Source organism: Schistocerca serialis, chromosome 1, assembly GCF_023864345.2.
Source record: "Schistocerca serialis cubense isolate TAMUIC-IGC-003099 chromosome 1, iqSchSeri2.2, whole genome shotgun sequence".
Taxonomy (NCBI): domain Eukaryota; kingdom Metazoa; phylum Arthropoda; class Insecta; order Orthoptera; family Acrididae; genus Schistocerca; species Schistocerca serialis.
In genome coordinates, this window is record NC_064638.1 from 697,308,342 (window position 1) to 697,380,430 (window position 72,089).

The following is a 72,089-nucleotide window of genomic DNA, read 5'->3' on the forward strand; positions in this document are numbered from 1 at the left end:
ATCAGCAACCTGACATTAAAAACGTTGTGGCGTCGATAGGTCACATCAACCACGTAAATCATGATCTTTGAACTCTAACTGCTCTGACAAGCTGTCATGTTAATGTTTCAGTCAGTCTTTGTACCTTGTACAGTGTACACATGTATCTTTCTTTGTGCTGAAATATATGTATGTATACATGTTTATGGGAACAGTTTGTTTCATATACAGTTGTCCGTATTCCCGTTTCCCATATTGGTGACCCCGAAGTTTCTACGTCTTCCGCAACTTCTGCGCAGGCTGTGTGGAATCAACGGGTTTTACGTTCAACGCCATGGCTGCCTCATCCAATGTTTTACACGAGGATTTGGAGGCTCCGCTACTACTACCAGGTCACTCCAGTCCCTTGTCAACGGTTGTTTTGCCGCTAACAGACAGTGATTCATGATCTCCAACAAAGTTAACCTCTAACTTTACAGCTCTACAATGGCTGAGTGGTATGCCGTTACCTCAAACAATGGACTCAGGTTTTGTGTCACCGGACTGTGCACACCAACATGTGAAAGGTGAAGTGGACGATTTCCAGAATTGTGTAATGATCGATCGCTCTTGTAGTGTTCAAAGGGACCCAAATTCGCACACATGCTTTGATCTCCTACGCACCGCAACGTTGGTTACTGTAGTGCTGTGTGCAACGCCGCCATTTATGCAAAATGCACACACAGTCAACTGCTATCAAGCTATCCCTGTTTTGCCTTCCTCACAATTTAATAATGGACGTTTTTATACATAAAGTTCACCAGGCTCAACCACCAGATCTGTTGCCCAGTTTCTCGACCACGTGTGTTTGAGCACACCCAATGGCTCTTCGCCATCCAGGAACATTGTACCATGACAATGTGACTGCCAGCAGGTTTCACCAGTGATGTATAGTCCTACCACACAGGGTGCATTTCCGATGTGCACAGAAAACTCTCGCTGTTGCCACACCAAGTACCAAACCACCCCCTCCCCCCTCCTACCCCACTCCCATTCACTCATGGGGAGGGGGGGGGGAGGGGGGCGATTCCAACCATACAGCCGCTCGCTCCTTCTGCAGTACTGTCTGTGCGTGCCACGCCAACCTTCTGCGTCATTTCTGAGGTGAAAAATTTAAGTACTGTGCCTTTAACCTCCGGTCCAGTTTACGGGCCTACCTCACGTGCCGCTCATCCATACGTTCCCACAGTACCGACCATGCCTGTCGTGTCATGCTTCTGTAACTCATCAGAGACATTGCAACGAGCCGTTGTTCAGGTCGTGTTTGCTAGTAACAAACCCATGCCAGTAGTGCCGGGTTACAGGACAGCCTATCCTACTACGGGACAGCAGGCCATCCAAGATACGACAAAGCCACCCTTCCCCCCCCCCCCCCCCCCCCTCCCTGCCCCCCAGAGCCGTCTGGCTGTATGCTGAAGCTACCTCCTTTATACGAGCACAACCCCATTTCATATTTCGTGCTTGTGGAGCACCTTTTCGAGTTACATCAGGTGACCGACGACAACTCTAAATTTCTATGTCTCAACACACACCTCCATCACCACTCAGATTTAATTTGTGACCTCCTTTCGCCACAGCCGCTGCCAAAATATGAGTTCGCCAAGAAGACAATATTGGACCGACTTGCCTGCTTGCCACAGGAATTAATAATCAAGATCCTGTATGAGGAACACCTGTCACAACTCTGACGCTGCCTTCGGGTACTTGTGAGTGAACGCATAATTCCACATGTTACTCTGTGGGTCTGCCAAGTTACCTACTGACCTGCAGATACACCTTCTACCGCACTCCTTCGAGTCTATCGGCTCTCTCCTTTGCATCACAGATCAGCTGTATGTTCTACTGTGACAAAAACAACCAGCACACCTCTCACCGCTGGTTGGCACTACGCCGCCTGTTTACCGGCCGTCTGCTGGCAGAGACAGGGCTCTTTCCACTACCATGCTATCTACACCACCAGGCAGTACTTCTTCGCTGTCTCCTCTTTCCGAGCTCTCACGAATCGCACACGCACCATACATCCCGGTTTACATTCCGGAACAGATCAACAAGGACAAACCTCCTCTGCTGTCTGCCACATTCAGCTCATGCATACTGTTGGTACCACAAGATTTTCGAGGATGAGGCCAAGAAGTGCAGATTACCTTTCCAGCACCCAAACGCCGACCACAGCATCTAAAAGATGCCGAGTCCTGTGGGGGACTTCACAGGTGTCCTCAAACATTGCACTCCATCCACTCATCCTCCTGGCTGAGTGGTCGTTTATACGTGACTGACATTTTGTCGTGGCTTCTTTTCCTCGGCAACACAGGTGCTGATGTGCCCATCATACCGACATCATTGGCTCCTCCCGTTTTTTCACCGATGAAGTCGCTTCTAGGAGCTGTCAATGAATCAACGTTAAAAACTGTCAGCTCTGCTAAAGGTATGGTGAATTTATCTTCTTCTCTTTATTTCCCGTGGACTTTTTACATCGCCGATGTTGGCGAAGCAATTCTTGGTATGGATTTCTTGTCCCATTACAAACTCTCCCCGAACATAGTTCAAGGTTCAGTGCTACACCACCCTTCTGATACTCAAATACTGTGCTCAGGCACTTAGGCTTGTCGTTCTGTTTCCATTGTGACATGCGATTTGGTTCGTGAGTGTTCCACTCTTGTGGACAAAATTGTGACCTGTGTCACTAATCTACTGTCAGAATATGACACAGTGGCACAACTCCATTGACAAAACAATGAGTTGAAACAATGCATGGCTCACACTTTTGACGAGCTAACTGCGGCTCTTACCTCGCTGCTGCAACTGCAGACCACTGTTCCTTCACCTGATTGACCTTCATCAACAGACACCAGCACAGACACTCATCAGGTTAGTTCAAAAGCATTCATTGCATGTGACGATTCACGTTCAGTGATCTCTGCAACCGCCACACGCTCGTTACATGCAGTGCCATGTGTTCCAAACAGTGCTTTGCGTGCATGATGCGAACACGGTCACCGCGCAGGCAGCTGCCCCGCGTGTTGATAATCATTCTCCCTCTCTTGCGCACCAACCACGTGATTTGTCAGCCATTGCCGTTTCCCATGCAACGCCAATGTCTCTCTTGCCCATGCTGGTTACTCAAGACAAAGCTAACAACAGACAGTCGCTGTATGTTCTGATCCGCTTTCGAATGCGCGGTGATTACAGACGCTTAAATGCTCGTACCATCATGGACAATTACCCAGTGCCTATCATAAACGATTTCACCCCTATGTTATCGGGTGTGATTGACTGTAAACGTGCCTATCACCAGATTCCCGTAGCACTGGAAGGCATTCCAAAGACTGCTATCACCACGCCACTCTGTTTGTTCCAATACAACTTCATGCCATTTGGTTTAAAGAAAGTGACACAAATGTGGCAATGTTTCATTGTCTCAATCTTATGACAGTTCGAGTTTCTTTTGCATACCTGGATGACATCCTCATTTTCAGTAAGTCGACTGAGGACCACGAAGATCATTTATCCCAGGTCCTCCAGACCTTGAACTCCAATGGTGTCTTCTGTGACATTTTTGGGTTGCACCATCTCCGCAGACTGAACACTGCCTCCCAAATACCACATGCAGGCTATCACATCATTGCCATCCCTGGCTATGTACAAGGAACTCTGACATTTCCTGGGGACTATAAATTACTACCACCGACATCTACCTTCTGCCGCCGCCGTGCATGCCCTGCTGGCAGATTCGTTGTCTGGCAAACAGACTTCGGTCCTTAAGCCGGTCCGTTGAACTGAACCTATGCTAGAGGCCTTCAGGGCTCTAAAGACAGAGTTAGTTCACGCTGTCGTACTTGCCCACCTCGATCCGTCTACCGAGTTGTTCATCACTATGGACGCCAGGGACATTGCAGTTGGGGCAATATTACAGCAACGCAAAGGCAACATGGTTTCACCCCTTCATTTCTTCTCTAAAAAACTGTCTAAAGCACAGAAGAAATATTCTGCATTTGATAGATAACTTCTGGTGGTCTACGAAGCCATCAAACACTTTCGCCCTGACATTGAGGGCCGTTCTTTCTTCATCCTTATTGATCACAAACCACTGGAGGACGCCTTCTGCAACCTCCCCGAGGACCCACCCCCTCGGCATTTCCACCACTTTGACCTGGCCTCTCAATTTACCATGGACATACGCTATGTCAAAGGCACAGAAAACATTCCTGCTGATTTCTTTTCATGGATCAATACTGTCTCACGCGTCGTCGATTTATCTGACCTCGCCGCTCTCCAGGCCTCTGACGAGGAATCTCAAGTTCTCCTCATGGATCCTCAGACATCACTTGTTTACCAAACCAAAGTTCCACAGCATTTCGGACAAAGTGTGGTGCGACTCTTCTACCAGCAATCTGCGGCCATTGTTCCCTTCCACGTTGCGCCGACAAGTCTTCGATGCCTTGCATAACCTCGCCCACCCTGGCGTCCGCCACCACATGCCTCGTCACCAAGTGTTTTGTTTGGAAAAATGTTAAGCAGGACTGTCAAAGCTGGGCACGCAGGTGCATCATTTTCTGCCAATGCAACAAAATCAGATGCCACACCTCCCCCCTCCCCCACCGGCAAGGTTGACATTTCGCAAAGCTGTTTTTATCATGTGCATATGACCTTATTGGATATATCCTCTCCACAATCAACCACTTGTCTCGTTGGGTGGAAGCTGTTCCTTTACCCAACATCGCAGCAGAAACCATTGCCAAGGGATTCGTCTCATCATGGATCGCTAGGTTCGGTTGCCAATCCACCATCACCAACGACCGGGGTGCCAATACACAATCACCAACAACCAGGGTCGACAGTTCGAGTCTGCACTTTTCGCGATTCTATGTAACTTTTGCGGTATTAAAAAAATTCATACAACAGCCTACCACCCACAAAGCAATGGTTTAGTGGAACAATGGCACCTCACCCTTAAAACAGCACTCAGATGCCATGACTCTGGTCTGAGACGCTTCTTTGGGTGTTACTCGGTCTCTGTTCGAGCTTTAAACCTGACTTACAGGGAATCATCTCCGAATTCGTTTTCAGCAAGAACCCAGTTCTACCTGGGGAACTTACTGTGCCTCAAGCACCTGAGGATTTCCCCACCACTGCAGACTTTATTAGTAGAATGTGCACCCACTTTAGACACGCATGGCTACATCCGCCTGTCAGTCATTCCCCGCCGGACACTTATATGCCAAGCACACTCAACACATGCTCCCACATTATGCTCAGGGACAATCCGTTAGACAACCCCTGCAACCCCCATACCTCAGCTCCTTTGAAGTACTCTGGAGGGGCGAGGCAACATTCGACATTATGGTTAAAGATTGCCCGCAGACCATTTCGCTACATAGGCTCAAGGCTGCTTTCATGGACTCCAACACCCCATTCAGAAGTTTCCATTGCCAAGCCTGATAACGAGTTAGCTCATCCCATGGTAGTGTCTTCTCCTTCTGATGATTCTTCAGCGCAGTTTGTGGGTTTCCCAAGCAAGTCGTCATCAACTCCATGCGTAGGTTTTGATGACGTTTCGTATACTGGAGAGACTTGCTCCCCAACTTTCAACTCGCACTGCAATGTACCACCTAACCTCATCGGCGACATGTCGATTGTCGCTTTCGACAACTGTGTACTTGTGCTCCATAGAGACACTGCAGACTCGACACTCAATGAGGAACTAGATGTCAAGATACTCGTAGTGCATAGCCTGTCCCTCCCCCGAGAGTGTGATTCATCAAGAGTTTATGCGTTCATCTCCTCTGACGGCTTGATCTGCATTAGGGGCAGGCACGCTTGCACACCGCACCCCTCCCCACAATTCTTCTCCTGGGCCGGCCGGCGTATTGTCCGTCCCCGCTGGCTCTCTCATTATGATGTGGACCTGCAGCCTGTCACTGTGCCTTTGCACGCCGCCCTGACTGAGATGGAGCTTCCAGTCGTGCACCTGCCGCTTCGCACTACTCACTCCAATGCTGTCGCCCACACGACCTCCCCTCAGGCTTCACCAGCTGTATTCTGTACTGTGGAAGGGGGGTTTCTATGTGGCATTTATAGGCCACATCGACCACGTAAAGCATGATCTTTGAACTCTAACTGCTCTCTGCTCTGACGGGCTGCCATGTTAATGTTCCAGTCAGCGTTTGTACCTTGTACAGTGTACACATGTATCTTTCTTTGTTCTGAGTGTGCTCCCTGCCGCCGTTGAATAAGCAGCTGCCAGCAGCAAGTCGTATACTCCTAGCTCACTTATTTGTTACATAGTTTAATTCTTAATTTCTTTGCGTGTTTTTGGGTACTTGCTTTGTTTAATTCCTAAATTTCGGGCGTATTATAGTATTTGAGAGTTGTAGCATCGTGTTTTTGTACCTGAATAGTGTGAATTCATGTAGTCGTTTGTCTTCTGTTTTTGTTTTGAACGGCCAGTGTCGGTTGGTCACAGCCAGTGTGCTCCCTGCTGCCGTTGGATAAGCAGCTGCCAGCAGCAAGTCGTATACTCCTAGCTCACTTATTTGTTACATAGTTTCGTATAGGAGGTGTAATTTCGAGTTTTAGTTACTGTAATTGTAAATTCAGGCAGATTGTAGCACAGTCGTTAGGCATTTGTACAGGTTAGTTCATACATTCTTTGCGTGTTTCCCTTGCGTTATCTAGGCACGTACTCGTGTTTCAGTAACTGATGTTCAACATCAATTAGAATGGACAGGGACTGTGATTGCTGTGTTTGGATGAGGGCTGAGTTGGCATCCCTTCGCTCACAGCTGCAGGCGGTGCTGACTTCGGTCGCGCAGCTTGAGGCTGTTGCCAATGGGCACCACTGTGGGGAGCCGGACTTGGGTATCACGGGGATGTCAACCTCGACCCATCTGTCCCCAGATCGGTCTGCCGCTGTGGCTGCCCCGGTTGCTGTCCGCAGTGGGGCTGAGCCCTCGCCTGTGGTTGATTGGGAGGTTGTTCCAAGGCGTGGCAGGCAGCAAAAGATGTCCCTGGAGGCTGATCAGAAAGCCTCCCTGGTGCGTCTGACAAACAGGTTTCAGGTACTGTCTCTGGCTGAGCCAGATGCAGCTGCCTGCCCTGTTTCAGAGGATGATTCTCAGCCTTCAAGGTCCGGGCAATCGCAGAGGGTGGGCTTATTGGTAGTTGGGAGCTCCAATGTTACGCGCATAATGGGGCCCCTGAGGGATATGGCGGCTAAGGAGGGGAAGAAATCCAGTGTGCACTCCATGTGCATTCCGGGTGGAGTCATTCCTGATGTGGAAAAGGTCCTTCCAGATGCCATGAAGAGCACAGGGTGTAGCCAGCTGCAGGTGGTGGTTCATGTCGACACTAATGACGTGTGTCGCTTTGGATCTGAGGAAATTCTCTCTGGATTCCAGCGGCTATCTGATTTGGTGAAGGCTGCCAGTCTTGCTTACGAGATGAAGGCAGAGCTCACCATCTGCAGCATCGTTGACAGAACTGACTGTGGACCTTTGGTGCAGAGCTGGGTGGAGGGTCTGAATCAGAGGCTCAGACAGTTTTGCGACGGTGTTGGCTGCAGATTCCTTGACTTGCGGCATAGGGTGGTGGGGTTTAGGGTTCCACTGAATGGGTCAGGAGTTCACTACACTCAGCTGGCGGCTACACGGGCTGGTTAGAAGGCCTTGGGAAAGTACGGGGTTGGCTGCAATCTCAAAGGGTGCACAGCAAATACAGGACGTGCTTGGACCAAGGAACAGTCGGAATTGTAGTTGTAAATTGTTGTAGTTGTGCTGGGAAAGTCTGTGAGCTTCAAGTGCTAATAGAAAGCACAGAAGCTGAAATCGTTATAGGTACAGAAAGCTGGCTAAAGCCTGAAATAAGTTCTGCAGAAATTTTTGCAAAGTCTCAGACAGTGTTCAGGAAAGATAGATTAGGCAGAATTGGTGGTGGAGTGTTTGTGTCTGTCAGTAGTGGTTTATCTTGTAGTGAAGTCGAAGTAGATACTCCGTGCGAATTGGTATGGGTGGAGGTTATACTTAACAGCCGAACTAAGTTAATAATTGGCTCCTTCTACCGACCCCCAGACTCCGATGATATAGTTGCTGAACAGTTCAGAGAAAATTTGAGTCTCGTAACAAATAAATACCCCACTCATATGGTTATAGTTGGTGGGGACTTCAACCTTCCCTCGATATGTTGGCAAAAATACTTGTTCAAAACCGGTGGTAGGCAGAAAACATCTTCCGAGATTCTCCTAAATGCTTTCTCCGAAAATTATTTTGAGCAGTTAGTCCACGAACCCACGCAAATTGTAAATGGTTGTGAAAACACACTTGACCTCTTAGCCACTAACAATCCAGAGCTAATAGAGAGCATCATGACTGATACAGGGATTAGTGATCACAAGGTCGTTGTAGCTAGGCTCAGTACCATTTCTTCCAAATCCACCAGAATCAAACGCAAAATAATTTTATTTAAAAAAGCAGATAAAGTGTCACTAGTAGCCTTCCTAAGAGACAGTCTCCATTCCTTCCGAACTGACTATGCAAATGTAGACGAGATGTGGCTCAAATTCAAAAACATAGTAGCAACAGCAATTGAGAGATTCATACCTCATAAATTGGTAAGAGATGGAACTGATTCCCCATGGTACACAAAACAGGTCTGAACTCTGTTGCAGAGGCAACGGAAAAAGCATGCGAAGTTCAGAAGAACACGAAATCCCGAAGATTGGCTAAAATTTACAGATGCGCAAAATTTGGCACAGACTTCAATGCAAGATGCCTTTAATAGGTTCCACAATGAAACATTGTCTCGAAATTTGGTAGAAAATCCGAAGAAATTCTGGTCGTATGTAAAGTACACAAGCGGCAAGACGCAGTCAATACCTTCGCTGCGCAGTGCCGATGGTACTGTTACCGACGACTATACCGCTAAAGCGGAGCTATTGAATGCAGTTTTCCGAAATTCCTTCACCAGGGAAGACGAATGGAATATTCCAGAATTTGACACGAACAGCTGCTAGCATGAGTTTCTTAGAAGTAGATACCTTAGGGGTTGCGAAGCAACTCAAATCACTTGATATGGGCAAGTCTTCAGGTCCAGATTGTATACCGATTAGGTTCCTTTCAGATTACACTGATACAATAGCTCCCTACTTAGCAATCATATACAACTGCTCGCTCACCGATAGATCTGTACCTACAGATTGGAAAATTGCGCAGGTCGCACCAGTGTTTAAGAAGGGTAGTAGGAGTAATCCATCGAACTACAGACCTATATCATTGACGTCGGTTTGCAGTAGGGTTTTGGAGCATATACTGTATTCAAACATTATGCATCACCTCGAAGGGAACGATCTATTGATACGTAATTAGCATGGTTTCAGAAAACATCGTTCTTGTGCAACTCAGCTAGCTCTTTATTCGCACGAAGTAATGGCCGCTATCGACAGGGGATCTCAAGTTGATTCTGTATTTCAAGATTTCCGGAAAGCTTTTGACACCGTTCCTCACAAGCGACTTCTAATCAAGCTGTGGGCCTATGGGGTATCATCTCAGTTGTGTGACTGCATTCATGATTTCCTGTCAGGAAGGTCGCAGTTCATAGTAATAGACGGCAAATCATCGAGTAAAAGTGAAGTGATACCAGGTGTTCCCCAGGGAAACGTCCTGGGACCTCTGCTGTTCCTGATCTATATAAATGACCTGGGTGACAATCTGAGCAGTTCTCTTAGGTTGTTCGCAGATGATGCTGTAATTTACCGTCTAGTAAGGTCATCCGAAGACCAGTATCAATTGCAAAGCGATGTAGAAAAGATTGCTGTATGGTGTGGCAGGTGGCAGTTGACACTAAATAACGAAAAGTGTGAGGTGATCCACATGAGTTCCAAAAGATATCTGTTGGAATTCGATTACTCAATAAATAGTACAATTCTCAAGGCTGTCAATTCAACTAAGTACCTGGGTGTAAAAATTACAAACAACTTCAGTTGGAAAGACCACATAGATAATATTGTGGGGAAGGTGAGCCAAAGGTTGCGTTTCATTGGCAGGACACTTAGAAGCTGCAACAAGTCCACTAAAGAGACAGCTTACACCACACTCGTTCGTCCTCTGTTAGAATATTGCTGCGCGGTGTGGGATCCTTACAAGGTGGGATTGACGGAGGACATTGAAAGGGTGCAAAAAAGGGCAGCTCATTTTGTATTATCACTTAATAGGGGAGAGAGTGTGGCAGATATGATACGCGAGTTGGGATGGAAGTCATTAAAGCAAAGACGTTTTTTGTCGCAGCGAGATCTATTTACGAAATTTCGGTCACCAACTTTCTCTTCCGACTGCGAAAATATTTTATTGAGCCCAACCTACATAGGTAGGAATGATCATAAAAATAAAATAAGAGAAATCAGAGCTCGAACAGAAAGGTTTAGGTGTTTGTTTTTCCCGCGCACTGTTCGGGAGTGGAATGGTAGCGAGATAGTATGATTGTGGTTCGATGAACCCTCTGCCGAGCACTTAAATGTGAATTGCAGAGTAATCATGTAGATGTAGATGTATATATAGATATTTATGGGACCAGTTTGTTGTGTATACAGTTATCCATATTCCTGTTCCCATAACATGTTCCATATGTAACAGCAGTTTGTGTGACTGGATCAGTGAATCTCTCCATATGTTTAAGATTCCCAACATCTACAAATTAAATTGTACATGACTTGTGTGGAAAGTTTCATAATTATAACAAGTAACATCAAATGATACCATCTTTCATATGTAGAATTTTGCTGTATAACATTATGGATTGCGTAAATATTTTATTCCTGTCTTCTCCAAACCTACTCTGGTATTGCTTCATCCCACTTTGTACTTTTAATAGTTTGTGCACAGCTGAACATATAAGACAGACAGATATGTAGTTATTAGTAGAAAGAGTTTCATAAGAGACACACACAGATCACTATGGGGACATATGACAGAAACATGAAATGTGGAAGTAAATGTCACGTGGTTGGGGCCTCTGTGTTTTTTGCCATGCATGATACACAGTAGAGAGCATAACCCCTGAGTCAGTTTATTAATGACAGTTGTACATTCGTGTGATTTTGGTTTTAGCTGTGTAACCTTTCTCAGTCCATAAATTTTCTCTGATTTTGGATATTCTAATCTGTGAGCACCTGGCTGAGGGTTTTCCAGTATCTCACATGGCCCAATGATGTTAACTTCATAAAATTTCTTAATCTCCCTGTTAATTGCTTTAGATTTCTTGAACTTTTTGGCAGAACGAGATCACAGATTCCAAACTGTGTCATCTTCTCTTTACTATCATGCCTCTGTTTTTTCCTACTATAATGCTGTTCCATGGTTTTCATATGTCCTCCCTCTCATCAGCAGTAATGCTTTTATATACTGGATATTCAATTAATTCATCGATCAGACTAGCAGGTTTCATATTATAAAGTATTTCATATGGTAGAGAAACAGTGGTTGAGTGCTGTAAGCTGTTTAGTACATCTTCAAAGCAACTAATGTATTCTATCCTGCTTGAATGATCTTTACTACAGTAAGTTCTACATAAGTCTCTCTGTTGAATTACATGACAGAGAATAAACTGAGATTAGCACATGTTTTGTGTTTCTCTCAACACAAAAATTTTCCCATGTTTTTGAAGTGAACTGTCTCCCATTATCCGAAAGATATGATTTAGGAACACTTGCATTTATAAAGTAGTATTAAGTGATCTTTAATATGATTTTCTTACTTGTCACTTTCTTCAAAGGAAACAATTTTGTAAATTTAGAGAATAAATCCACTCCAACAAATGTATATCTGTGCACCCCCTCCCTCTCCTTTTGCTTTTGTTAGTTGCCTGAATATGGAAGTGAAACATGGACGATAAATAGTTTGGACAAGAAGAGAATAGAAGCTTTTGAAATGTGGTGCTACAGAAGAATGCTGAAGATTAGATGGGTAGATCACATAACTAATGAGGAGGTTTTGAATAGAATTGGGGAGAAGAGGAGTTTGTGGCAAAACTTGACAAGAAGAAGGGGCCGGTTGGTAGGACATGTTCTGAGGCATGAAGGGATCACAAATTTAGCATTGGAGGGTAGCGTGGAGGGTAAAAATCGTAGAGGGAGACCAAGAAATGAATACACTAAGCAGATTCAGAAGGATGTAGATTGCAGTAAGTTCTGGGAGATGAAGAAGCTTGCACAGGATAGAGTAGCATGGAGAGCTGCATCAAACCAGTCTCAGTACTGAAGACAACAACAACAACAACAACAACAACAGTTGCCTGAATAGGTCAGTTCCTGTAAGTCTATCTGCTTTTTAGGAGTAACATTCTGTAAGTATCCCTTACATGTTTCACAGCTGACTTTTACATGTTGGCATCTTTCACAGCCAGCTAAACACTTCCTTACTCCTTGGCAATGTTGTATAAATACACATTTTCATGAATATATTGAATACATTTTAATGACCCACAATATCAGTATTTTCTCGTGTATATATTACAAGAGTGTCAACATGCTGCTCTAGTCAACAAATTTACCAGCTGTCACTATCTGGACTATGTCTTCTAAACAAAATTAAAATTCTGTTATATATCTGGTAATACTGTTGAACTTCCTCACACTCCTCCTATTGTCCTTCACACCTTTTTCCATTGTTGCAGAAAGACTTCCCACCTTGTAACTCTACTGTGATATATCTTTCGTGTCTGGACATAACATAGAGATATGTGATCACAATAAACAAATATTGTGTGAGCAAGTAAATAATTTCTGAGTTTCATACACCCCTATACAATATCCAGAAGTTCCTTCTCAGCAACCATGTAATTCTTTTCAAGTTTTTGATATGTTCTTCTTGCAAAGACTATTCAATGTTGTTCTCTTTTCCCCATCAACTGTCTTTTCTTGGAACAGGTGTATTCCTAATCCAGAATCACTACCGTATGATGTCAAAGAAATGAGTAATGAAAGATCAGACCTGTGTACTATTTTGCTTTTAGAAAGTTGTTCCTTTATCTAATCAAAAGCTACATGGCAGTCCTCCTTCCATTCTCATTTGGTATTTTTCTGTAAAAGGCAGTTTAAACATGGTGCATTGAAGGTCTATGTTTTTACGTACCGCATTTTCTATAAAAATTAGCTAAGAGACCTTAATTCTTTCTTTGACCATGGTTTTGGAAATTTTGCTGTGGCTAAGATTTTATCACTATCAGGCAAAATTCCCTCTTCAGTAATTCTGTGGCCAAAACAATTTAGTCGTCTCACAGCAAATCACAACTTTTCTAGTTTTAATGTCATTCCCCATTCTCTTAACTGCTATTAGGGTTGCAGGACAAGATGGCCTTCCTGGGTTTTCCCAGCTACCAAAATATCATCCACATAAATTAGTGGCTGTCAAACTATTTTGCTTTAGAGCGAATATTGCCATTTTAGGGCAACATATGGTGAGGGGAGGGTTTGGCAGTGAGGGGTGGGGGTTTAAAGGGGTCTCTCAAAGAGAAATTCAAGTTTCGCTAGATGTGGGTTTTGGTAGAAGCTTACTACTTAAACATGACCACTGACATAAATGGTCAATTCCGCCAAAAGTTTATTTCCTAAAACAAAATCTAATTGCTTGAATAAATACTGCCACAGAGACATTTAGGCCTGATAGCACTACACTGTATTGAGAATATCTCTCATTATACAACAATGGAGTGTTTTTTTCTGGAATCAAGATCTAGTGCAATTTGATGGTATCCAGAAGTCAAACCTAAGCTAGACATATACATACTGTTTTCAAACAATGGAAAATCCATGGGGCTCTTTCACAATCTTACAATACCTCCCTGTAGCACCTTTGATTTTATTTCCAGTTGCTGCAAATTGAAAAACATTTTCCCCTCCCTTTATCCTATCCCTTAACTCTCCAGAGATTCTACTTACAGCACTTCCAGTGTCAACCATGCAATTCCCTTTCCAATTACTTGTTTGCATGCATATGTATTGACTTCCTTGCACATGCCTTTCATCTTTATTTTCTGCTTTATCTAACAAATCACTTTCTACTTTTTTAAATTCTATATGCTCCCCTTCTTCTGTTAATTCTTCTTCTGCCAACAGTTGCAAAGCCCTGAAAGGCACATTACAGTCTATCAATTCATTATTTGTTTCAGAATTGTCTTCAGTGATGAGTCCTCCTTCAAACTGAGCTCCAGTACCAACAAAGATATGTGTGAAGATGTCCCGGACACTGATGGGACGCCAACCTTTCACCACCATATGGCCCAACAGGGAGGAGTGATGGTCTGGGGTGCCTGCTCCTTTTCATTCCATGAACCCTTTGGTTGTTATCTGTAGCATGCTAACGGTACAGTGGTAGGTCAGTGATGCTCCAGTTTGTTGCCTTACATGGCAAGCCATCCTAGGTTTACATTTCAGCAAGATAATGCTTGTCCATGCACAGTGAGAGTTTATACTTCATGCTTGCCAAACCATACCTTGGCCACCAGATTATCTTATCCCTTCTCTGTTGAGAACATTTGGAGCATTAGGGGCAGTGCTGTTCAAACAGCTTGGGATTTTGACATCTAATGTGCCAGTTGGACAGATTTTGGCACAGTATGCCTCAAATGGACATCCAACAACTATCAGTCAGTGCCAAGCCTACTAACTACTTGCTTAAGGGCTGGAGGTGGACCAACACTTTATTAACTTGCTCAATTTGTGAAGCTCTTTCTCTTGAATAAATCATCCAATTTTTTGGAAACTGTAATCATTAGTTTGTTTGTACATGTACATCATGTCTGCTGATTTCCATCTCATTCAGATAATTCCTTCCTGGTGCACAAGAAGGTGCTGAAAATGAAGTGGATTGATAACTGAAGAAGTCCCTGCAGAGTTGGTATGAAAAGAAATATGTCCAAAACACTGACTAGAAAAAGAAGCAGAGTGATAGGACACGTGTAAAGATGTGGGTGATTAACTGCCATGTTACTAGGGTGGGGTAAAGGATGTACTGACACTTTTAACTGGGTTACAGCATCACCCATATAAGAGTTTTAATAGTTAGTAACAAACAGTCCACATCAGTGCTTTTCCATATACTTTCTGACAATAGCAGTTCACTGGTGAATGCACTGAAATGCACTATGTCTCACTCATTTTCAGATGTTAACACCAGCATGTTTATTTACAGTGAAATGTATTTAGGAGATTTTATATATAGTAATTATTGTAATATTTTATAGAACAACTAATTAAAGTTTACATCTGAATTTCATATCTTAAAAAAAATTGGTTGTCATAGCCTAGTTGTCTGCTAAAGTTGCACCATGAACCCAACTACGTTAGTGCATAGAATCCCACACACAGCTATTTACTGTGTGGATACTGTTTCAAAAAATATAGATACATATCATCATGCGATTTTTTTCATATTATTTTAAGTAACTTGAAGTTTCATTCTTTTCTGCATTGATGTTTTCTAAGAGAAGTCTACAACAGTGTAACATTTCCTCACAGAAAGGAGAGTACCTCAAGACTAATCTTGAGAAATCAGGTGATGTGAAACTGAACAAAAGAGTTGCAGTGAATATCTACATCTACATCTACATCTACATGATTACTCTGCAATTCACATTTAAGTGCTCGGCAGAGGGTTCATCGAACCACAATCATACTATCTTTCTACCATTCCACTCCCGAACAGGGTGCGGGAAAAACAAACACCTAAACCTTTCTGTTCGAGCTCTGATTTCTCTTATTTTATTTTTATGATCATTCCTACCTATGTAGGTTGGGCTCAATAAAATATTTTCGCAGTCGGAAGAGAAAGTTGGTGACCGAAATTTCGTAAATAGATCTCGCTGCGACAAAAAACGTCTTTGCTTTAATGACTTCCATCCCAACTCACGTATCATATCTGCCACACTCTCTCCCCTATTACGTGATAATACAAAATGAGCTGCCCTTTTTTGCACCCTTTCAATGTCCTCTGTCAAACCCACTTGGTAAGGTTCCCACACCGCGCAGCAATATTCTAACAGAGGACGAACGAGTGTAGTGTAAGCTGTCTCTTTAGGGGACTTGTTGCAGCTTCTAAGTGTCCTGCCAATGAAATGCAACCTTTGGCCCACCTTCCCCACAATATTATCTATGTGGTCTTTCCAACTGAAGTTGTTCATAATTTTAACACCCAGGTACTTAGTTGAATTGACAGCCTTGAGAATTGTACTATTTATCGAGTAATCGAATTCCAACGGATTTCTTTTGGAACTCGTGTGGATCACCTCACACTTTTCGTTATTTAGCGTCAACTGCCACTTGCCACACCATACAGCAATCTTTTCTAAATCGCTTTGCAACTGATACTGGTCTTCGGATGACCTTACTAGATGGTAAATTACAGCATCATTTGCGAACAACCTAAGAGAACTCCTCAGATTGTCACCCAGGTCATTTATATAGATCAGGAACAGCAGAGGCCCCAGGGCACTTCCCTGGGGAACACCTGATATCACTTCAGTTTTGCTCAATGATTTGCCATCTATTACTACGAACTGCGACCTTCCTGACAGGAAGTCACGAATCCAGTCGCACAACTGAGACGATACCCCATAGGCCCGCAGCTTGATTAGAAGTTGCTTGTGAGGAATGGTGTCAAAAGCTTTCCGGAAATCTAGAAATACGGAATCAACTTGAGATCCCCTGTCAATAGCAGCAATTACTTTGTGCGAATAAAGAGCTAGCTGCGTTGCACAAGAATGATGTTTTCTGAAACCATGCTGATTATGTATCAATAGATTGTTCCCTTCAACGCAATTCATAATGTTTGAATACAATATATGCTCCAAAACCCTACTGAAAGCCGATGTCAATGATATAGGTCTGCAGTTCGATGGATTACTCCTACTGCCCCTCTTAAACACTGGTGCAACCTGCGCAATTTTTCAATCTGTAGGTACAGATCTATTGGTGAGCGAGCGTTTGTATATGATTGCTAAGTAGGGTGCTATTTTATCAGCGTAATCTGAAAGGAACCTGATCGGTATACAATCTGGACCTGAAGACTTGCCCGTATCAAGCGATTTGAGTTGCTTCGCAACCCCTAAGGTATCTACTTCTAAGAAACTCAGAAGTTTGGCATCAGATGATCAAAACCATTAAAAATGTATATAGCCAATGTGGCATTTTAAGAGGGAGAGCTAATTCATGGAGAAAAGCTTGTTATGTGAATTACTTTGATTGGAATCCAAAAAAGACAAGAATAAGAATGTAAGAGGAATGTGCAGTAAGGATGACAGGCTAGTGATTGCTAAAACAACACCCTATTATATGATATTTCAGTTTTGTTGATATGTTATCTATTAGATGACTTGTGTATGGACTCAGAGGTTGGCACTTTCTCTGTTGCTTCTGTACATAGTTTCTCTGACAGTCTAAAAATGGTGGTGTTTATATGTTAACTGTATGTGGGGTTTGTTATCTAGTTCAGTCAAAAAAAAAGTGTGTTCCAAATACAATGTTCTTATTATTTCAGGCAGTGAATTTGGTTTATTACTGCAGGAGAGAAAATATAAAAGTGGTGTCAGAAATTGTACACAGACACAACAGTACTAGTGGTTACAGACATTGTTGAAATTAGAATTGTAACAGAAGTAGCTATATCATTCAAGTTCTTTCAACCATTCACTAAACTGCTCACCACTGTGCTTCAGATGTCAGTGGATAATGTTGCTATGATACTGTGGAAAACCAACAGTCTCTACATCCATACAATGAAGATTTCCAGCATTCTGTATGGCAAAATAATGCTCATTGAACCAGGCAGCATTCAAGGATTATTTCACTTTCTGTGACTGGGCAGTGCAACTGAGTTAAATTACAAATCAATTGCATGATAATTATGCTTGTGTTCATGTCTCTGCAGAGTTCAACCACACACTAAGTAGTCCACCTCAACCAAAATCATTCATGTACAGTGAATTATGTTCTGTGCATATTAATATTGAATTTACCTTAAAAGCAAATACATGCTCCATGAGACTGAATTTCACCTCATCATTCAACAGAAAAAAGAAAGTATTTTTCTTCTACACATCAACCACAGTGAACTTGTGGATCAAAGGATAATTGAGCTATTTCTTGCAGAGTTGGAGCTCTGCATGATATGTGAAGAAATTACTGCAAAGAAACCAACATTTACAGAAGCTTATGAAACTGTAAGCACACATCAACTGTGTTGTACAACTAGTGAAGTCAAAACAGCCCAGCAGCAAAAGTAAATGAGAACTAGACATCAATTAGGCTCCATTCCATCAAAAATGAAAGACAAAAGGAGCCTATTTCTTATAGGTGATTACCGCACAAGGTGAGTCAACATGGCCCCATCACTCCAAGTAAAATGCAAGTAAACAAAAGTAACAATAATGGGTTCTGTCCATGTTACAGTTGTGGTGTGAAGGCTTCTACCACAGCTGAAACAAAAAAAAAAAGGGGCACATTGTCAATGTACATAAGTCAGAAAAAGTGGCTAGAGCAATCCAAGGTGCAAATCAAGTTGGTGTACTGACACACCCAAACAAACAGAACAATACTTCACAACAACACAGCAAAATTTATAAAATCAATGCATTTAATCCACTCAGTAAAGAAATGCTTACAATCAAGACTAACTGAATGATTTGTAAATAAAATTAGAGGCATGTTCACCATGAAGCATAGTTGACGAGAAAAAAATGCTCAACTAAACATTGCATTAGAAATCACCAATCAAAAATTTTCTAGCTGTTGTAGTCACTGAAACCCAATACATTGGCTGCTTTCCAGGAAATGTCACAGGATAACTCCCGTGTTAGATTTTTCCTAACAAAGATATTTCTTTATGTTTTTGGCTGTAGGTTCTATAAAGAGATACAATTAGTAAGTAAATTACTTCTTTATTATTACCAAAACATTATAATTACATACAAACATTAAATGAAACATATATATTGCTTTAGTTTAAAAAATTCAATAAGCAGTGGCTACACACAGTTTATCATTACATCGCAAAACTTCTCCTAACAGTACTTCGAAATAGTGACTGTAAATGAACATCCAAGCTATGATCACACCCATTTTACTAATATGAGTCAATTCCAGCTTCTTGTGATGAACACACATGGCAAGTAAGAACACTCATTGCTGTATGTTCTTTACAAATGGAACTGGGACAAAAATGGCAGTGATGCTGTGTATATCTGTTTTTTCTTTTAGGGCAGTAGTGACATCTTGCTTCCCCCCCCCCCCCCCCCCCCTCCCTCTCTTGATTCACTTGCTTCTTCTGCTGTAGGGAGGTTGTGGATACCTACAACAACTTTTATTTTCTCCTTCAAGTGATGTGATATGCTAGGACTTCGCATACGTTTGATCACATGTGCTTTTTTAAGCACGTTACTCAGTTCTGTTAGGAATCTTCTCCTTGGCATTAAGTCATTCATATTCATCTTGTATGTTATTTGAGCATTTATCACTCTGATGTTCAGCAAGGTGAAAAACAGCATAAGGGGCCAGCAGTTGCTTATTCTGGAAACAGAATATTCTGATTTCAGATGGTCAACAACATCTATGCCGCCTTTTGTAAGATTGTAGAATGTAATTACTTCAGATTTATTTGATTCACTACTGCCCACATCTATACTATCATCTCTGTGCATGGTAGATATCATTAGTACAATCTTTTTCTGTTTCTTGTTCGAAAAATATGAGCAAAGGAGACAATTGTTACCTGGCTTCTCTCCAAATGCGAAAATGCTGCTGTTTATTGACCTACTCTCTACAGACAGTAGCTCTGGTGGAATTTCTCTCTTATTGGTCTGCAGAGTCAATGATTAGTGTACAGCTCATTAGCAACTGGTATAGATGTAAAGTAACTGTCCATCATCGCGTTCCTGCCTGTGTTTTCAGTGGGTCAAATTATTCATAAAACCACATTCCTCGCATCATTAAGTATTTGATTTGGACCAGCAGGCTGTTTGCTTGCATATATTTCCATATTCAGCATGTAAAAAGTTTTAGCATCACAGAGTGCATATTTTGCTGGCTTATTGGGAATATACTGCCCGAATTTGCAACATCCACGGAAAGTTTCTAGCATCTCGTCTATAGTTGTCAATGCTCCTACACTGTAACTCTTCTTGTAGACATTCACAAACTCATCAAATATTTCTCTAATTGGTGCCAGATTATTTGTTTCCTTCCTCTGTGCCCTCATAGACTTGTCACCAAATCGTACAGCAAGCAGATAATTCTTCAAAATCTGTCTGTGGGCAGTCTTGAGCACTCCATGAAAAACCTGCTGCCATTATATCTAGTTCTTGGTTTGTGTATTTTACAATGCGGTCAATTACATTGTCTGTAAAATTTACTTTCCAGCAGTTGAGAACAGTTTTCAATTTTTTTTGCTTTCTCCTTTACACCTGGAAGCTGTGTCACAATATTCTGATGAGCAGTTTTTGATGGAGGGGCTTTATGTTTGAACTATTTTGTTTTCCCATCCCTACCTTGATACGTATCACAATTTGCAGGTGTTGGGGCTACTGTAGACGCAGTTTCAGAATTGCTGTCAGACTGCTCTGTTGCTGTGTTTACCACTTCATGTGCGGGCTGTGCGTGGTATCTGAAGACAGGTCTTCTATATGGAGATTTCATATGACATGAGACCCTATCCTGTGTACACAGCTGCTTCATTCAATATATAAAACCAAATGAGTATACTTACTTTTTAATAAAACACTTAATACATGCAGAATTCGTCCAGGGGAAAAATTAACCCAATCTCACGTCACTAGTACAGAAAACATACTAAAGAGAAGCAAGATGATGTTTCATGAATGTACTGAGCACTGTTATGCAAGAACTCCCATGTGAGAAATAATTTAACAATGCACACTAATTCAAACGAAGCTGCTAGTAGCAGGCTTTACTTGTGATTAGACTATGAAAGCCATGTGGACTGAAGGTAGAAATATCAAAGAAAGAATTCCTAGTTTAACACTTCAATATCTTATAAGTTATTTTGTAATATTTCAGTAAAATGATGAATGCTAGATTTTTTCCAACACGCGAGCAATCCCAGGTTAAGGGTTTGGGGTCAGCACATGGCTAACTCATTGCTCTGGGGATGATAAGCCATAGTGCAGAATTTATTGGCACTGTGTAAGTACACAGTCTGCTGAAAAGGATGAATTCGAGAGCTAACCGAAACGAGATGCAAGAGGCAACAAATGCACAAGCGGCAGTGACTGCTTAAATGTACAGGAGAGGAACAACCTCAACCCACCTGGGTGACATGGTCAATAATAGACAGTATGTATTTGTAACACTCTTATGGGGAGGGGGGGGGGGGGGAATGGAGAGGGCACCACAGAAGTGAAGATGAACATGTCGAAACTGTACTTCAGGGATGTCGAATTGACCCAGGGTGGATGTGGTATCTGACTTTACTGTGTTTGAATGGTAAGCATGGGCATGTTCATCAGGAACAGTGTGAGTAGTGGCTTTAATATCTAGAAAGGTGAGGTTGTGGATCACTGAGGAGAATTAGCGCCGTAGGGGGACAGGGACAACAGGGTGAAGGGTACCTGTGGAGGTGTCACAGAGCACCAAGTGAGAAGACCCAGGTAGGCGTCATGGCTTGATAACCAATTAGGTAGTGTCATCTTGTAATAAATGGCCTATACCTGGATCATCTTGTAGCTGTGCCAGTTGATCCAAGTCCTAAAGTGAAGAGATGGTGTGTACGTGAGATATGTAGTCAGTGGTGACATTCTCAGCTACTCTGGTATGGTGGATGTCAGTGGTGTCCTGGCAAATGAGGTCCATGTGGCACAAGCAACAAGGTGAGAAGTCATTATTAGAATTATGGATGGCATCCATGAGTGGTTTGTGACATGTGTAGATTGTTACAGACCAGCCTTCTATGTCCTCATAAAAGTGACAGACTGCCTCATATACTGCCAGCAGTTTCCTACTGAAGGTGGACCACTTATGTTGTGAAGCAGTGTTGGCCTGTGCAGCTTTAAGTGCATCAAATGTTTGTCACTTGTCATCAGACTGTAGCACTTTGCGAGCACCAGAAGTGTTCTTGTCTGCTGAGTCATCTGTAGAGGGACTTGGAAAAAATTAACCATTCCAAGAAAAAGACTGAGGTCACAAAACATCTTGGATAATAGTAAATGACATATAAACACGATGTGGTTGGACATGGGGTGAATATTTTTGGCAGAGAAAGTAAGGCCCCTGAAAATGACACTTGTTGCACATAACTGAGATTTATCATGTTATATGGTGTCGCCATTGTTGGCAAGTACTATGAGAACTTGAGATAAATGGAGACCTTGCTCTGCAGTGAAAGGGGAGTAGATGAGAATATCCTCAAGGTAAGGAGAAAGGAGAAGGAACAAAACTGAGCCAATAAAATGTTGTAGCACAAAATCCTGAACGTGCAGAATTGTATAAGTGTCAAGTATTGTTCGAGTGTTGAGTTTGCAATAATCCCCAAAGAAGCAGAAGTCTCTTTCAGGCACAAGTTGTATAGGTGATGACCAATTACTGTCTGAAGGCTGCACAATACCAGAATCTAAGAGGTCTTGGATTGTGGTGTTAGTGTGCCACTGAGGTGGCAAACCTTGAATTGTGAATTGTGGTTTATTTGTCTCATAGTGTACATGATCTAAATCATTCAATTCAGGTACAGGAGACATGCCAAAATTGGGTAAAATTTCACTATACACACAGAACAGCTGTTGTTAACAAACATTTCATAATAACAATACAGTTTTGTTGTATATGTGTGCAATAACATATAAAACTTAGTTACCCCTTGCTCAAATTATCATTTCATCCTCTATGAATTCTTCCACTGAATAGTAGCATTTATTTATGATCACCCCCATACACCATGGAGTTTGTGCATATAATTTCAACTGGTGTGTGGGTAGAGTAATATTATTTTTATTTCTCATGTTATATATGTGGTTAAAATTAATCTGCTCAAATAATTTTTGTCTGTTGTGTAGGAAAATTATAATCCTATAAATGTATACAGAGGGAACAGTTAGGATTTGTTGTTTCCAAAATCATGGGCGACAAGACCCTGTTTGCTGTGAAGTACACATGTACGGGACAGTTTTCTTTTGCAGTTTCAGTATTCAAGTTACACTACTTGAGCTTCCCCAGAAAATTATCCTATATCTAATAACAGATTCAAAATAACTGAGGTAAACAATTTTTTGTGTTCTTAAGTTGGTGGAAGCGGGTGTTGACAGATGTGAAGATTACTGAACAATCAGTTTAATAAGCCACAGCTGCAAAATACTAACACGAATTCTTTACAGACGAATGGAAAAACTAGTAGAAGCCGATCTCGGGGAAGATCAGTTTGGATTCCGTAGAAATACTGGAACACGTGAGGCAATACGACTTACCTTAGAAGAAAGATTAAGGAAAGGCAAACCTACGTTTCTAGCATTTGTAGACTTAGAGAAAGCTTTTGACAATGTTGACTGGAATACTCTCAAATTCTAAAGGTGGCAGGGGTAAAATACAGGGAGCGAAAGGCTATTTACAATTTGTACAGAAACCAGATGGCAGTTATAAGAGTCGAGGGACATGAAAGGGAAGCAGTTGTTGGGAAGGGAGTAAGACAGGGTTGTAGCCTCTCCCCGATGTTATTCAATCTGTATATTGAGCAAGCAATAAAGGAAACAAAAGAAAAGTTCGGAGTAGGTATTAAAATCCATGGAGAAGAAGTAAAAACTTTGAGGTTTGCCGATGACATTGTAATTCTGTCAGAGACAGCAAAGGATTTGGAAGAGCAGTTGAATGGAATGGATAGCGTCTTGAAATGAGGATATAAGATGAACATCAACAAAAGCAAAACAAGGATAATGGAATGTAGTCGAATTAAGTCAGGTGATGCTGAGGGAATTAGATTAGGAAATGAGACACTTAAAGTAGTAAAGGAGTTTTGCTATTTGGGGAGCAAAATAACTGATGATGGTCGAAGTAGAGAGGATATAAAATGTAGACTGGCTATGGCAAGGAAAGCATTTCTGAAGAAGAAAAATTTGTTAACATCGAGTATAGATTTAAGTGTCAGGAAGTCATTTCTGAAAGTATTTTTATGGAGTGTAGCCATGTATGGAAGTGAAACATGGACGATAAATAGTTTGGACAAGAAGAGAATAGAAGCTTTCGAAATGTGGTGCTACAGAAGAATGCTGAAGGTTAGATGCGTAGATCACATAACTAATGAGGAAGTATTGAATAGGATTGGGGAGAAGAGAAGTTTGTGGCACAACTTGACCAGAAGAAGGGATCGGTTGGTAGGACGTGTTCTGAGGCATCAAGGGATCACCAATTTAGTATTGGAGGGCAGCGTGGAGGGTAAAAATCGTAGAGGGAGACGAAGAGATGAATACACTAAGCAGATTCAGAAGGATGTAGGCTGCAGTAGGTACTGGGAGATGAAGATGCTTGCACAGGATAGAGTAGCATGGAGAGCTGCATCAAACCAGTCTCAGGACTGAAGACAACAACAACAACAACAACAACAACAAGTTGGTGGAATTTGCTAATATTTGCATTGCAAATGCAAAACTGCATAGTTTATTTGATAGGAAGTCAATATGTGCATTACAGCTTAAGTTCTTGTCCACACTTAGTCCCAGGAATTTGACCCTGTCAACTTCTTTCATAAGTTGATTCTTATGTGCATTTTAAGTTCCATACATTTTGAATGTTTGGTTTTGAAATGTACCATATGGGTTTTTGCAGTGTCCAGTTTTATCCGACTTAAATGGGATCATTTTTCTAAGGTGTCCAGTGTGCTTGCAATGGAGCTCAGAATTTGTTCTGCATCGTCATCTTCAATTAAAACAGAAGCATTCTCTGCAAATGGAACTGATGGGGAATTTGTATTTATGGGTAAGTAATTTTCATAGAATAGGAGCAGGATGGCCCCAAAATGGAGCCTTGATGCACACCTTGTGGTACTGTGCTCCTTGTAGAATAATAATTCACTGCATCTGAGGTGATGTTACCCTTTGTTTTCTGTTGTGTAAGTATGATGTGAGCCAGTTTAGAGCATTGTCCTTAATCCTGTATTTGTCTAATTTGTAGATATGCAAGTTGTAGTTCACTGAGTCAAATGCGTTTGTGACAGCACAGAAGATAACTGCAACTTTACTCCTCTGATCCAATGATTTGAATATCTTTTCAATAAAGTTATTCACTGCATCCAGAGTGTTTTTCCTCGTTGAAATCCAAATTGGTTACTTATAATAACATCATTTTTTTACAATAAAATTTTTGATCTCGTTTGCAGCTACTTTCTCTAATGCTTTTGACAAGACGGAAAGAATAGGGCGATAGTTTCCCATGTCTTCCCTCAACTCTTTCTTGAACAGAGGTCTGACTTTGGTGTATTTCAAAACATTGGGAAAGCATCCCTGTTCAAGAGATTGGTTGAGTATTTTAGTTAGGGGAGGTGTTATTATGTGACACTCTGTTTTAATCAATTTAGTGGGTATCCCATCGCACTCAGCAGAGTTTTTATTTTTTAATGGTAATATAACATTTTCCACATATTCAGCTTCTTGGGGGCCCTCAGCAGTAAGTAGCCTATGGCAGATACCATGAGTAACAGCATCTATAAATGAGAGGGGTACATGTGTAACAAGTTGGACAGTGGAGATAAGAACACACAAAACACCGTAGGTCTGATTTTCACTAACCTGTGAAGTTTGCAGTGAAGGCAAAAGAGGATCAGGAGGAGGTGAAGCTTTGGCAAAGCCGTGTGGCTGCAACATGAAGAGGTATGAGACTACAGAGAGCATGCACCAGATTGGCTGATGGATTGGCAATCAACTGATGCAGGTAGTAGTTGTCAGAGCAGAGGCTGGTGATCGTGTGACACTAAGTTGTAAGCTAGGCCAGAGAGTTGATGAGATCTACTATCAGACGTGAGCACTTGGAGGTAGTGTAGATGGGCGCATCACACTGAGTAGAAGTGGAAGGAGTTGAGGGGGTGAAGGTACCCAGAATGCATGAGCCTGATGCATGGTGAAGCAGTGTGGCTGACTGGAAGTCTGGAGAGAGGCCAAAATGTTTGAGAAAATCCATCCCAGGGATGAGGCAGATGATGTCAGCAACCTGGAAGGTTAAAGAGAATTGCAGGTCCAGCATGAGCCAGAGCAGAAAGTCTGCTGAGCCATGGACAGGTATGTCTGAGTAGTTGGCTGCATGAAGATGACACAGGAAGAAGATTGGAAGGAGCACACATTGGTGGGGTAACACTGGCATTGGCACCAGTGTCAATGGGGAAGTGGAGAGTATTGGTGGGACCGAAAATGTAGAACCTTCCTGCAGGAGAACTCTGTATGTCAGACAACTGAGTAGGGGCACAGCAGCCTACAGTGTCTCCATGAGTTGTGGTGCCTAGAAAGACTCCCAGCTGGGACCTGGCTATGCACACAGTGAATCACAAGATTGTGGGGAGTTGCTGACAGTTACATGAAACCATCATAAGTGGTCTGTGGGATGTGGCATCTGCTGTGTGTCACCTGAGCTGCTTGTTGCTCTGGGTGCTCACTTGGGCGCAGGAGAAGAGTAGGAGGTGGATAGACTCTGGCAGTGCAGGTAGTGCTGGAAGTTGACCACCAGGTGACACTGGAGGTAGCTGCAGGGAGTGCATGCTGCATGCGGCCTCTACGTGCTGGGTGAGAAGACATGTGGACAATGGCAAGAAGAGTGTTGCCCACCTTTGAATCCTTGAGGGAGCCCCCAGAGGGAAGGAGCCAGTGATGCTGAATAATACTGTAGGCCTGGTCAGTGAGATGAAGTTTCTTCTATAGAACAGTAGACTTGTGAGGTAGTTGGAGATTGGATTGCACTTTAACCAGCCAAAGGGTGCAGAGTGTGATGCCAGGTAGCTCCTCTGACATGACTTGGCAGTGGAGATGGTGCCACAATTGAGATGAAGTCTCATCCTGTAGCTTTACATTGTGTATAATGTAGTGGATTGCTTCAGCAGGAGGTTGCGACAGGTATTCAGTAATGCAGTACTGAGTGGTAGCACATTTATGTTAAGAGGGCAGATCCAGCAGCAGGTCACTAATGAGGTATGGCTCATTGTGTGAGTGGCTAACCAGGCATATTAAGTGTGCATCATCGCTCAGAATTCCATGAATGGCTAACAGGTTATTGATCAAGGTGAACATTCTCCTTCTGCTGGTGAGGTGGTTTAGGAAAACATCTGACAGGCGTCTGTAATGGCATTGCAGGAAGAGATGAGTGGCAGTGCTGTGACGGAAGTTGTGATGTGGACCCAGGAAGTGGTATGTCACTGGAAGTCTGCATGGGGGAGGGGTAGCAGTGATGTGCTGTTCACATGTGGCAAACAGCACAGTTGGTGTGGCACGTGGTTGTTGCAGATGATGCGGCCGTAGTTGCAAATGGGCAAACCAGAATGTTGTCGGTACTAGGATCACACAGAAGTACATTTCCACATGTAGTGGAAGGATGGAGCGAATCTGTGTTATATATGTTTGTCTATTGTGGTGGCACTGGAAAAGGTGAAGATGTCTCTTGTATGATTTGATACGGGATGAAATCGGGGTATTGTGGCACATCATGGAAATGTGGTGGTTCCTGCCAAGGTGACTGTGACCCAGAGGGCTTAGAGTTCACATTTGTAGATGGGTGCAGGCAAGTATGCACACACAAGTGTGGAATAAGAATAGTCTGAGTGGTAGGAATGTCACTATCAAGAAACACTGTCTGTGTGCCCATGACATAGTCCAAGTCACAAAACTGAGGCTGCCCATTGTCTAATCTTAGATATGAAGGTGTAAATGTGTCACACAAATACATAGTTGAATGGATGATGTCAGGGGTCACCAATGTGGCAATTCTATTCCCATCATGAATAGCTGGGTGGAGGAAATCACCTTCATGCAATTGTGTGCACAAATGAAGCACTCTGTTCACATAATCAGTGTACAATAATAGCAGCAAACTCTTACATAGTCCGTTGAAACTGGACTGAGTCAAAAATTATGTGCTGAAGTATCTCTTGTGAAAGTCAATAACCACATGTTCAATGTTGGTGGGCATCATGAATATATTAAGGATGTCACAACCTTATTTGGTCAGGCAGCTGGGCAGATTTGCTCGTGTGATGAATCAACCAGATACATTGTACATTACATGACAGAATTTATATTTTTGGGTGGGAAAAGCATTTCTAGAAGTGAAGACCATCCACAAGGAAGGTTGTATGTCACAACTCTATAATTTTTGAGGAACTGAAAGTTATTGTTGCTTTTCTTTCATACTATTTATTTATACATTTTATTGTGTATGATTAAGTGATATGGTAAGTATCATAGCAAAGCAGCATGTGTTTAGCATATTTTACAATATATATAAAGTTACCTTAATTTCTGTGTAAGAACATTGCATATCCATTAAAAGTACATCATAAAATAACATAGTATAACAAAAAATATTAATTTTCTGTTGCAATGGCAAATAATGGAAACTATTGACAGAATATATTTTCAGACATACTGAGTAATACAATGTATTTATTTAATCAACCTACAAACTCAAAAAAGCTGGTTGTGTATAGGGAAAAAAATGTTTAACAGAAGAAAAATAAGGTGAACTGTTTACTCAGGAAGTTCACCAAAATTTCGTGTGTTGTACATCAAAGTATTTACACATATCCAACAAGTTCTTCTTTTTCTCTGCCAACAATCCTCATAATTGGTATAAGGATTTTTTCTCTTGAGTTGATTTCCTCTTGTTTTTAGTGAGAAGATGACATACCCAAGGAACCCAAGGATTAATGACATTGTGTCTAAGCTGCAGATACACTGCATTTCATCATCTGCATTGATCTTCCACCATTAACAGTTGTAATTTTCAAATTTGGGTTACACTTCATAATTTTATTCATGAACATTGACAGCAGTATAGTCATTATGGCTTACTTCCTTCATAGCAAAAGGTGTACTTAAACAAGCTTTTAGATATTATGTAGTTCCATCCATTCATAGGTAATCATGATACCCATTACTCTTCTTGTTTCTCAGTTAATGCAAAAGTATAATTGCGGGTCGGAAAGCTATGCCCCAAAACCATAAACGTTTGTTCTGTTGTTGTAGAATAACCTGTCAAGACAAGGTGGTAGTACAAAATTATCATTTGTCAGTTGTTCTTTTGCCCAACACAATGCTCAGACCAGATAGTTTATTCTAGTGTATAATGTTTAGTTTATAAAGATATACTGGTACAACATTCTTGTACATACTACTTCTGATGCTGTTGTTTTTTTTCCAGATATGTCTTTATCAGCTGTAGAAATAAATGATTCACAGTTGCTTCTACTTTTATTGACATTTTGCTTCCAATTTGATGGATCTATTTCTCTCCCTACACTTTTATTTAATAGTGCAGTGGCCTTGGCATCAAACTTAAATCAGCCATCAGTACTAAATAAATAAATAAATAATGTTGTATATCAGACTTTTGGCAATGTTGAGATTTATTCCAGTGAAATCTCAACATCGCCGAAAGTCTGACACACAATGTTCTTTATTTATTTAGTACTTCGATCACACATAGTACAATGTATGGGATGATACTGGACTCACTTCTGGTCATTACAGAGAACAGTTTTCAAGGTTATATGTATTTCTACATATTATAAGTTACAAGAGTATCTGATCTATACATTTATTGTTGTCCAAGTATTCACTTACTGATTAGAAGAAGTGGTATAGTGGATATTAATCGACAACTTATAGAATTGTTTAATTTCCAGATAGCATGTACCTTTCTGATACAAGCTTGCATAAGCTGGAGTAAATGTAAATCACATTTTAATCTAGTGTTGTAATAATGTAAGTCACATTGTTTTAATACTCTTACATTTCCAGTTGCATTTTTTTAGATGTATGTTAGCGTGTCAATAATAAACGTGCATGGTGGTGGTGGTGATAGTAGTAGTAGTAGTAGTAGTAGTAGTAGTATTTTCAGTCTTTTGAGTATTGGTTTACAACTAACTCTAACTTTGTTCCCTGTAATGATACTAATTGTTTCTTTTTTGGATTCTGAAGGTCCCCAGAGGTGCTAGTGAATTTCTGCTGAATATGAGTCCACATTTTAAATTTGCATTAAAATACTTGCAATAGGCAGACATTAGTACCTTATATTTTTGCATTTTTGAGCCTGTACTCAGCTTGTAATTAATGTGGTCAATTGTTTGTCACATTATATGTCACTTTGAATCCAAATGCTAAGAAATTTTGTTACGCCTTTATTAACAAGGAGTTGTTGGTTGGTGATGATACCTGGATAATGCAAGGAGTTGTTTTGACAATTATGGAAATTGAATGCTATGTTTTCCTGTTGTTCGTTATCAGCTGATTCACTGTTGACCATTTACTTAGTTGATTTGTAATGTGGTTTACTTCACACTGGATATCTTCATTTTTTGATGCTTTTACTAATGTTTTGTGTCATGAGCAAACAGATTTTTTTGTACGATTCAGCATTTAAATCCAGATCATTGATACATACCAGGAAAAGAAGACATCCCATTACTGACCCTTGAGATAACCCAAAGGTGATGGGAAGTTCTTCTGACAGGTATTCTGAGACTATCTGTGCTTTTTCATCTACATGTCTAATACACACATTTTGCCTGCAGTCACTGAGAAATGGATGAATCCATTCACTTGCTATAGTACTTGAGCTTGTTTAGAAAAGTTATGTGGTGTACGATGTCCAAAGGTTTAATCAAGTCTAAAAATATAACTGCTGTTTGCTGTTTTGCATTGATGGCTTTTAAAATAGTGGTTGTGTATTCATAGACTGCTGTCTCAATTGATTTCTTATTTGGGAAACCATGTTGAGAACTGGCTAATACTCCAGTTTTGTTTATAAACTTTATTAACTTATTGTACATTGTTTTTCCAGTTCTTTTGAAAAACAGAATGTTACTGTAATGGGGCAGTAGTTTATCATTTTATCTTTGTCACCAGCTTTTAATATATAAAGATATTTTGATATTTTCAGCTGATCAGGAAAACTGCCTGTCTCTAAAGAGCAGTTACATATATGAGTGAGGGGAGATGGCTACATTTTGGAGGGAGGGATGTAAAATTCTGTTGGGTATACCATCAATTCCTGCTGAGTAAATTGTTTTTAGATCTGTCAATGGAAAATCCAGGTTGGACTATCATTATTATCATATAATGAAGAGGATAGATTGCTACTCACCATAAAGATGACACACTGAGTTGCAGACAGACAAAGTGAAAAGATTGTTACACAGTGAGCTTTTGACAAAAGCGTTCTTCATAAAAGAAAAGTACACACACACACACACACACACACACACATTCACAGAAGCAAGCACACCTTAGGCATACATGACTGCTCTCTTAGCTGCTGTGGCCAGAATGCAAGGATGCTATGTTGATAGGAGTGAGATGGAGAAAATGGAGGGATACATGGGTACGACTGGGGGGAGAGGAGTCACCAATACCTGATGGAGCATCCAGGGATTTGATGGTGGCTAGACAAGGCTGTCTGGTGGAGCCCTGGGAAGCTGTGAGGGAGGAAGGGGGGAATTGGAAACAGAAAAGGATAGCAGCAGAGAGGTAAAAGACTGGTGGCACTGGCAGAGAGCAGAACACAATTAGGGTAGGGAGCATGAACTAGGAGGAGGTGATAGGACAGAGGGGGCGGAAACTGTTAGGAGGAGGCTGCGATGGTTTCAGGAGCAGAGAATATTTTGTGAGGATTCTCCCATCTACACAGTTCCGAGAAGCTATTGGTGGAGGGAAGGATCCAGATGGCACAGGTTGTGAAGCAGCCATTGAAATCAAGCATGTTATATTCAGCTCCGTGTTGTGTTACTAGGTGGTCCACTTTGCTCTTGGCCACAGTTGGTGGTGGCCAATCATCCTGGTAGACAGCTGATTGGTAGTCATGCCAATACAAAAAGTTGTGCAATGATTTCAGCAGAGCTGGTATATTACATGCCTGCTTTCACAGGTGGGTCAACCTCTGATGGGGTAGGATAAGCCTGTGACAGGATTGGAATAGGAAGTACTGGGTGAGTGGATTGGGCAGGTCTTGCACATGGGTCTTCTGCAGGGATATATCTCTGTGGCAAGGGGTTGGGATTTGTAGTGGCATAAGGATAGCTAGAATGTTGTGGAGGTTAGGTGGGCAATGGAAGTCCACATAAAGTGCATAATTATTATATTTATATCTTCATCTTTGTTGGATAGGGCCTGAACTTTTTGGTGTAAGATCTCCATTACTTAATTTGTGGGAATATCTACAGTATCTCTTATCTTCAGTTTAAGTGCTGCTTGTTTGGGACTGTTGTAGCTGCTGTTTCTGGCAATAAAAAATTCTTTGGATGACTCAGCTGTCTCATTTTCCTATTAACTGGGTATGCTGAACCACCTCCTGCTACTGGGCTGGGTGGTGCTGATGCTAAAAGTGGTTGATTCTTGTGATTTTGTTGCAGATCCTGTTCAAGTTTCTACTGCTGTCAGAGTGGTTAGTGCTGACACTAGAACGTTTTTTCCCCCATTGATATGCGGGTATTGCAACAGTACAAGGTTTTTCAGTTACTAAGATACCATTTTTGAAAAATGAAACAAGTTCATAGTTGCACTGATTGACATCTTGACCTTTCTTCTTTTCTGTTATTGTGAAACAGTGGTCAGTTATAGTTGGCACTATTCTGATTACTTTCTTTTATTTATTTATTTATTGTTCTGTGGGACCAAATTAAGGAGAAGTCTCCATGGTCATGCAACGAGTCAGTACATGAATTTATAACACGATAGTAGAAACAGATAAAATGAAATATAAGTAACATATTCAGGTGACAATTCGTAAATTTAAATAAAGAAAATCAACAATGTAACACTGGAATTTGATTAATTTTTCAGCTCTTTCAGGAGCTCCTCAACAGAATAGAAGGAGTGAGCCATCAGGAAACTCTTCAGTTTAGACTTAAAAGTGTTTGGGCTACTGCTAAGATTTTTTAGTTCTTGTGGTATCTTATTGAAAATGGATGCAGCAGAATACTGCACTCCTTTCTGCACAAGATTCAAGGAAGTGCATTCCACATGCAGATTTGATTTCTGCCTAGTATTAACTGAGTGAAAGCTGCTAACTCTTGGGAATAAGCTAATATTGCTAACAACAAATGACATTAAAGAAAATATATACTGTGAGGGCAATGTCAGAATTCCCAGACTATTGAATAGGGGTCGACAAGAGGTTCTTGAACTTACACCACACATAGCTCGAACAGCCTGTTTTTGAGTCAAAAATACCCCTTTTGAATCAGAAGAATTACCCCAAAAAATAATACCATACGACATAAACGTATGAAAATATGTGAAGCAGAATACTTTTTGTGTTGAACTGTCGCTTATTTCAGATACTGTTCTGATGGTAAATATAGCAGCATTTAGTTCCTGAACAAGATCCTGAACATGGGCTTTCCACAACAGCTTACTATCTATCCGAATGCCTAGGAACTCGAACTGTTCCATCTCGCTTATAATATGCCCTTTCTGTCTGATCAAAATATCGGTTCTTGTTGAATTGTGAGTTAGAAACTGTAAAAACTGAGTCTTACTGTGATTTAGCATCAAATTATTTTCCACAAGCCACGAACTTATTTCATGAACTACATTATTTGATACTGTTTCAATATTACACACAAGATCCTTCACTACCAAGCTGGTGTCATCAGCAAACAGAAATATTTTTGAATCACCTGTAATACTAGAAGGCATATCATTTATATAAATAAGAAACAGCAGTGGCCCCAACACCAACCCTTGGGGAACACCCCACTTAACAGTGCCCCATTGGGACTGAACATCACTACCACTCTCAATATTGCGGAGAATTACCTTCTGCTTTCTGTTCTTAAAGTAAGAGGTGAACCAATTGTAAGCTACTCCCCTTACTCCATAATGGTCCAACTTCTGCAGTAATATTTTGTGGTCAACACAGTCAAAAGCCTTCGTTAAATCAAAGAAAACACCTAGCGTTCACAGCCTTTTATTTAATCCGTTCAAAACCTCACAGAGAAAAGAGAATATAGCATTTTCAGTTGTTAAACCATTTCTAAGCCCAAACTGTACATTTGACAGCAAATTATGTGAATTTAAATGCTCCTGTAACCTTGTATATACAACCCTCTCGATAAATTTAGCAAACACCGATGGCATAGAAATAGGTCTATAATTGTCAACATTATCCCTGTCTCCCTTTTTATAAAGTGGCTTCACTACCGAGTACTTTAATTGGTCAGGAAACCGACCACTCCTAAAGGAAAAGTAACAGATATGGCTAAGTACTGGGCTAACATACATACAACAATACTTCAGTATTCTGCTAGATACCCCATCATATCCATGAGAGTTCTTGGTCTTTAGTGATTTAATTATTAACTCAATCTCCCTCTTGTCAGTATCATGGAGGAGCATTTCAGGTAACAGTCTCGGAACACTTTTTTCTACAAGCGCTATATGATTCCCTGTTGGGACTAGGTTTCTATTTAGTTCACCTGCTATATTCAGAATGTGATTATTAAATACTGTACATATATGCGACTTATCAGTAACACGGACATTCCCACTATGCACTGATTCTATATCCTCGACCTGTTTCTGCACGCCAGCCATTTCCTTTACGACTGACCATATGGTTTTAATTTTATCCTGAGACTTAGCTATTCATCTGCATACCACATACTTTTTGCCTTCCTAATAACTTTTTTAAGCACCTTACAATACTGTTTGTAATGGGCTGCTGCATTTAGATTTTGACTATTTCTAACGTTTTGATATAATTGCCACCTTGTTCTACAGGATATTCTTATCCCTCTAGTCAGCCTGTTTGTGCTAGTACCCTGTTTTGAACGTTCTAACAGAAAGCAACTTTCAAAGAGCACAAGGAAAGTCTTGAGGGAAGCATTATATTTATCGTGTACTGTATCAGCACTATAAACATCTTGCCACTCTTGTTCCTTGATAAGGTTCACAAAGGTCTCTACAGCAACTGGATCAGCTTTCCTAAAATGTAGATAACTATATTTAACATGTGCTGCAGCACAAAAATCTTTTAGAGTTAAAATTTGTGCATCATGATCTGAAAGGCCATTCACCTTTTTGCTAACAGAATGCCCTTCTAGTAATGAGGAATGAACAAAAATGTTGTCTATGGTTGTTATACTGTTCCCTTGCACTCTCGTTGGAAAGAATATGGTTTGCATAAGATTATATGAATTAAGGAGGTCTACCAGCATCCTTTTCCTTGCACAATCACTTATACAATTAATATTGAAGTCACCACATATAACTAACTTTTTGTATTTCCTATAAAGTGAACCAAGAACCTCTAGCTTTAGCAAAAATGTTGTGAAATCAGAGTCTGGGGATCTATAAATAACAACAGTTAGAAGTTTAGCTCCACTAAATTTAACCACACCTGCACAACATTCAAACACCTTTTCAGTGCAGCACTTTGAAACATCAATTGACTCAAATGGGATACCATTTTTCACATACATGGCTACTCCCCCACACTGCAAAGAGCTCCTAGAAAAGCTGCCAGCCAACCTGTATCCTGGTAAAGGAAGCCTCTGAATTATCTCCTTATTTAAGAAGTGTTCAGATATACAGGTCTTCTGCCTTTTTTCTTAAATACACTTGTAAACATAAATTGTAGTTTGAACTGTTTAAGACATTATCTTTTCTATGCCATCTGCTTTCCCCTTTCTTACTCCCCTGTTCATAGTTTTCTGAAACTTAATACTAACACTTGGGATTTTTACTCTGTTCTTGCTAATGAGAAAAGCCAGTCTTCCACATATCTGTTCCCTTCCTTCTCTGTTTAAACAGAAGCCTTGTACAATAAATTTGCCTCAAGATAACCTACCTGTTTCGAAACAGTGATTTTCTTTTCTTTGTATTTCTTAAAAGGTTTACCATTTTTTTGTGATTTTCATTAAGGGTATACTTGGTTTGATGATTGTTTACACCTGGTGAGATGAGTCTTAACTTCTCCTGTAGAAGTGATCCACTTTCACTTCCCAGGCTCTCTGCTAAAATAAGTAACTTGTTTTTCTCATTTCTGACAGTTTTACTTTGGGAGTAGATATCTGTAACAGACAAGCTATTGGACATTGTCACTTCACTCATTTGTGTCATTCCACTTTCACTATTTGTTTTTGCAAATTGTTTGTCAGATTTTTGAATGATGATGCATTCAAGATCGTAAACAAAGTTCAATTTTTGAGTCATTTTCTTAATGTTTCTCCCAAACCATGTCAATATAAATTTCACTGCATTCAACATTTGTGGAATACTGACTGTGGGCAGAAAGGAGATTAACGGATGAAGCAACATGCAGGAAGCAAGAGGCCAAAGCAGAGATTCCTGAACATAGTACTCTATTGAAACTACTTTGTTAAAGAGGAGTTCTCATAGATATATTATTCCAATTAAAGCACTGAGAAAACACAATGAAATCTTATCATTATTGAGCACTGAAGTTCTCAGAGTGTATTTTATGTACATGTATTCAGGGTTTATATGTAGATTTACACACTTCATGGATTATTTCAGAAAGTTACTACTTAGAAACTGCTTGCTGTATTTCTTCCAAAAGCCAAGAGCCTTGAAATGACAACAAGTATTTCTTCAGTGGTAACCTCTTCTCTTATGTCACTGTTCTATTACACAATCAATGGTTATTAACTGCATTAAAGTAATGAAATTTTTGTAGTCCATTTCAGATAAATTAAAAAATTGTTACAATTCAGCTCTTTAAGTAACATTTAGCTCTACAGAAGATTCAGTGCATACATATGTTCCTGATAGAAGACAAAAGTCAATTCAATAAATTAGATATTACAACATGTCATCAAGAAGCCTCATCTGACTATTGTTGGGTTGGTAGAAATAAATAAAGAAATAAAATTTTACTGTCATTCACATGTTATAGCAATAGACAGTATCAAGTTACAAATTTATATAAATACACAGTACACACACAAAAAAGGTAAGTTCATAAAAGCTAAAACTGTGATAAGTCACAATAAATTTTCAGCAAAGTATAATATTTAAGCTACAACAACTGGAACAAGGCATCTCACATTAACACCTTAAGGAAGTTATACTGCACCCTCTAAACAATTACTGCTAGGCTATCAAATTTCTACATTCACAAAATTGATTAAATGAATAAAAAGGATTAATGGATAACCAACAGTGCAACCTGTGCTTAAATAAGTTGAATGGAGCTTCTACCAATTCTAGAGGCAGCCTGTTGAACATTTCCATATCATCATTTCATAGATGTTCAATGATTTAGGTAGTCTACTGTAACGTATAGCAATATCCCTTTTATTTCTAGCACCATGAGAGTGTAGATCCTATATAAGCTGGTATCCCAATAAGTCATTCTTTGTATAAAGGAGGACAGTGTAAATGTACAAGTTTATTACAGTTCCTATTTTTAGGTCAATAAACAATGGTCTGTGGTGGACAAGTTTTTCTGTGTAATAATCTTAATACTTTCTTTTGAAGTACCAAAATGTCCTGCACATGGCTGCAAGTTCTCCCTGTGTGCCACTAAGCTAACAGATATTCCGTAACTGAGCAGTGATGACTCATCACTGATGTCATTCGGTCAGATCCACACTCTTCCATTTATTCATTTTCTTACCAGTAGATTTCTGTAGACTGAAAATAAGGGTTCCTGAGTTCTATCCTACAAAAATAGTCCACAATTTATATGTGCACATAACATAATTTGAATAGGTTGACTAGTAATATCGTTTATTCATTAATTGCACAGCTGCAATCAATGCTGGCCAAATAAATTCTATTAATTACAGCCAGCTGCACTTACTCACATAGTAGTTTGGTTGGATTGTGTTTGGTTCTGATTACACAAACTGATTCTAAAATACGTAGTGAGTGTGACACTGTATAAAGTGTCTTTTGTGATCACAGACCAGAGCTTAAATTATGGTATCATACAAGTCTACACACACCAACTAGTATGGAAGAAGCCAAGATAACATTTACTATGAAGTTGTCCTGACTCTTGAGATGTTTAAGAATCAGCAGAAACTGAAGTTCAATATTTGTTCTCCAACTGCAAATATAGTGGAGTCCAAATCATCCTTTTGGTGTGTGATATTGCTTGCAACATTAGAGTCTGTTACCTACATTAAGTCACTGGAAATTTAGATTCCAGCATTCACATGATGAAGTCCAACACAGATGAAACTTTCTAAGATGAAATAAACAATGATCTGCTCAAAGGCAGAGTTCTTATTAAAGTAAAATCTTTACTGTCACTAACACTGAATGTGTTGCATGGAAACAATTAGGCCACTAGGCCATAATGTACTGCTTTAAATAGGCTTGCTTCCTCTCCACTACGTACTTGATACAATTTACCAATGCAGACTTCAGAAAAAGATCAATTTTTGAAAATTTAGGTTATATCTACATCAAGACTTTCACAACAGTTTTTCAGCTCTGCACGCCATTCATTTGACCTTTCAGTCACTGCTACTGTTTCAGCTGTTATGCGGTGGATAGTGTGGCCACAATTAAAAGCCAGGATGGCCGTCTCTTAAGCCAGGATTCTATGTGCAGGCAATGGGTTGTGCAACACTAACAACTTGTTGGTTGTGGAACCAGTCAGCTCAACTGAAAAAAATAATTTCTTCATTTAATAAGATTTTTTGTACAATTGCTGAAGGCAGAGACTCAATGGCATGTGTTGACTCCTAGTCAGCAGTGTCTACCTCAGCGTAGCACAAGGTAGTGTGCTTGACCCTGGTGGTGTACGGTTGCCAAGCAGAAGAGTGGCCTCAATGAAGTAGCAGCAGCAGCGTCCAGCCTGCAGATGTGAGGCTACCATTGGTCATAAGGCATTTCTTCAGCAGCAAACACATTTGGGCTAGGCAGCCAGCATCTTTGGCAGTGGTTCAGGTGAAAGGTGTGCTGAAGTTCAAGATCTCCCTTGGAGACACCCAGTGACCAGATGAAGTCACCCTGGAGGTGACCCCTTCTTGGTGGCTCCATTCGAGCCACTGAATCATCAGATCCAGCAGTGGCTTGTAAACCATCAGCTAGTATATGAAGTGGCTAGACATAGACAAGGCTTTTTGGCTCCCATGTGATCATTGGCCAGCATAGAGTATGCCTCAGGATTGGTATTAGTCAAAAACAAGACAAGATATTGCTTAGTGTAAACACTATGTATTTCTAGTGGCTCTTCTCAGTTTTGTTGATATCGGGCCCTGCCCTCACTTACATGTAGCATCGGGCCACGCCATTAGGTAATTTAGCTTGCCACTGTGGCAGATTAGGGTCCTGCACCATGCTGTCTCACCAATACTCTGGCCCCAGTAGCAGCATTTCACAGGCAACTAGCTTGCTCACCTTGCCGGAGGTTGCGAAGTCTTCAAAGAGGGGTTTACTGCAACAAATCATAAAAAAGATAAATCAATCAGAAATAAATCGAACAAAGAAAATCTAAATTTTGTTTTACTGACTGATATAGTATGTCTTTCTGAAGAGGAATTTTATGCACTTTTCTTTAGTGCTGAATTACAGACAATTTTAGAAATCACTGTTTCAATTAAATTCTAATTTTACCATGAACATCTTATATCTACAGTCTATCTACATTGGAAGGTAGGTAATGTATGTGTTAATAATTGATGAGTATAACATGTGTTTAGTTATATACCATAACTTTGCCACTTTTCTTTCCTACAGACTGTTGTGAAGTTGATGCAAATAAAAATATGTGCTCCAATTTTTTAACATTAAATGAGGGTTCCCAAACTTTCCAGTTGATGGAACACTTTGAGAAGTGCTTTCCTATCTAATCTTGCTAATGACTGCATAGTGTGGTGGTTCTTTGCTGCACATAACAACAGTTTCTTAAGTTACAGTTTTATAATAAGTTAACAGTTTCACAAGTTACTACTTGGCTATGACCCATTTGCTAATGTGCGACACATATTTTATTTTGAAGGTTAATAAAATTCTTTAAAAAATGAGAAAAAGTTGTTTTATTCAGCGATTACTTCAATTTTAAATCATAACTAATAGCATGAAAACTATAATAAAATTAAAAAAAAATTAGTATTCTGAAAATATGGAGAAAAGAAAAATGCCACATTAGTAATACTTTTTCATGGAACACTTATTCACTTTCTGCAGAACATCAGGGTTCTGCAGAACAAAGTTTGGGAAACCCTACATTAATTGGCTATACATAACTTGAGTCTCATTGTAAACATTGGACAGCCATTACACAAACATCAATACTTTGACTCAGGTAATTCTCTTTAGAGCACTAAGCCTCTCCCGCCAGTTGCTGTTTCACTACCCCACATCCGGAAATGCATGCTTTTGACTGTCTTTATGACACCACAGATTGTCTGTTTACCTGCCACTGATCATCATGTCACAGGCTTCTGGGCGGACATCAGATCATCTATAGTGTACTTTAAATACATGAACTTTGACTTGGCATTCACCATAAGTAATGTATGATTTCGGATCACATTGAGCCCTGACAGAGTTATTGTGTGTGGTTTTTTCTTCTTCTTCTTCCTCTTTTTTTTTTTTTTTTTTTTTTTTGTTACATTATCAGTAGTGAATTTAGGTTGACTGGGGACCTGGTTGAAAAAAAATTATGGTCATTATAATATTTTACAGAAATGCAAAATATCATATGGAAACTGACATTTTTGCTCCAACATTTACATATGATATGTGTATGATTTATTTTTCATGTCAGTACCTTTCCCACAGTAGAGGAAGGCTCACTTGTTTGCACATCAGCCTGCATCTTATATTGGAAGTGGTTATTCTTACTGGGGAGATGTCATCTCATAATGTATCATTTCAGTGCTTTTTTACTCAATCTTATCAGTGACTGCATAGTGTGATGGCCCCTTTGTGCACATTGGTCTTAGCAGTTCCAAACATTCCTAGCTTGCTACAGCCACCTGCTAAGACAGTGATTTTTTTCTCTTCATGCACCTACTTGTGCCCGAAGCTGTTGATTCTGCTGTGCGACTGGATACCTGTTGACTATGGTCACTGGCCTCTGGTACGAAGAGGATAGGTCAGTTCATAGCGAGACTTCCACTGATGCAGCTTCACTCTCAGATATGATCTTCTCCTCGTGGAATCAGTATTGACTTTGACTCCACATTGTGATGGATGTGCCATGTGGTAAAGTGCTTTGTACCAAGCCCTCATTGTGAAATTTAAGACTAACCCACTGGAACACTGCAGTGCTGCCCAGAGTGCACAAGTTGCAATGATGTAGCAACTGGTGGCCCCTCCATGCTGATGTCCACACGAGCCTCTGCATCTGCTGCTGCCACCATTCTTCTGGCTTGACAAACTGACACCTGATCCCCACCTGCTGCTGCCAGCTATGTGCCAGCACCAGGTTTTACCCTCTTTCTTCTTTCATCATCATGATCATCATCATCATCATCTAACAAAAACAATGACTCCACCCTTGCTATGGTGATCAGTCATCTCAAGCCAACATATGAGGCAGAAGTCCAAGATGTTATCTTGTGACTCCCAAACACCAAAAGCTATGAGACATTCTGGCGCTGCCTTGTGATGCAACTCGTGTCATCTGAGATGTGGTGCAGTGGGTCTTACTTTCTCTCAGACAGTGTGGGGACTGGCAACCCTCACATTTCCTGCACCACCTTTGAAGCCTGATGGAGCCACACATGTTTTACAAAGGTTTCCTGTGCAGCATCTGGCTGGCTCGTCTTCCAGCCCTGATACAAACAACTGTGTCATTACACACTGACCTCCCCCTCACTGACACCACCAGCCTTGCCAACAGGTTGCATGAGATGCTGGCCTCCCTGCCTGTGACCGCCACTACTGCATCCCAACTGCATCCCTACCCAGCACAGTCAGCTGGGCCTCACTCTGTCAGCCACCCCACCATGAGCTCCCTCTCACCACTTGATATGTTGCTAATGATGTCACTGGTCACTGCCCTTCCTGTCAACATGCAGCATGTTGTCCAGCAGCTGGGAGTATATCACATCCTCACTTGCTTTTGGCAATTGTGCAAGCAACTGTGGTCCATCGTGATTCTGACCTCTGCCATGCATGTAGCCCCAGCCACCAATGTAATGACTGGTACCACCAATGCAGATCCAACTGCCCTCCCGATGTCTCTCCCAACAAAGCCAGTGTCTGCTGGTACCATGAGGGCTTTGACCCAGATACTGGAAACTCAAGGGATCCCAAGTCTTGGCACCCAAACACCTACAGCCCCTGGGATTAGGTGCAACCAACTGCTACCCAGCCTCAGTGCCTGTTCGTCTGCGACACTCAATCTGTCATGCCTCTTCCCACAGTGCCTTGCCTGGGACCCAGGCGCTACCTCAGCTATCCTTGTGACAACAGCGAGTAACTCCACTTTACCACTTACAGCATACATCATTGTGTCCTCAACTTAGCGTCCAACGGGACCAACCCTGGACCTTCACAGTCTCCAGTGTCACTGATACCAGTATCAGAGTGGATTTCATTGGTCTCTACTGCCTGCACCCAGTCATTGCTGGCTGGCTTCTTGTTGATAGTGATACCAGGAGATCAATGAAGTTCATCACTCATTTCGCCGTTTTTATGTGAAGCAGGTGGCATATTCTGACCCATACACTGACCTCCTGGCGCAAATTCCTGCTCTCACATGACTATCCAGCCCGCCTTAGGAGGTCTGCCATTCAGTTGTTCACTATATTGCCGTCACTTCCAGACCACCTGTCCTCTGCCAACCATGACCCTTAAAACTGGACAAACACAAAATCACCAAGGGTAAGTTTGATGAGATGCTCATCGCCTGTTAGCACAGCTAAGTTAATTTTTGGTGCCAACAATCTGGTATCCTTAGGCTGTATCATCTCCAGCATCGGCTCATGTCCCCTGCCCAGCAAGGCACAAGCCATCATTCCAGAATGAGATTTTCACTCTGCAGCAGAGTGTATGCTGATATGAAACTTCCTAGCAGATTAAAACTGTGTGCCCGAGTGAGACTCGAACTCGGGAACTTTGCCTTTCGCGGGCGAGTGCTCTACCATCTGAGCTACCGAAGCACGACTCACGCCTGGTCCTCAGAGCTTTACTTCTGCCAGTATCTCATCTCCTACTTTCCAAACTTTACAGAAGCTCTCCTGCGAACCACGAGAGCTTCTGTTAAGTTTGTAAGGTAGGAGAAAAGATACTGGCAGAAGTAAAGCTGTGAGGACCAGGCGTGAGTCGTGCTTCGGTAGCTCAGATGGTAGAGCACTTGCCCGCGAAAGGCAAAGGTCTCGAGTTCGAGTCTCGGTCGGGCACACAGTTTTAATCTGCCAGGAAGTTTCATATCAGCGCACACTCCGCTGCAGAGTGAAAATCTCATTCTGGAAACATCCCCCAGGCTGTGGCTAAGCCATGTCTCCACAGCATCCTTTCTTTCAGGAGTGCTAGTTCTGCAGGTTCACAGGAGAGCTTCTGTAAAGTTTGGAAGGTAGGAGACGAGATACTGGCAGAAGTAAAGCTGTGAGGACTGGGCATGAGTCGTGCTTCGGTAGCTCAGATGGTAGAGCACTTGCCCACGAAAGGTAAAGGTCCCGAGTTCGAGTCTCGGTCGGGCACACAGTTTTAATCTGCCAGGAAGTTTCATATCAGCGCACACTCCGCTGCAGAGTGAAAATCTCATTCTGGAAACATCCCCCAGGCTGTGACTAAGCCATGTCTCTGCAGTATCCTTTCTTTCAGGAGTGATAGTTCTGCAGGTTCACAGGAGAGCTTCTGTAAAGTTTGGAAGGTAGAAGACGAGATACTGGCAGAAGTAAAGCTGTGAGGACCGGGCTTGAGTCGTGCTTCGGTAGCTCAGATGGTAGAGCACTTGCTCGCGAAAGGCAAAGATCCCAAGTTCGAGTCTCGGTCGGGCACACAGTTTTAATCTGCCAGGAAGTTTCATATCAGCGCACACTCTGCTGCAGAGTGAAAATCTCATTCTGGAAACAACCCCCAGGCTGTGGCTAAGCCATGTCTCCGCAGTATCCTTTCTTTCAGGAGTGCTAGTTCTGCAAGGTTCGCAGGAGAGCTTCTGTAAAGTTTGGAAGGTAGGAGACGAGATACTGGCAGAAGTAAAGCTGTGAGGACCATGCGTGAGTCGTGCTTCGGTAGCTCAGATGGTAGAGCACTTGCCCGCAAAAGGCGAAGGTCTCGAGTTCGAGTCTCGTGCACACAGTTTTAATCTGCCAGGAAGTTTCACAAGCCATCATTGATTTTTTGCACCCAGAAACATTCAGGGACCTCTGTTGCTTCCTCGGCATGTTAAACTTCTTCCATCACCATCCGAGGAATGCCAGTGTTATATAGAAACCACTCACTGCTGCCCCTTGTGGCATCGAAACAAAGGGGAATGAGCTGGAGCCATGGATGCCTCAAATGGACGACAGCTTCTTTGCCATCAGGTGAGACTTGGCAGATGTTACCCTGCTCGCCCACCTTCATAATGCTGCCCCACATGTTGTCAGGTTCAAAGCAGTGAGACAGCCATTGATGCTGTCCTGCAGCAGCATGTCAAGACAACTGGCAGCCATTAGCTTTCATCTCCAGCTAGCGTTCTGCCATTCAACAGCCCTGGAGCACATACGACAGAGAGCTATTCAACCTCTATGAGGCAATCAAATACATCTGACCACTGATGGATCACCATCACTTCAAAGTCTTTACTGACCTCAAGCCTATAGTTTTTGTTCTCTCGAAAGACACTGACCAGAGGTACATCTGTCAATTCCAGCAGCATTCATTCATCTCCGAATTTACTACTGAATACGTCACATTGACAGTATTAACAATTTTGTCACTGATTGCCTCAGCTGCACCTGTGCTGCCACCATGACCTTGGACAATGAGGCACCTGCCTGCCACTTCCTGGGTGTGGCTTCTTGGTACCCCCTGTACATTGGAACCTGGCTTACACTGGCTCACCATGCCCATTTCTGCCTGCTGCCTTTTGCAAGACTATATTTGACTGATTATGCAACCTGGCACACCCCAGCATGTGTGCGTCCACCATCTAGTGTTGCAGCATTTTGAATGGCCAGGTATTCAGAGGGATTGCAGGACCTGGGCCCACAGCTGTCTTCCCTGTCAGTACACCAATGTCAGCTGCCATGTATACGCTTCCATCTTACAAGACATCAGGCATCACTTTGCCCATGTTCACGTGGGCATTATTGGCCGGCTATTTTCCTCCAATGGCTATTGTTACTTGCTTACCTTGGTGGACAGGTTCACTTGTTGGCCTGAGGCATCGCCAATACCCAATGTCACTACTGCCACAGTAGCCATTGCCTTATTTGTACACTGATTTTCCATTTTGAATGCCCTCACCACATCACTATGCAGTGTTGGCTCCAGATTACATCTGCCCTTTTATGTGCACTGATGGACTTCTGTGAGGCTCACCTGCAAGTGACATTAAGCTACAGTTGAGCCACTGACAGCATGACTGAATGTCTCCACCATTCCTTGAAGGCCACCCTCACCTGCCATAATAGTATGTTGACTGCTGCCCTGCCACTGATCCTTCTCAGCCTCCATGTCACTCACAAGGCTAATGTTGAGATGTCAGTCACTGACTTTATTTACGGCCAGTCGCAGGCCATTCTGGATAACTTCTTAGAGCCCTCTGATCTGCCTGTGGGTGACATGATGTATGAGTTTGTCATCAGCTTGCAGGACTCAGCTGCAGCCCACCAATCCCCAGAGCTAAGGTGAATGTGGGGCATTCATTCACAGAGACCTTGCCTTATGCACCCATGTTATGCAGCACATCGATGCACACCAGTCCCACATTTCCTGCACTTCTCTGGCCTCCACTGGGCCCTGAAGTGGCACTCCAAGACATTTACCCTGCATCTTTATGGCACCCCTACTAGTGTTTTGATCGACAGGCTGAAGTCTGCCTCTATGCTGTCCTGTCTCACACTGCCCAGCCACTACCATGTTCATCAACACCCTGCCGGAACATGCTGATGCCATCACCTCCGGTGGCACTGGTGCCACCACTGCTGACAGCACCACCCACATTGCACCAAGCACCTCCATCACTAAAGCCCTCCCAGACAGCCTCCTACCACACCATGGCTGAGGACACTCTGAAAACCTACCATCCTATGCTGGTGCCACAACTGACCCACCAGTTGTTGACAACACAGGCACAAGCATCACTGTTGCTCAACATGATCATGACACTACACCTCTACCTCCCCCACAGCCTAAACCCATTGCAATGATTTTGCTTTGCCACTAACAACAGCCAGTTATGCCTCAGAAGTGACAATGCCACCTCCACCAGTTCCACAGCAGCATTATTTCATTTCTTTCCAGTGCTGTGTCATGAATTTTTTCTGCACCTGGCCCCACACCAGAGACACTGATGATTCATGTTCATAGTGCCTGCTGTGTGCATTTTTGGCTGTCAAATGTGGCCTCTCGGCTGTCAGTACCTCCAAGCTGTCACCTGGCCTCCATTGCCCCATGTCTGCAACCATGCTGAGTGCCTGCTCGCCATTGCACATGCAGCACTGAAGACAGCCTAAGGCTGACCCATCCTGGCAGCCTCCCACCTCACCTCTCACCTGCTGCCAGCTTACCCATCACTCGTGCTTGCTGCCAGCACCGCACCAGTACTCACTGTCATGCAGTGGACTGGCACTACTGTCAACTGTGTGCCTTGTCCACCTCGCATATAGCATCCCGACATCTGGCTCTTATCTCCATCATTTGGCCAGCATCCGCAGTATCAACACCACCATCCATGGTCTCGCTGCTGGTACCCCTCCACCAGTACCATCCTTTGTTGTTACTATCTCCCTCATCAACTGAGCTCTGCTCTCACAGGGGAGGGGGGACAAACTGTGTGGTTGACCTTTGCTGCACAACAGTCTTAGTGGTTGTGTACATTCCTAGCTCACTATGGTTGTCTGTTAATTCAGTGGGCTTTTTTCTTTGCATGCCTACTTCTGTCACAGACTGTCAGTTCTGCATTTTGACCAGGTACCTGCCTACTATGGTCTCTGCCTACCTGTACAAAGAGAATAGCTCAGTTCTTAGTGAGGCTCCTGCCAATCTTGCTTCACTCTCTGTCCTGGTCTTCTCCTCGTGGCTTCAGGATCAGCTTAGGCCCCATGCCCCCACCATGGAGAACACACCACATGATAATGCACTTCTTAATGAGATGCTCATCACAAAGTTTTAAGACTCACCTATATTGTGCTGTCCCTGCACCTACTATGCAACCCAGTGTGTAAATAAGTGTTTCACTGTGTAAAAAGGATTAGTACAGACATGGTTACTACAAATTCTGAGTTCACCCATCACTGTTACTATGCTCATTTGATAGCCTTGTGACTATCATTTGGATCTTGCTATGGCGATTTCTCCCATGAGAGATGATTACTTCCACACCGCACATTGGAAAAATTGTTGTTGTTCTGGTGGATACTGCATGATGAGGTAGTGACTTTGTCTGGTGTCCACTGTTCTCACCGTGTCAGTCTTTTACCTAGTGCCATATGTCTGCAAGTGAATTTATCCCATAACCATTAATTCTGAGACCATTCCATGGTTTGTCTTCGCAAAATTAGTTAACATGACCATGTTATGATGGTGCTGAAAATGATTGTAAACAAGGCATTACATTTCATGAGGACATGCAGATTCACTGTATGGTTTAATGATGGTGGTATCCTCTTGGATAGAATATATTGGAAATAAAATGGCTCCCCATTTAGATCTCACTGGAGGAGAACTCAGGGGGATGTTGTCATTGGGAAAAACATAACTGATGTTCTACAGATTGGAGTGTGGATTCAAATATCTTTTTAGCATGTAGGTAAGTTAGAGAATTTGAAAAGAGAAATAGATATTTTGAATTTAATTATAATAGAAATTAATGGATTGTGGCAGCAGGAAGTGCAGGTTAGTACATGGTTAGAAACAGAAAATCAAATATGGTAGGATGGGAGTGGGACTAATAATGAGCAAGAAGTGGGAATGGGTGAACTACTATGAAATCTTAGTGAACATACACTCCTGGAAATGGAAAAAAGAACACATTGACACCGGTGTGTCAGACCCACCATACTTGCTCCTGACACTGCGAGAGGGCTGTACAAGCAATGATCACACGCACGGCACAGCGGACACACCAGGAACCGCGGTGTTGGCCGTCGAATGGCGCTAGCTGCGCAGCATTTGTGCACCGCCGCCGTCAGTGTCAGCCAGTTTGCTGTGGCATACGGAGCTCCATCGCAGTCTTTAACACTGGTAGCATGCCGCGACAGCGTGGACGTGAACCGTATGTGCAGTTGACGGACTTTGAGCGAGGGCGTATAGTGGGCATGCGGGAGGCCGGGTGGACGTACCGCCGAATTGCTCAACACGTGGGGCGTGAGGTCTCCACAGTACATCGATGTTGTCGCCAGTGGTCGGCGGAAGGTGCACGTGCCCGTCGACCTGGGACCGGACCGCAGCGACGCACGGATGCACGCCAAGACCGTAGGATCCTACGCAGTGCCGTAGGGGACCGCACCGCCACTTCCCAGCAAATTAGGGACACTGTTGCTCCTGGGGTATCGGCGAGGACCATTCGCAACCGTCTCCATGAAGCTGGGCTACGGTCCCGCACACCGTTAGGCCGTCTTCCGCTCACGCCCCAACATCGTGCAGCCCGCCTCCAGTGGTGTCGCGACAGGCGTGAATGGAGGGACGAATGGAGACGTGTCGTCTTCAGCGATGAGAGTCGCTTCCGCCTTGGTGCCAATGATGGTCGTATGCGTGTTTGGCGCCGTGCAGGTGAGCGCCACAATCAGGACTGCATATGACCGAGGCACACAGGGCCAACACCCGGCATCATGGTGTGGGGAGCGATCTCCTACACTGGCCGTACACCACTGGTGATCGTCGAGGGGACACTGAATAGTGCACGGTACATCCAAACCGTCATCGAACCCATCGTTCTACCATTCCTAGACCGGCAAGGGAACTTGCTGTTCCAACAGGACAATGCACGTCCGCATGTATCCCGTGCCACCCAATGTGCTCTAGAAGGTGTAAGTCAACTACCCTGGTCAGCAAGATCTCCGGATCTGTCCCCCATTGAGCATGTTTGGGACTGGATGAAGCGTCGTCTCACGCGGTCTGCACGTCCAGCACGAACGCTGGTCCAACTGAGGCGCCAGGTGGAAATGGCATGGCAAGCCGTTCCACAGGACTACATCCAGCGTCTCTACGATCGTCTCCATGGGAGAATAGCAGCCTGCATTGCTGCAAAAGGTGGATATACACTGTACTAGTGCCGACATTGTGCATGCTCTGTTGCCTGTGTCTATGTGCCTGTGGTTCTGTCAGTGTGATCATGTGATGTATCTGACCCCAGGAATGTGTCAATAAAGTTTCCCCTTCCTGGGACAATGAATTCACGGTGTTCTTATTTCAATTTCCAGGAGTGTATTATTATAGTCAAGACAGACAAAAATTTAAGAGCCATTACAGTAGTTCAAATATATATGCCTACTAGCTTTGAAGGTGATGGAGAGATTAACAATTATATGATGAGGTAAGTAAAGTGTTCAGTTCATCAAGGGTGATGAAAACTTAATTTTGATGGGGTACTGCAATTTGACAGTACAAAAAGGAAGAGAAGCAAAAGTACAATATAGATTGGGAGGGAGGAATGGAAGGAGAAACTGCTTGTAGAATCTTCCACAGAGTACAATGTAATCATTGCTGTTACTTGTTTAATAATCATGATAAATAAATGGAAGAGACTTGGAGATACCAGAAAATTTCAGATTTCAAATTTTTAAATGAGATTTTAAACTTTAAAACATTTCCATGGACAGATGTGGACTCTGATCATAATTTATTGGTTAGATAAAAACTGAAGAAATTACAGTAAGATAGGAAACTGGGCTGGTTATTGAGACTTTGTAAGGGAGCACTAGGCAAAGACTGACAGAAATAGGAGAAAAGAATATGATAGAAAATGTATGGATAGTTCTGAGAGGTGAAACAGCGAAGAAAGGAGAAATCTGAGGATAACACACAAAATATGGAATTTAACTGTCAAAAGGAGAAAACATTAATAGTCTGACATGAAACAGTCCAAAAGATAAGACTGTCATTATATGCAAAATGACAAAGCAGGACTGATTATATGAGAAACACAAAACTGTAGAGAGGAGCATAATCACTGGAAAGAAAGATGCCATGCTTGGGAAAATTAAAGAAATATTTGTAAAAAAAAAGATAACTAGATAAGCATCTGTGTGAATATAAATATTGCATATCGCAAGCTAGTACTAAACAAAGTAGGGAAGGCTGATGCATGGAATGAATGTACAGCATGGGAGGGCTATACAAAGAAGAGAAACTAAATGATGATGAGATGGAAGCTGTGATATTGCAAGAAGAATTTAACAGCATTGAAAGATCTAAATCAGAAAGACGCACCTTTACTAGATGATATTCTCTCAGAATTATTGAGATCATCAGGAAATGAACCATGATGAAACTATTTCACCTGATATGCAAGATATATGGGAGAGCCAAAACATTGCCAGACTTCAGGAAGTAAGTAATACTTCTAATGCCAAAGAAGAAAAGGGCTGATGACTGTGAATTTACTGAACTATCAGTTTAATTACTCATGGTCACAAATTGATGACATGAATTATTTGAAAACAAATGGAATGAATGGCAGAAGGTGACTTCAGTTAAGATCAGTCTGGATTCTAAGGAAATATAGAGACATGTGAGGTAATACTAACAATACAACTTACCTCAGAAGATGTACTGAAGAGAGGTTTCCTACGTTTATAACATTTGTAGATTTAAAGAAAGCTTTTGAGTATATTGACTGGAATGCATTAATGAAATTGAGGGCAACAGGAATAAAATACAAGGAGTAAGAGGTTATCTGTAATTTGTTCAGGAAGTATATGGCAATTATGAGAGTCAGAGGAAGTAGTTCAAAAAGAAGTGACTCAGGTTTGTAACCTATCCTCCAAGTTATTTAACTAGCACATTTATCAGTATAGAAAGCCAAAGAGGAAATTGGAAAAAGGAATTCAGGTACAGGGAGAAAAAATAAAAGCATTAATGCTAAAAATTTTATTCTGTGAAAGACAGCGAGGGATTTGGATGGTTAATTGAACAGAATGGATAGTATGTTGAAAATATAAGACATAAATCAACAAAAGTGAAACAAGGATAATGGAATGTAAGTGAAATGAATCAGGTGATGTAATACAATTAATAATTGAGACAATGCAAATATTAAATTAGATTTGCTATTTCAGTTAGCATAATAACTGACATCGACTGACATAGAGAGGATATAAAATGCAGACTGCCAATAGCAAGAGCTACATCTACATCTACATCTGCATCCATGCTCTGCAAACCACTGTGAGGTGCATGGCTGATGGTACATACTACTGTACCAGTAATTAGGGTTTCTTCCTTTTTAGTTCACATATGGAGCATGAGAAGAATGATTGTATGACTGTCTCTATGCATGCAATAATTATTCTAATCTTATCTTCACAATTCCTACGTGTGCAATATGTAGGGGGTTGTAATATATTTCTACAGTAATCATTTAAATCTGGTTCTTGAAACTTTGTTAATAGACTTTTTTGGGATAGTTTATGTCTGTCTCCAAGAGTCTTCCAGTTCAGTTCCTTCAGCATCTCTGTGACACTCTCCCATGCATTTAACAAACCTGTGACCACTTGTGGTGCCCTTCTCTGTATACATTCAATATCCCTTGTTTGTCCTATCTGATACGGGTCCTACACACTTAAGCAAAATATTCTAGAAATGGGCACATGAGTGATTTGTAAGCAATCTCCTTTGTAGACTAATTACATTTCCCTAATAGTTTACCAATAATCTGAACATTACCACCTGCTTCACCCACAACTGAGCCCATGTGATCATTCCATTTGATTCATTCCATTTAACTGCATTTGGTACAGATCTTTGTTGTTAGTACCAGTTCAGCCTCTCAACTGGCACCAGTGAACAATGTTTATGAAATTTTCATAATTAAACTTTCAGTTTTGTTACAAACAATTTGTAATTTAGTAGTGTGCCACTTCAGTTTCTATTTATCATGCACTTACAGAAAATTAGGTACAGCTGATGCAGATTAGCATTGCTGACTGGCATAGTGCAGATTGTCAGTTCAAACCCAGCCACCAGCAATTATTTATTTAGTATTTATTGTTTCTTAAAAGTTCTTGTAATGACTTGTATCTGTAATGCTTCTTATCCTAAAATATCCAATGTAAGTATAAAAATCAGCATTCTGGAATGTTTGATGTTTGTTTAAAGAGCTGTACTCTCTGTATAAGATGTCAGTTCTGTTCTGGCTGTGCATTAATTTCAGTAATAAACATGCTTTCAGTACTAAGTGTTGTGCTTTACCGATAACTGTGCCTTCAAATGAGTGTGGTTTCAACGTGAGATTATTTGGTGGAGATGCTGGGTACTTCAAGACGTCTACATCACTGTGGCTCCAATAAGACAATGTAAAAGCCATTACCTGCGTTGACAGGAACTGGAATACAAGCAGTTCATCATTCCCATGGTCCATATATTCAGGAGATGAATGGATTCCAAGCCAGTAGTAACTCAACTGCACATCAGGCATTCATCAGTTTTTTCAGGAGATGCTGGTCAGAAACTGACTAAATGGCTCAAACACTTCAACTGAGTTGTCAAATGGCACAGAGTGATAGTGGTTCAAAAATGACCAAGAGCACCTCATTAGCAGGTATAAAGTAGTGACAGTCAACAGCAAGTTTTGCAGAAGACCAATCGAGAAACAGGGCCCAACATTATGGTGAAACAACAGCGTCATACACAAAGAATGTTTTGGCACTTTGCAGCACTGTGGATTTGCACGTGATAAAAGCAAACAAAACCTCACATCTGAGGAAAGGAGCCCACAGAAGACAGGTACAAAGTTTTCTGGTAAAGGGCATCACAACAACATCAACAAGAAATCATTAAGTGGTGCCAGAGCATTGAGAAAATGCAACATAAAAGAATCAGATGAGAGAGGTATGATGAACTCCCCAATCTGGTCCCTATGATAGTTGTGTGAGACCACCATGACCTTGCTTCTCTCGTATGCCAGATAGTAAGAGGAGAGATATGGTAATATGTGGCAGCCGGAAATGTTGAGTATACAAAAGATACATCTACCTCTAGTCACATACTCTGCAAGCCACTATGGGTGCCTTTCACAATTATTATGCAAATGGGTCACAGTAGTATTCTATATGTGGTCTCACATTTCTTAGAATTCTATATGTGCTCACCTTACATACTCATTCCATGTCATACTGCTTTGCAACTCTATGCCTAGATATTTAATTGATGTAACTGTGTCAAGCAGTACACCACCATTACTGTATTCCATTGGACTGATTTCCTACTCATCTGCACTAAATTACTACTTACTACTTTCTACATTTAGAGCAAGCTGGCACTCATCACAACAAACAGAAATTCTGTTTAAGTCATGCTGCATTCTCCCACAGTCACTCAATGACAGCATCTTCCTGTACACTACAGCATCATCAGCAAATAGTTGCAGATTGGTATTCACCCTACCTGTCAGATCATTTATGCATTTGGAGACCAAGCAGTCAGGAATAGCGACCCCATATGTCAGAAGGCAATAGAGAACGCTGAAGAAGACGTGTCTCAATGTTCGGTACTAATTTCCATCACCAATTGAAGCACCATGAAGAATGGACTCAGCCACCTCAGATTTATGCCACCACTGTCCAACCAATGCAGGTACAAACATCTCTGCAGAACAGCAGACATTTAGAGGATGACACACAAGTCTGCTTTCATTGTGGATGTGCTGCACTCATTTGACAACCACACAGAGGTATGTTCAGACTGCAGATCTCCTCTTGAATCCAAAGAACTGCTTCTTTGCCATCCAGGAAACAAAAACCTCACAGCAGTCACAGATTTTGTGACCCCTCAGGACATTTGTGCTCATACTGCCAGCGATGCATAAATGCCTTATGAATTATGGGATGTCGCTGCAAGAACTGTTTCAGGGAGATGCCAAATTTTCCTGCAACAAGATCCAAGAATGATCTTTCCTTGTCCTTAAGAAGATGCTAACATCTTCACCAGTTCTAGCATTGTATGACAAGAATGCTGAGGCAAAACTTCACACTGATGCTTGTGGCTTTGGGATAGGGGTAGTTCTGGTACAAATTCAGTAAGGTGCTGAGAAGGGGGTAGCTTAGTCTTCCATAGTATTCTACAATCCGAGAGGAACTACTCTACAACCAAGAAAGAATATATTGCAGTTGTTTGGGCCATCAGCAAGTTACAGTCACACATATTTCGACGTTTCATCATTGAGATGGATCTCTATGCTGGCTGACTGGTTTGGAGGATTCATTGAGTCAATTCACAAGATAGGCACTGAGGCTTCAGGATTATGAACTCACACTGATGTATAGAAGTGGACTCAAACACAAAGGTGCCAACTGCATTTCAAGGAATCCTTTGGCAGAACACAGCAGCATGGACGAACTCAAATTCATTGCTACTTCAAATAACATTGCTGCTAAACAAAGGGAAGATCCAGCAATGCTGAAAACCATAGAAGCCTTGAAGAATGAGGACCCACAAAAGGGGGATTCCAATTCATAAATGAAATGCTGTATAAGAGCAACTATGATCTGATGATGCAGGAATGGTTGTTCATCATCCCATATCATCTACGGCCAGCAATTCTGAACTATTTCAATTATGTTCCAACATCTGGTTACCTCGGATTCATGAAGACTTTAGACTGAATGAAATGTATGTTTCACTGGCCTGGTCTCTACTGATCTGTTAGACACTATGTGAACCACTGTAAGGGATGCCAACAACGAAAGCACATGCTACAGTTATCTCTGGGTCATCTGGTACAAATCTTGCCTGCAGGAGCACCATTCCATTGAGTTGGAATTGACTTCATTGGAAGATTCCTCAGGTTGACAATGGGAATTGATGGATAACAGGCTGCATTGACTAGCCCACCCACTATGGTGTCATGAAATATGAGCTGACTGTCAAAGTTTTCAAAATGGCAAAATTCCATGTAGAAAATGTCATTTTGAAGCATGGAGCCCCCTGTGTGATGATTTCTGATTGTGGAAAAATTTTCCAGTCGAGAATAGAATCAGGGGCGATATCCCTACAGAATGACAACTGCCTGCCACCCACAGACGAATGGCATTACATAAAGAATTAATAAAACGTTAACAGATATGCTCTGAAGGTATGGTGATATTAAACGGAGAGATTAGGGCACAATATTGTCTGTCAGGACATTCATGTACAACACAGTGAAGCAAGACCCTACAGACTTCACACCTTCCTTTCTGCTCCATGGCTGCAAGGCCGAAACCACAGTGGTACACTGTTGCTGTTTCAACCAGGCAATACTCAGGATGACTACGTGAAACACCTCATCGCTAGGAAGAAAGAAGCAAGGCAGACGGCTCATATATGGACGCTGGGTGGTGAAAGACCAAGAGTGTTATTACGCCAAGCACCAGTAATTGAGGTACAGCTCAGGAGACTTAGTAACTATTCTTACTTCTGTGTGGGAAGTGGGATTATTGGAAAAATTGCTTAAGTGCTACTTCGTGCTGTGTCATATCCTTCGTAGCTTGTCAGATGTCACGCATGAAGTCGTAGATTATAACCCATCATCAAGAAGACGAAAGTGCAGACACATTATCTACATCCTCTGTGTGAAGCCCTGCGACAGTCCTTAGTTGTTGATCAATGATGGGCAGTTCAAAGAAATGGAAGATCCATTTGACATTTCTGAAGCTTCAGGGAGAGGCCTACCTTGAATGATCATCATTAGTGAAGAGGATGGTACATGACCAGAATGCAAGGATCCATCAGTGCCAGCACAGAAAGGACCACTGACAAGATTTGGCTCCAGGGTACGGTAGTAGGCTCCAACAAGTGTCACTGTTTCATCAAGAGAGCCAGCAATCCGTGGGCTGTGGTGCATGTAGTTTGTTGTAGTGGTTAACGTTACTGGCTGGCATGCTGTGGGTCACCACATCAAACCAAACAGAAAAAATGTTTATATTTTCTATATTAGTTCAATATACTATTTTGTATTCATTTAGTTTTGAAAATAATGTCCTCAAGATGGCGGCTGTTAACATCAATACATTGTTGTAGACGATCTCTGAAGTTTCGAGCAGCTCTTGCACACATATTGCTGGGTATGGCATTCACTTCGTCAAATAATCCGCTCTTTTTGGTAGGATGTGAGGGCGGCTTGAAAACCTTTTCCTTCAGATATGCCCAAAGAAAGTCGTCACAAATGCTGAAATCTGGTGACCACGCAGGCCACCTGACATCACCCCTCAAAGGGACAAGGCATCCTGGAAACATTTCTCTCAAAACTTCAGTGAAATTCGAGCTGTGTGAGCAGCAGCTCCATCCTGCTGGAACCACAAGTCCCCAGTCCATGTTCTTCAACAGTCTCGTCCATTCCGGGTTGCAGAAAAGTTTGCAACATTGAAACATAATGTGTGGAATTCACTGTCACGGTCACTTCTTTCTGCCTCCCCAAAAAAGTAAGGGCCTACCACGCCAAATTGTGGTGAGGCACAAGACACTGTCACTTTAGGAGGATGAATAATTCGGGGGTTATTTTCAGCCCAGTAGCGAAAGTTCTGCTTATTCCCTCAACCACTAAGATGGAAATGTGCCTCGTCACTATTGAAGAAAGCTGCATTCAGAGGGATCTGAGCAAGCATTTGCTCACACAGATTTTGACGATTGGCGTAGTCTGCTGAGCGTAATTCTTGAGCAATCATTATTTTGAAAGGATGGAAGTTCAAATCGCATTGCAGAATCCTTCTAAAACTGTGGTCATGTTTTGCGAGTGTTGGTGTTGCGTAATCTGACTTTATAGTGTAGTTTCACGCTGGTAAAACCTCCACAACCACTTAGTGAATTTGAATTAGTGGATGTTGTAGTAATCAGTAGTTTCCCTGTCGTTGACGAGTGAATGAAAGCAAGGAGGAGTGTGGCAGCAGTACTCTGATGATATCTTAGATTATTAGTGTTTCTGCCCTAGTGGCGTTTATATGCCTGCAACGGAAACTATGACACCTGTGATGCCTCTACTGTCGCCTGGAAACCCTGATGTCGCAGTGCCTTGCGATCTCGTCGGTACATTGGCACATAACGGTGAATGACAAACAATGGTGAATCTCTGGCCTGAAGGCAAAAATGAGTACCGCCAAAGGAGTATCTCATACGCCTTAAAAAGTGATTTGTGATCTTGTCCATGCCGAGAGCACATTTCAGCCAGCATGCAGCACGGCATGGCTAGTCTGTTGTTGCCACTGAACACGCACTCCCTGAAAGGTTTGGACAAATGCGAAGACCGGTGAGAGGGGGGGGGGGGGGGGGAGGGGGGGGGGGAGGGGGAAGGAAGGGTCGTTGATTATAAGGAGTTTCAACGTTAGGCAGCTGTGGGAGACGATAGGGAACAGGCAGGCGGGTCTCGAAGGACGGCCAGTGTCCTTCCACTCAGCATGCTAACTGCAGGCTGTCGTCTCTGAAGCTTCTGGCTGCAGCTTTTGAGTGCACAGGGTGCAGCTGACTGCAAATTGTGGATGACGTCGACAATTATGACACCTGCTGCCTGCGCTCAGAAGCCTTTTTCGGAGCATCACTTCCACAATAGCTTCCTCCAGTTTGGAGCCGAATGAAGGACTTAAATCAGAGCATCTGTGACGATCTTGAATATCTATTTTTCAATCTCTGCTATTCTGTGGGCAACAGGAGTATCCCCCGCAATAGATCAAGACGTACACTACTCGTAGGAAGCAGCAAAGCGCGTGTGACTAGCGAATGTGCGTTTTTTAGGGTAATGAGACATCCTCCCAGGCCCAATAAAAATTACACGCTGATTTCGGACAGGGGAGTATACCAGACTGGATGAATTATAGAGGAAGGCATTCACTGCTGCTGTTCGCAGAGCGAAAATATGAGTATATTATAGCTAGCTATAGAAACATCCTAGAACTAATCTCGTTGCTGAAGGATTGGCCTACTAATGCGTACATGGTACTAAGACGAGCAAGGTGACTGAAACCAGGCCGGCCGGGGTGGCCGAGCGGTTCTAGGCGCTACAGTCTGGAACCGCACGACCGCTACGGTCGCAGGTTCGAATCCTGCCTCGGGCACGGATGTGTGTGATGTCCTTCGGTTAGTTAGGTTTAAGTAGTTCTAAGTTCTATGGACTGATGACCTTTGAAGTTAAGTCCCATAGTGCTCAGAGCCATTTGAACCATTTGAACTGAAACCAGAAGTGAATGGCAACCAAAATCTTAAATTCCAATCTGAATGCATTTCACAAAGGTAGGCTGGATACTGGTGGTGTAAGTGTGTTTATAGCAGTAAATACGTGGTACTACGGCGATTCCATATCATGTGGTCCAGTTTGAGAGATAATACCCAATCGATCTAATCAGATTTTGTTCAGATTTGATGTGTGGATTTATTAAACAATCAAAGGAAGATTTACAAATTTTTAACTCTCAAATTTTAATACTTAGTGAACAGTGGCCTCTTAAGAGAAGGCTGCGCAAATGTCGCTGCATTTCAAAATATTATATTTCTAAAAATGGTTTTTCTTGAAGGTCCACAAGTATTTAGTAACGTTTCTCATGAAGAATCAATACTTTGGTATATTTAAAAAAATAGGATTTTTTGAAGTAGCAGCTATGTCATGTCTTAGGATGTCACTAATTTTGCAAGAACTTTTCATTTTATTTGCACATTTACGACAAAACAGACAACAGTGGGATGCACACTGACTTGACTGTTTACCAACTGAAAACGTTGAACAACAAAGGAGTAATTTCGTGCAAAACCAAATAATGCAATTGCTTCGCCCAGCTGAAGTGTTTGCTTCACATTTATGAGACTAATTGTGGTACCGGTACGTTCTGCAGACAAATCTCGATAGTTGTTGCGTCTCCGGTGCCCCTCTCAAGTTGGCGCCACAAGCGGCGGCTTGTATCGCTTGGGCCTAAAGCTGGCCTTGTTTGAGTTCACAGACTTAATAAAAGCCAATTTCTTATCCATCTTAGTTTCGATAAACAATGAACATTTCTTTCAAGTTGTTTAGCAACAGCCGCTTTTGTTTCTATATTTTTATTTCATCAGTGCTGACAGAAACACGACCCTCCATACGAGGACAGAGCCTGTACAGACCTTTGACATACCGTTTTCAATTATTTTTATCGACCCTCTAAATTCGAAGAGGGGAAGCCTCAACTGAATTCAAACTGCGGTTAAACTTCTGGCTGCACAAACTTCTCAGATGTTTACTACGGCAACCAGTTTATTACGGAGTTCCACGAGGAACAAGCTTTGTCCACCTGGACCATACTTGCTGACATTTTTTTAGCTGATTTGCCACAGTTTCAGAAATCTGTCTCAGATTATTCCAACTGTGATGAGTCTTCTTTGAAAAAGGAGTGCAGTATGATACTTGTAGACATTCAATACTTGTCAGCAAAATGGCTTTATGATAAAGACAAATTGCACTTTCATCACTGAATCTAAGGACAAATCGACTCTATAACAGTTCTTTCTGTTTAAGAGAAAATACTTCAATATTTAGCAGCCTTTGCTGGAATTATACGCCTGGAAATGAGAACGTGAAGCATACGCATTACCAAAAGAGTAGTTTGCCAGATTTTTGTTTGCTTAACGTATCAGATATTTAAATCAATGGTATTACATCATCCAATAAACTAACGTTTGATAACATTTATGAATTTGAATACTTTTTTGTGTAATATGCGCGATGTCGATGGCGTCTTCGTCGCCCGCGGTAGACGACCGTTTCAACCTCCCGCCAGCGCGCTGTCGCGAGCCCCGCTCTTCCCAGCGTTCGCCTTCTCCAAAGGATGGCGCCACTGTCGTGGACACCACCAGAAGATGTTTGTCTTGGCATTATAGCATTCAGCTGTTCTATCGGCAAGTCCCTTATACACCGCACACCGATCTCTGCCCCAAGAATTCGGAAAATTTGCAGTGAGATTACATCGATATAGCACGATGCTAGCAAGTGAACCATTTTGTAGAAAGGACAATTCAGAAATTGATCCATCACAGCGCCACTGACGGACTCTTAATGTTACCAAACTTATGTATTACTCATTTTTTAGCTTGTACATACTATCAGTGTTCTTTTTCTAAAAAATAGTGTCGGACTACTTTTACACAAGATATAACGTAGCGAGAATTACTGAAGTTTTCCGTATGGCTGATTATTTATTTGGCTATAAAATTACACTGTAATTAACAGTACCTATCATTATAACAATCTCCAAATTGACATCAGATCATGGCTGCTGTAGTCTTGACGCCTTCTTACTTTACTGTTAATATCAGTAGCACGATGTCTCCTCTCATAAACCAAGAACGTACGTAACCCATACATTAAAACTATTGCAGTTGGGGATCAACCAGTTTGATCAGCGTTAGATTGGTGACGGTAGAAAGATTGAATGAAGCTCTTGTAGGTCTGATAACGAGATTCATTTGCGAAATCCACGTTCACTTTCACTAGGAGATGTTGGAACACATTTCACTGCAATGAGGAGAGGAATGAGGGATGCTGGCATTTTCTTTTCCATCAAGTAATTCCGAAATCATCTTAGTATCCCTCTCTCTGGAAGAATAAAACGACGAAAAAAGATTTTTTTACTTTTGTTATACCAGGATTTTCACGCCAAGTTGAGGAGTCCAACACTTCCTCAAATTCCGAGGATAGCAGTATCCTCTGTCCGCAGAAGACGATTCTCCATCCGCTGCTTCAGACAGTTATGAAATCTGCTGGGCTCAAGATGTCCGCTTTTGTTCCTCTTTGCAGTGTAATTTGTCCGATGTTCAGATCCTCTATGGCTTTGTGAGCTTCACAGTAATGAGGACCACTGCTCGGTTTCCTTTCTTTGATCGCCAACAGTTTTTTTCCGTTTTTGGGCTTCTGTTGGGCAGAATACAATTTGATGTTGCATGACTGTAGTTCAAGACTTAGTTCTGATAATTCTTGAAGGGCATGACACATTACAGCTACGTCGAGGATGAAATCAAATTTCGTGATGTATTTCAACAAAGTTTCGTACATACCTCTGTCAACTGACTCCCTGCTTTCAACATCTTTTGCAGCTGTGAAGAGAGCAACCAAAGCTTTCAAGTTTTTCCACGCTGCTGACAAGTTCTCCAACATCGTAAGGAAGTTACTTTGCGTACAGAAAGGTTTAGGGTCCCCTGCATATTGTAAATAAATGTATTAATATTTTATTCATCTCGTAGATGTCTGGTGTATTAAGCTATCTCGTAAACTATGCACATAACAAAATGGTTCTAAAAAGTTGAAAACTTACAGAATAAGCCTAACGTTAAACAAATATTTGTATATTTATCCCGCACGCGGCACATCACACACTAAAAAACAGAATAACCAAAAATAAATATTATTATGCACCTGAATAAACAACAGCTTGTACTTAATGATTGTTGCATCGCCTTCTTCCTCAAAAACAAAGATCAGGAGACGTGCAGGCTTTTCTGCGATTTTTTGGTGAATCCTCTTTCTTGCTCGCCAAGATAAATTTAAAAAAAATGTTTGTGGGAGTAACTGATAGGTAAACAATAAAATGTAGAACTTTATTTTATTTACTTACACGTCTAGCTCCGTAGGACCAAATTGAGGAGCAAATCTCCAAAGTCATGGAACGTGTCAGTACATGAAATTACAACATGAAAGTAAGAGCAGATAAATTAAAATGCTTATGAACTCAAAAAAGTCAAGCCATAAGTTTAAGTGAACGCAATGAACAATATAAGAATCAGCTTAATTTTTCAAGGAACTCCTTAACGGAATAGAAGGAGTGACCCAAGAGGAAATTCTTCAGTTTCGATTTGAAAGCCCTTGGATTACTGCCAAGATTTTTGAATTCTTGTGTTAGCGAATTGAAAACGGATGAAGCAGTATACTGCACACCTTTCTGCACATTAGTTAAGCAAGTGCGATCCAAATACAGGCTGGATGTCTGTCGAGTATTAACTGATTGAAAGCTGATAATTCTTGGGGATAAGTTGATAAAAAACGACAGTAAAGAATATATATATTGAGAGGCCAATTTCAAAATACCGAGACTAGTGAACAGGGGTCAACAAGAGGTTCGCGAACTTACACGACTTACTGTACGAACTGCCCGTTTCTGAGCTGAAAATATTCCTTTAGAATGGGAAGAGTTACCCCAAAATATAATACCATACGACATCAGCGAATGAAAATAATAAAAGTACACTAATTTTCGTGTCGAACCATCACTTACTTCAGATACTGTTCGAATAATAAAAATGGCAGCATTAAGTCTTCGAACAAGATCCTGAATGTGGGATTTCCACAACAGTTTACTATCTATCTGAACACCCAGAAATCTGAACTGTTCAGGTTCACTAATCGTATGCCCATTCTGTGAAATTAAAATGTCGGGTTTTGCTGAATTGTGTGTTAGAAACTGTAAGAACTGGATCTTACTGTGATTTAGCTTTAGTTTATTTTCTACAATCCATGAACGTACGTCATGAACTGCACTATTTGAAACAGTACCAATATTGCACACAACGTCCTTTACTACCAAGCTAGTGCCATCAGCAAACAGAAATATTTTAGAATTTCGTGTAGTATTAGAGAGCATATCATTTATATACATAAGGAACAGATGTGGCCCCAGCACTGATCCCTGGGGTACCCCCCATTTGACGGTACCCCACTGAGTCCCCACATCACAGTCATTCTCAACACTGTGGATAATGACCATTTGCTCTCTGTTGTTAAAAGAAGATGTGAATCAATTGTCAGTTGCTCCTTGTATTCCATAATGGTCCAACTTCAGGAGCAATATTTTGTGCTCAACACAGTCAAACGCCTTAGTTTCATCACAAAAGATGCCTAGCGTTCGAAACCTTTTGTTTGATTCATCCAGTAACTTACAGAGAAAAGGAGAAAAGAGAATATAGCATTTTCAGTCGTTAAACGACTTCTAAGGCCGAACTGTACATTTGATAGCAAATTATGTGGTATAAAATAATCAATTATCCTTACATACACAGCCTTTTCCCTAACTTTAGCAAACGTAAATGGCATAGAAATAGGTCTAAAATTGTCTGCGTTATCCCTTTCTCCTCTTTTATAAAATGACCTTACTACTGATTACTTTAATCGTTCAGGAAACTGACCACTCTTAAAAGAAAAATTAGAAATATGGTTAAGTACAGGGCTAACATGTACAGCACAGTACTTAAATATTCTGCTAGGCACTCCAATATGTCCATGAGAGCCGGCCGGAGTGGCCGTGCGGTTCTAGGCGCTACAGTCTGGAGCCGAGCGTCCGCTACGGTCGCAGGTTCGAATCCTCCGTCGGGCATGGATGTGTGTGATGTCCTTAGTTTAGTTAGGTTTAATTAGTTCTATTAGCTAGTTCTATTAGTTAGTATTAGTTCTATTAGTTAGTATTAAAATCCATGGAGAAGTAATAAAAACTCTGAGGTTCGTCGATGACATTGTAATTCTGTCAGAGACAGCAAAGGACTTGGAAGAGCAGTTGAACGGAATGGATAGTGTCTTGAAAGGAGGATATAAGATGAACATCAACAAAAGCAAGACAAGGATAATGGAACGTAGTCGAATTAAGTCGGGTGATGCTGAGGGAATTAGATTAGGAAATGAGACACTTAAAGTAGTAAAGGAGTTTTGCTATTTGGGGAGCAAAATAACTGATGGTGGTCGAAGTAGAGAGGATATAAAATGTAGACTGGCAATGGCAAGGAAAGCGTTTCTGAAGAAGAGAAATTTGTTAACATCGAGTATAGATTTAAGTGTGAGGAAGTCGTTTCTGAAAGTATTTGTATGGAGTGTAGCCATGTATGGAAGTGAAACATGGACGATAAATAGTTTGGACAAGAAGAGAATAGAAGCTTTCGAAATATGGTGCTACAGAAGAATGCTGAAGATTAGATGGGTAGATCACATAACTAATGAGGAAGTATTGAATAGGATTGGGGAGAAGAGAAGTTTGTGGCACAACTTGACTAGAAGAGGGGATTGGTTGGTAGGACACGTTCTGAGGCATCAAGGGATCACCAGTTTAGTATTGGAGGGCAGCGTGGAGGGTAAAAATCGTAGAGGGAGACCAAGAGATGAATACACCAAGCAGATTCAGAAGGATGTAGGTTGCAGTAGGTACTGGGAGATGAAGAAGCGTGCACAGGATAGAGTAGCATGGAGAGCTGCATCAAACCAGTCTCAGGACTGAAGACCACAACAACAACAACAATTAGTTCTAAGTTCAAGGCAACTGATGACCTCGGAAGTTAAGTCGCATAGTGCTCAGAGCCATTTGAACCATTTGTCCATGAGAGTACCAAGTCTTCAGTGATTTAATTATTGACTCAATCTCCTCCTTGTCAGTATCACAGAGGAGTATTTCAGACATCAGTCTCGGAAAGGCATTTACCAAGAGAGTTATATGATTCCCTGTAGAAACTAAGTTTTTATTTGATTCACCAGCAATGCTCAGAAAATGATTGTTAAATACTGTACATATATCTGACTTATCAGTAACAGAAATATTTTTTGCTACGAACTGAATTTATATCGTCGACTTTGTGCTGCTGACCAGCCACTCCCTTGACAACTGACAATATGGTTTTAATTTTATCCTGTGACTTAGCAATTCTTTTTGCGTACCACATACTCTTTGCCTTCCTAATAACATTTATAAGCACCATACAATACTATTTGTAATAGGCTACTGTCGCTTGATTGTGACTAGTTCTAACATTTTGATATAATCCCCTCTTTGTTCTACATGATATTCTTATCCCAACTGTCAACCACCCAGGCTTTCTTTTACTGCTAGTACCCCGTTTAGAACGTTCTAATGAAAAGCGACTCTCAAAGAGCATATGAAATGTGTTAAGGAAAGCATTATGTTTGTTATCTATGTTATCGATACATTGGATCAGCTTTCCTATATAGTTTGTAATTAGGTGTTACATTTGGTTGAGTACAAAAGCCTTTTAGTGTTAAAATTCGTGCACCATGGTTTGAAAAAGCATTCACCCTTTTACTAATAGAATGCCCAACTAGTAATGAAGAATGAATAAAAACATTGTTAGTGACTGTGCTACTGTTCCGCTGCACCCTACGTGGAAGAAACACAGTTTGCATCAGCTCATATGAGTTTAGGAGATCTACCAATATCCTTTTCCTTGCACAATCAATTATAAAATTAATATTGAAGTTACCACACATAAGTAATTTCTGGTACTTCCTGTAAAGTGAACCAAGAACCCTCTCTAGCTTGAGCAAAAATGCTCTGAAGCCAAAGTTACGGAAAATATAAACAACAACAATTTGAAGTTTAGTTTTACCAAATTCATCTGCCCCTGCACAAAATTAAAATATCTGTTCACTGCAGTGCTGTGATATGTCTGTGGACTCAAACAGAACACAGTTTTTTACGTACATGGCCACTCAGCAAGGAACTCCTTGACAAACAGCCAGCTAATCTGTATCCTGGTAAAGGAAGCCTACGAACTGTTAAATTATTTAAGTGGTGCTTCGATATATCAATATCCCTAAGCTTACACACTACTTAACCTAAGTTATCCTAAGGACAAACACACACACCCATGCCCGATGGAGGACTCGAACCTCCACCGTGACCAGCCGCACAGTCCATGACTGCAGCGCTTCAGACGGCTCGGCTAATTCCACGTGCTGAAATGGCACGAAATGCAAATGAAGTCCCATGCTTCTTTACAGAGCGTAGGGGAACGATGCGGGAGACCCGCACTGCTTTACTAGGCAGGGTCCTAGTCGAGGTGGCTTGCCATTGCCTTCCTCCGACCGCGATGGGGATGAATTACGATAATGAAGACGACACAACAACACCCGGTCATCTCGAGGCGGGAAAAATCCCTGACCCCGCTGGGAATCGAACCCGGGACCCCGTGCTCGGGAAGCGAGAACGCTACCGCGAGACCACGCATACCGTTGCGCAATATTATGCTGATCCATTTCCGTGACGAGAGACACAAACACGTGTTAACTTATTACAGCACAACTCACGACTGAGCAGTTGCATCGATGTGCTGCTTGGACTAGAAGCAGCTTATAGACCAAAGTCAAAGATATTGTGCCTACGCAACCCTGCAGGGTTGCCATACCTTGCAAAGAAAATCAGTCTCATTACTTTATTGTCGCACCTCGTAATATACTATGGGTGAATGCCTCACGTTGAGCTATTATATGCTTCTAAAAATGTTTGTCTGTCGATGTTCAAAAATGGTTCAAATGGCTCTGAGCATTATGGGACTTAACATCTGAGGTCATCAGTCCCCTAGGACTTAGAACTACTTAAACCTAACTAACCTAAGGACATCATACACATCCATGCCCGAGGCAGGATTCGAACCTGCGACCGTAGCAGTCGTGCGGTTCCAGACTGAAGCGCCTAGAACAGCTCGGCCACACCAGGTGGCCCTGTCGATGCGTTGGCCAAACATGTTATTTGGCACCTTTAATTCCAATATGGGAAAAGTGATGAATGTTATATCCGTTTATATGCCATGCACCAATCTTCTCTAAACATTTGTATGAGTTCTGTACTGGACACCCAAAAATAGTCTGGCATAATTGCAGTTCGAGATAAGGAAGTTTCCTTTATAGAACAGAAAGACACGCTAGAGGATCCCATACGGTCACATTTCAAGATATTTAAGATATTTGCTATCGTCAATAACATTTGAGAGCCAATTTATCGAAATGCTTAATCCGTTTAATGGCAGCAGCTATGTTGCAGTTACCATTATTTTCGCTCGTCAGTATGTGCTTCCTCAAACCATGTAGCACGTACCCAACGGTCGTGTTACAACACGTAATGAGGAGGTTTCTGATAAGTACACAAGCGCCTATGAGAAGTTTTACAATAATTGGCACTCACGCCGCTTCTACATCGTAGTCAAAAGGAATTATCCACCGTCCGTTTCACAACACTTGTATTTTTAACTCAGTATCGACTTTCATTATAAGGAACATACTGCTTCGTACTTATCTCATTCGCTTCTTGATTAAACAAGTATGTCGTTCAATTACAAATGTTCCACTACTGCAAAACCCGCCGAAGAAACCATATGTGATCAGTGTGAATGCTGTTTCTTCTTTGTGTAACACTATGATTTCACAAGGTTCTCTGGCACAATATCAACAACTGCAGGAACTGCTATCGACTTTGTAATAAGGATGAATATAAATGTTATTGCTCATCGTTTCACTCGCAGCAATTTAAGCGTCACCTTAGGTTTCTACCTAACCACTCACTCGGAAAACGCCACAAATTCGGAAAAAACAGCGAAATATTTGTGACAAGGAAGAATGTAGATGTTATTGCTTTCCGTTTCACTCGCAGCAGTGTCAAGCTCTCCTCTTAGGTTCCAGCCTAACCACATATCGAAATCGTCAGGCATTCGGAAATACAGAGCCAAATATTTGTGACAATGAAGAATGCGAATTTTATTGCCGCTTTTTTCAGTCGCAGCAGTTAAAACTGTCCTCTTAGGTTTCTGCCAAACCACACACTCGGAAATGATCAAACATTTGTTTCATCCTTCGTCATCTAATCAGATGCAAACGTAAATGTTGCAGAACATACTTGTGTTACATTCGTAAGAAAGTCTCAGAATATATTAACAACGTTAAGATGGAAAAATAATATTTGTTTGTGCTATTACTGATACCATTGTTCAGCAGTGGATACCCTCATCATTGCAGAGCGTCGAGTTACAGTGGCATCCGTTGCCTCCGAAGTCGCACTGGGCGTCGAAATTGCGACGGACATACAGTGATCTCGGTATACTTGTGCCATTCTTCGGTGGATTTTCATTCCCCGAGCTCCTTCCGCTGTAAGGAAACACACTACACTCCCTTGTTCTTCTTTTGAATCCTCCATTTCACTGTTTTCAACACGACTGAGTGCAGTGGACGGTCGAGGCGCGCACATGCTCGCTCTGTCTTCACGTGTGTGCGTGCGCCCCCATGTACCTCTAGCGGCGAGTTTGGGGCCACAGGGACCACACCTTCCATAGGCAACGGCGTTACGATACCTCCAGCGATTTTCATTTTAGAGCCTCGGCTCGTTTCTTTTTGAATGTACTTTATTACACTGCTGGCCATTAAAATTGCTACACCAAGAAGAAATGCAGATGATAAACGGGTATTCATTGGACAAATATATTTTCACGCAATTTGGGTGCATAGATCCTGAGAAATCAGTACCCAGAACAACCACCTCTGGCCGTAATAACGGCCTTGATACGCCTGGGCACTGAGTCAAATAGAGCTTGGATGGAGTGTACAGGTACAGCTGCCCATGCAGCTTCAACACGATACCACCGTTCATCAAGAGTAGTGACTGGCATATTGTGACGAGCCAGTTACTCGGCCACCATTGACCAGACGTTTTCAATTGGTGAGAGATCTGGAGAATGTGCAGGCCAGGGCAGCAGTCGAAAATTTTTGTATCCAGAAAGGCCCGTACAGGACCTGCATCATGCGGTCGTGCATTATCCTGCTGAAATGTAGGGTTTCACAGGGATCGAACGAAGGGTAGAGCCACGGATCTTAACACATCTGAAATGTAACGTTCACTGTTCAAAGTGCCGTCAATGCGAACAAGAGGTGACCGAGACGTGTAACCAATGACACCCCATACCATCACGCCGGGTGATACCCCAGTATGGCGATGACGAATACACGCTTCCAATGTGCGTTCACTGCGATGTCACCAATCACGGATGCGACCATCATGATGCTGTTAACAGAACCTGGATTCATAAAAAAATGACTTTTTGCCATTCGTGCACCCAGGTTCGTCGTTGAGTACACCATCGCAGGCGCTCCTGTCTCTGATGCAGCGTCAAGGGTAACCGCAGCCATGGTCTCCGAGCTGATAGTCCATGCTGCTGCAAACGTCGTCGAACTGTTCGTACAGATGGTTGTTATCTTGCAAACGTCCCCATTTGTTGACTCAGGGATCGAGACGTGGCTGCTCTATCCGTTACAGCCATGCGGATAAGATGCCTGTCATCTCGACTGCTAGTGATACGAGGCCGTTGGGATCCAGCACGGCGTTCCGTATTACCCTCTTGAACTCACCGATTCCATATTCTGCTAACAGCCATTGTATCTCGACCAACGGGAGCAGCAATGCCGCGATTCGATAAACCGCAATCGCGATACGCTACAATTCGACCTTTATCAAAGTCGGAAACGTGATGGTACACATTTCTCCTCCTTACAAGAGGCATGACAACAACGTTTCACCAGGCAAGGCCGGTCAACTGCTGTTTGTATATGAGAAATCGGTTGGAAACTTTCCTCATGTCAGCACGTTGTAGGTGTCGCCAACGGCGCCAACCTTGTCTAAATGCTCTGAAAAGCTAAATATTTGCATATCACAGCATTTTCTTCCTGTCGGTTAAATTTCGCGTCTGTAGCACGTCATCTTTGTGGTGTAGCAATTTTAATGGCCAGTAGTGTATTTGGTTGACAGAAGTGAAGCGCAAGTCATAGACACTTTGCAGAAACTGCGACGTGCCATAAAGTCAAAACGCCCAGGAGTGTTGTCGGATGGAATATCCTGTTGCACGGTAACGCCCCACGCTGCCAGTCGGACGAAGCCTGCGTTAGCCATTTGGTTGAGAAACAGTACAACATTCTCTGTAGAGCCCGCATCTTTCACTGTGTTCTTTTCACATCACTGGTTACTTGAAGAAAGACATGCGTAGGCGCGTATTTCAGTCGGACGAGGAAATGCAAGAGTGGGTGCGGTTGCGGATCCCTCAGCTGCCGACCGCGTTCTAAAAAAACAGGAATTGATCTTCTCGTCTCCCTGTGGGATAAACGTCTTAATGTGTCTGGTGATTAATTTTGAATGGAACCTTTACATGGTCCCGTTGTGCCGGGTCTTCAGTAGTTTTCATTTGACTGCGCCTCATAAGTGTAGAAATTTTATTGAAAAAATTTGGAAATTTGTGGTAAGGTCTTTTGGGACCAAACTGCTGAGGTCACGCACTACTTAACCTAACTTAAACTAACTTACACCAAGGATAACATCCACAACCATGCCCGAGGGAGAACTCGAACCTCCGGCGGGGTGAGCCACGAGGACTGTGACTAGGCGCCTCAGAGCGCACGGCTACCGCGCGTGGCAAAGTTTATTGAACTTAAACATTAAGTTACCAGAAAGACTGTTATACTGCAAATGATAAAATCATTAGTAGTTTAATGAAAAAAAAACGCAACAGTAATTGATCTTCATGGAAATATATTATCCATTAAAATTTTTGGTACTTTCTATGACGTAAAAATAAGAAAATTTAATTTTATCACATGTATTTATTTTTTATGAGTTTCCTTTACTGAATAATCTGTTCGACTCTGTCTGATGGACACCGCATTCCATCTGCACTGAAGCACCAAAGAAAGTGGTATAGGAATCAGAAAGAGATTTTCACTCTGCAGCGGAGTGTGCGCTGATATGAAACTTCCTGGCAGATTAAAACTGTGTGCTCGACCGAGACTCGAACTCGGGACCTTTGCCTTTCGCGGGCAAGTGCTCTCCGGTCCGAGCTGCCGGAGATTGCGTTCATGTGTGCGTAACGTGTACTTGCTTGTGTGAATGGATGTGTGTGTGTGTGTCTCCTTTTCAACAAAGGCTGTGGCCGGAAGATAATGTGTAAGTGTTTTTTAGTTGTCTGCAACTTAACGGGCCATCTTCACGGTAAGTAGCAACCTATCTTTTCCTTACATTTGGTATAGGAATGCTTATTCAAATACAGAGGTACCTAAACAGGCAGAATACGGCGCTGCGGTCGACAACGCCTAGATAAGGCAAGTGTCTGGCCCAGTTGTTATATCTGTTACTGCTGCTACGATGGCAGGTTTTCAAGATGTGAATGAGTTTGAACGTGGTGTTATAGTCGGCGCACGAGCGATGGGACACAACATTCCCGAGGTAGCGATAAAGTGGGGATTTTCCCGTACGACCATTTCACTATTGTACCATGAACATCAGGAATCCGGTAAAACATCAAATCTCCGACACCGCTGCGGCCGGAAAAAGATCCTGCAAGAACGAGACCAAAAATGACTGAAGAGAATTGTCCAACATGACAGAAGAGCAACCCTTCCATAAATTGGTGCAGGTTTCAATGTTGGGCCATCAACAAGTGTCAGCGTGCGAACCATTCAACGAAACATCGATATGGGCTTTCGGAGCCGAAGGCCCACTCGTGTACCCTTGATGACTGCACGACACAAAGCTTTACGCCTCGGCTGGACCAGTCAACACCGACATTGGACTGTTGATGACTGGATACATGTTGTCTGGTCGGACGACTCTCTATTCAGATTGCATTGAGCGGATAGACGTGTAAGGGTATGGAGACAACCTCATGAATTCACGGACCCTGCATTTCAGAAGGGGACTGTTCAAGCTGGTGGAGGCTCTGTAGTGCTGTGGGGCGTGTGCAGGTGAAGCACTGATACGTCTAGATACGACTCAGACAGGTGACACGTACATAAGCATCCTGTCTGATCACCTGCATCCATTCATGTTCATTGTGTATTCCGACGGACTTGAGCAATTCCAGCAGGGCAATGCGACACCCCACAT